This window comes from Tympanuchus pallidicinctus, unplaced genomic scaffold (genome assembly GCF_026119805.1).
Source record: "Tympanuchus pallidicinctus isolate F22 unplaced genomic scaffold, pur_lepc_1.0 scaffold1, whole genome shotgun sequence".
Classification (NCBI taxonomy): domain Eukaryota; kingdom Metazoa; phylum Chordata; class Aves; order Galliformes; family Phasianidae; genus Tympanuchus; species Tympanuchus pallidicinctus.
The window spans coordinates 35,940,062-36,012,150 of record NW_026294618.1 but is presented as its reverse complement, the minus strand read 5'-3'; the positions used below and the strand labels follow the sequence as shown (position 1 = coordinate 36,012,150).

The window sequence follows — 72,089 nt, the reverse complement described above, 5'->3', positions numbered from 1 at the left end:
GCTCACATAAACTTTCTTTCTCTATAATAGCAGTGTTGTTGATAACTGCTATGTAAGCCTAAAAAATAACAGAAACCTTTCAGTTTATTAAATATCCTCTGTTCTAACCTTAAATTTCTATCAACTGTTTATGTTGACCAATTTCTGAATTCTCTCTTTTTGTAATCTGGTATTCAAGACAGACATATATATCTGACAAAACCATGTCATAGTCATAGAATCACAGAATGGTTTGGGTGACTTAAAGGTCACCCAAGGACCTTTAAGATCACGTAGTTCCAACCCCCTGCTATAGGCAGGAACACCTCCCTCATTTCGCTAAAGATGGCAGAAATAAACAGAAAATTACTGTAACACAGTAAGCAATTTGGACCATGGAAGAAAGCATACAGCTTTTGATACACGCCTGTTGTTAGTGGCACTACACATCCCCATCAACAGAGCTGCTTGTAAACAGGAATTTGATTATATTTCCATGACTGCAAAAACATTCTAACACAGTGAAAACATTTATTTTTTAAGGTTTGCTTGTGTTTATTTGTTGTTTATTTTTTTCCATAAAATTTGGGCTAGCACTTTATAAAACAGTCATAAGTCAATAAATGCACTAGACTTCAGTTATGTTATTACGTTCCATTTGAAATTTACCTGATATCATATTTTGTTTGAGGATGAGAATCATAAGATAAAAGTTTCAGTTTGGAAAAAAAATCCCAGATACTTTTTGTGGTAAATATTTAATGTGTTTTTTATATTTAGCATACCTGTCCCACTGTAGAAATACAGATGAAGGTAAACTAAACCTAATGAACATCTATTTCAGTGTGAAATGAAAATGTTAAACTATATTGAACTTCAAACATTACTTAATGCATTTATTTATTTATTTATTTATTATTTATTATCTACTGCAATCTGTTACCATTATTTGCTCCAAATATTTAAATACCTGTAAATCTTCTCTGATTTGTTGCTTCCAACCTATGGGTAAAGCAATACAACAGCAGACCTATATTCAAGTTTGATTTCTAATCCCAAATCATTGACTTGAGTGGTCCCCTGATCAGACCCTTAGAAATCTTGTTTTCAACATATTTTTTCAAATAATATGTACTGCATAATTTACTGTAGTCTTTAAACTGACCCATGTGTTCGCTGTTCATTATTCCTTTCCAAATCAATATCTTCCATACATGGCTTCATTTTTGTCTCTTCTACTTTATCTAGTTTTCTACGCAGCATCTCGTCTTATTTACGGTTCTTTACCTTGTTAGTAATTTTTGGAGTGGAACCTTGCCAAATGCTTCTTGAAAATTCAGCTCTGTAACACCTACTAAATTCCATTTATCTATCTGTCATGTCAGTGTTATCTTGAAAGAATTCCAACAGGTTATTCAGCCACGACCTTTCTTGACTGAAACTATTCTGTCCATCTTTAATGAACTTTAGCAGATGTTCTCGTACTGATCTAATCAAGATTTTTTCCCTGCATCTTATGTTAAATTGCATGGCCTACGCTTCTTGGTTTCTCTCTTAAGACCATTTTTCTAATAATGCAGTTATATTTATTACTTCTTTGTTCTCTGAAATCCCTCCTATACCTAGTTAACTTTAAAAACATGCCATTTGAAGGGTCACTATGACTTTACTATGTTCTTCCAGAATATATATATATAATGTACATTATATAATGTGCTTGACAACTAATTCTTAACAGTTGTAACTTCTTTTTTTAAACCTTCCTCTCTCTTTATCATTATCAATATCTAAAAGTGTCCTCCTAGCAGAAGTAATCATTGCTTAAATAACTATTTACCCTTGTAGAATATGAACTCAAAAATCTCTAAGTATGCATGCTTCTCCAAAAGTCATGCCTCCTATTTATTTCCATGGAAATGACAACATATAGAAAAAGCACAATGTCACTCATTATTAAATTTTCAACTACAAAGTTCTATTTTCTTATATTGTCGTCACCATAAGCTATGTATTTTTGCCAGTAATGAACAAGAGCTTGCATTTGTAGAAATCAGTATCAGTGGAGGTGATCAAACTGTCACTGTCCCCCACTGCTGAAACATACCACCCACCACCTCACTGTTTTCACATCCACTGTTTGTCTCCATAAACATTCAGCAAAGCTTTATGAACATCAGTGGATGCCATGTTATTCCATAAGGTTATTCCAATGATACTTCTTTGCTTCATCTGTATTTCTCTGCCAGATGACAGTGTGTCAGACTGCCCCTCTGCTGCCATCCATTGCACAGCAATAGAATTTAACAGAATATTGGTGAAAAGGTTCAACCTCCACTAGTATCACCAACATCCTCCTCTGACAACGTGGACCAATACAATAAAATAGGAGGTCTTACTTTTGGTAAAGCTATTATATGTACATATTCTGCAATTTCTTCATCCCAAATTTGTTTATTGGCATTGTATTAGGAGTTTAGATTGCTTTAATATTTTATATTATATTGAATATCTGAATCGTGGCCTGAATCTCTGATTGACCACCTGAAGCAAGCAATGATTCAGCCCTGGGAGCACAGGTGAAGACAATTCTCCTGTGCTACTGGAAGGGGTGAAGTCTGTCTCCACCTCTCCTAGATCCCATTTAAGAGCTGACTACCACTAGGGAAGGATCTCTTTTGGAGATTGCTCCTCTTGGAGTCTTCTCAGCAAGCCCAGGACAAGGGCTTCTTCTTCACTGTGATAACCTATTTAGCCTAACTTTCCTGTATATTTCTTAGCTATCACATCTGTATATTCACTGATTACGCAAGTATCTTAGTTGTAGGGGACAGTTAAAAATTCCATTTTAATTTAATGTTATTTTCTCTATCAAAGGAAAAAAAAAAAATGATGAGATATTTTCATCTGTCTTATTAAACTTTTTTTGAGATTTCTTTTTTTCCAGTATACTGATGACTAGTCTACATCTGTAATTCTAATCACTGGTCACTGAGACAGTTTGATCACTAAGTAATTTCCAAGCAAGAAAAAGAGAAGAATTCATAAGGAAAAAAAAATACATTTCTCCAGATCTTAGTGATTCAGTTGTTGCTTGAGAAAAAGGCAGTATAAATTTAATAATTGGGTATTCTAAAAGGAATTTTTCCTTATGGTTTATAAGATAGATTTCACAAGGGAGCTGACAAACTTTTACCCTCTAATTTTTTTTCCTGAAAATTATATGAAGGAGTATCCCATGTTTTTTCCAAAAGGTCATGAAATAACCTGAGATACAACAGTTGATGAAAGGAAGAAAATTCAGGGAAGTATTGAGTCCACCACTTAAGTAAATCACAATGGCAGAAATCAGAAGTCTTACAGACCTTGCCACCTTTAGATAAAGTAGAGAGAATGTGGTATGAAAAGATGATAAAGCTTAAGGCAAAACCAGATAGAGCAGGTACAGTTCTGCCAAGTGGAAATCTGTGACCTGTGTCAGAGATGATTCAGACTCCACTAAACCAGCTCTGAATCTGAAACCGCCACAAGAAGTTGAGAAGGCAGTAACTATATTGGACCTCATAGCCATATCTGCCATTTTAAATAAGAAAAGTATTGATAAAATCTAATCTGGAATTTTTTTAAGCCAAAGACAGTAAATAAAATGGATTAGAGAAAACCATGAACAAACACAGTATGAAACCAAGTGGTGAAGTTGTAAAGAGGAGTAGGAGTTAGACAAAAACTATAGCTATGAAAAAATAGTATTGAGTGTCCAACAAAAGAGCACCTCTTTGATGAGAGTATTGTTCAAAACTGAATGCAAAGAGTCATCTTAAAACTCAACTCTGGGAAAAATGTATAAAGCTATGCAATGACAGTTTTGTTAAGAAGACAGATGTTCAACAAACTATTTTATGCTAAAGGAGAAGGACTTAATTTGTAAAACAGAAAACATAATCAAGAAAGTGGGTAGCCTACCTAAGCACGGCCGGGGCATATGTGTACTGTGCCCCACCCAAAATGACACAATCCATGAGTCTTGATCATGATCCCACTGCTCACACTCTGCATTGCAGAGTCACAGATGCTTATATGCAGGAATACAGACACTTACATGGCAGGAAATGCTTTAGTAAGGGCATAGATAATAGGTAGTCTAATTGCAATGCAACAAAGAGTTGGTTGATCTTTTATTAAACAGCATAGTATTCGAAACAGACAAAGTCTTCAAAACCATATGATTATCTCCTCAGATCAATACTTTTCATGCAATGGAAGCCAATATCTCTGAGGAAATTACTTTGTAGTTACTGTTAGCAATTGTTAACTATTGAGCAGAAATCCTTGTCTGGAAATAATAAACCATAGAGAGAGCATAGAAACCTGGTGAGTAATAAACAGTCTTAAGAATAATTGGCTACTAGTGAAAAAAGATATTTTGCTTGCCTGTTCTTTAGCAAGAAAATCTCACAAAAACCATGTCAAGTATATACTTCAGTGTGTCATTGAACTACTTTTTACAGTCAGAATTTTTCAGTTCAGCACTTTTTGCTTTTTTTTTTTGGACTTTACTTTAAAGTCATTTGATTAATTGCAGACATGTCTGTTGCTGATGGCTGTATTTTGTACAATCTGACATCAAGCTTTTCATGTATAAATAAGTGGAATTTAAATGTCAGTTACACCATTTGTAGTGTCATTGTGCATCTTTCCTTTCTCAGAGTGCAATAATTCAGTGGTTAACAGAGATGCAGGTGAATGCTTCTGGTAGTGTAAAGTTTTAAAGGTATTTTACTGGTGGAGGTTGTGTTTTTTTGGCTGGTTGGTTTGTTGGTTTTTTTTTTTTTTTTCTGTTCTACAATGTTTTTGTAGCCAGCCTTTACCAATTAAATAAGGAGCTGTTCCCATGAAGACAAATGAAAACAGATTACAAAGATAATATTGTCTTATCGTGCAGAAGTTTCCAGCTAACCTTACAAAGAACAGAGAAAAAAATCATTTGCTCAGTACTTCTCCACAGTTGCAAGGTTGTTATTATTCGTTTCATTGTTAGATGAATTGTAGGCCTTCTATGCAGTAAACTTAGATGTCCTCAACTTTTATTTTTGAGCAGGCCAAGATATCAAACTATTTTTTACAGAACAAGTAACATGGGTCACACATAATGCACTAAGTAGAGCAAGATGACAGAAGCAACTTCATAGTCTATCCCACAGAGAAAACACACCTACAGAATCATCCTGTTATTTGCCCAAATATCGTCACACTCAGCTGGTGTTCAACCCAACTCAGCCTTAGGTGATTCCTTTAAATAATTCAAAATGCTTATGATTATATCAAGTCAATTTGCATTATACTAAAATATTTTTTGAACATATTACTTTAAGCAATTATACTATTTATTCCATAATAAATTGTTTCTTGAAAAAAAACACTATTTACAAGCTGAGTTTTTTTGCTCCAGGCTGACAGCCACTGCGTTTTGGCTTGCTTCGTAAGACTCTGCATTTAAATACAGTTATAAATCTGTATAAATCTTCTGTAAGATTCTCCTGCTCCACCCAGAAATACAATCTATTTGCCCTCTTCAGCTTGAGAAATTTCACACCACTCAAATACTCATAGAATGTATCTTTCATTCAACAGAGATAATTACTTTCAGTTACTTAAACTGAGCAACTATTTTCCCTCAAAGAGGATATTATATTTGCCTAACGGCACTTAAGTACTAAACACTGTAAAGGATAATGTTTCCTGAGAATGGCTTTTTTTTTGGCTTTGCTAGTAGAAGGCTAGCTGTCTGTTATAAGGGTCTGTAGAAACTACAGACAGTGTGAGTAACAGATGAGAATTCACAAATCAGTAAGCACATGCACACTTTTTTCCCAAACAACTCACAGTAATTCTTTTCCATTCATATCCTTATCACAATTCATATCCTTATCACATGCACTAAGTAAGCATGAAAGGTAAATTGTTGACTTCTTGTTATGTTATGAAACAATTAAGACTGAGCTGAGCTAAGCAAGAAAGATACTAGTCTGCAGATTTCTGCAAAATACCTACTGAGACATCAACCACACCAGCCCTATTTTTCTTTCATTTTTTTCATTTCTGTCTTAATTAAAGAGCCCTTTCCACTAATGTGTTCCAGCAAGATATCCACAGTACAGATGCTGTGGTTTCATTACAATTAGAACAGACACATGCTATCCAACTTTGACTTTAATTTTTGGCTAGACAAACAAGCAAACAAACAGTAGACAAAACTAATGGTGAGCTTAATTATATCTATCCATCAAGCCCTAAATTTGCTTCCTTTCAGAATAGCAGGCACTGTCTTTAAATCCAAAAGGACTGATGGCATGATACCAAGTTTAAAATTCTCCCACTGTCAAAGGCTGTTTTACTAATTATCCAGATTCCAAGGCAATCATACAACCGTAATCATTCACCTCATGCCTGGAAACATAAGTCTTGTTCTTTTGATGAATATTTATAAGACAGTGTAAAGCAGACTACTTTCTTTTCCCTTCAGGCAAGACAATTTGGAGTTCATCAATATGTATTACCAAGGACTTTTATAAAAGGCACTTCAAAGGAAATTCATCAGGCATTCCTTTTGTCTTGATTTCTGTTAGACTGATACTTCCTTTTGACAAGTATCAATAAATTATCCTTTGATGGCTAGAAACTTGATGTCTTATTCAGAAACTTCCTTGTATAGCAAAGACTGGTCCTAAAGTTTCTAGTGAAATTTTTAGTATCTAGATTCTAATTTAAGATAAAAAAAGACTGAGGAAGCAAATGAAGAATAAAATAATTAATGTATAAATAAAATAAATAATCAATGTGTATATACAGTGGTTCTATGATATATTTTACTTTCACACAACATGAATTTTCCAGTTAAAAATTCTCATGATCTACGTTCCTTGCTACTTTTACCACTACACCTTTGGCCATATTTGGAATTCCTTAAAAGAAAATTTAAAACTCTTTTTTCCTAACGCTCAGAATGAAAAATAAGCAAATTAAAATCAGATTGATTTATGCAGATACATAGTGTTGAATCATAGAATCACAAAGTTGCAGAGGACTTACAAGATCATCTACTCCAACCATCCTCCCATTACCATTGGTACCACAAGCTACTAAACTATATCTCATAGTTCCTCATCCAGACAATGAATTGAATGGTGTGATGTCCCCATCACAGCTGGTTATTGCTTTTCCTTCTTCTGGATGCTGGAGAAAGGACTCATTTCTGGAAAAAGAAGGCAAGAATTTAAAATGGAGTAGAAAAAAAAGAAAGCTTTTCTGACTGGTATGCAATAAAAATATTTTGATGTTGTATATTGTTTCTTTTATGAATTTAAAAGTGAATGTCACTTTCGCAATTATTTGTTTTGCTTAATTTGTGTGAACAATCAAACTATCATGAACCTTACCTAAATGTATACTCTAGTATGCAATAATAAAGCAAAACCAAACAGTACAATAATGGGGCAAGTATTGGGGAAAAAGAAATTGCAGTTTGAACTTTTCCTGGTTTATGCTTTAAACAAAAAAATGGTATTATCATAAAAATGCTATCTGCATGTGCTTGTGCCAATTACAATATTAGTTTAAAAAGGAAGGCATGAGTTGTAATAAGTGAAAGCAAACGTTCTTTATTATACTACGGGTGCAGAAGACATGTTTTGCCTTATTGAGTGCACATACTGACCAGTCTCCTCTTAGTTTCCTGGCAGTAAAAGCTGCAACCTTCAAGGCATGGTGTACTGGTTTTTACTAAAGTGTGTGTAGGAAGTGCACACTTCTTCTATCTATGTTTGTGTCATCAAGGAAATCATTTGAGATACAAAATCTTGTCAGGATACAAGCTAAAATTGAATCTCTAATCTGTGTGTAGTGGCTGAGGCGAGAAAGAGTGGTCTTCATTCCCCTTGCAAAATGTATACATTGAGAAGAATATTTCAGAAGGTTGTGCATTTTTCAAAAATTTTTGAAAGAATTCAAGGAAAACTCATTCCCCTCAATGACTGTTGATGAGAAAAGAGCAGTGGAATTAACTTGAATACTGATATACTGATTCAACTTTTAGACTGAGCTTATTTGAATCAAGACATAATTGAATCTTGATAAGATTGAATCAAAATACTAAGGGTAGTTTCTGAACTTCCCCTCAACAATAAACCTTAAATAAAAGAGCCATTTTTTCCCTTGTTAATAAAGACTTACAAACTGAATGGCATAGATAGTTAAAAACTTAAGAACGTAGCTGCACAGAGAGGAAAACACGTGGAAATGTCCTGAAATGAATGGAAAGACTTTTCATTGCTGGATTTATGTTCTACTTAAAATTTTCTCTTTATCTTCTGAAGGCACAGAGGGACATTGTAAATCAACAGTAGGTAATAAAAATAAGTAATTGAATAAAAAAAATATAGAACATACTTTCTATCATAGCTCTATCATTTCTACCTCATGTCATATGAGATAGAATTAACTTTTGTGGATCTAGAAAGTTAAGTAATTTGATACAAGAAGAAAATAGAAAGTCCGATTACCAATACTTATCAATTGCATAGAACTCAAACTGAAAAAAGTAGCATACCATGGCAGATGATACACAAGGTTTACTATTCTGAATTGGCACTCTGCTGTGCCATGATCTCAGCTAAATTGGATTGTTTACCAAATAGAATGGAGGACAATTTTCTCAATATTTCTCTGGGTAAAAAAAAAAAAGCACCTCTGTTTTCCTCATAAATACATTCATTGTACCACATGAAGTGCTTAATGTTCAGATTTGAAAAGCTGGTTATTGTGGACATCTAATTAGAATAACTCACTCTTTAAATTATTGAGCTTAATGTGTTACTCTGAATAAATATTTAATATGCTACCTCAGGTGTTCCTGTCTTATGATTTTGATATCTATTTACTAATTACAGTAGAGCAGTTGTAATGCTGAAGCTCATGCCATGGTCAGTAGAATTTCTAAGGAGCAGTTCAATGTGCATTTTAAAATATTCATGAAAGGTTAAACTATCAAGACTGGTGAAAATTCAGAACAAAAATATGCAACATGCCTCATGCTACTCCTGTTAAATAATTGCACATTAATAGATGAATGAAACTTCCCCAGGATTTAGCTCACGACAGACAACATTTCTTTCAGGCCTTTATTAGGAAAAAAAAAATACCAAAACCAAGCAGTGCATTGGAGGGTGGGAACAATATATGACCATCAGCCCCAGGGATGCTCCTGGCATCACATTTTCAATTCAGCGTAAAGAACAGCAACAAGAATCACCATTCTTGAGTGACCCTTAAATTAAAACACAAATGGAGTTCTTAATTTTGGAGCCCACTCTGTTTTGCATACTCTTTCACTGTTGTGAAAGAGTATGCGAAACTCTTTTTTGCAATCAATTTGATATGCTTAGCTTCAGACATGAATGCAGATTTACACTGCCTCTGGTTCTTTGTCTAGCAGGTAGGACATGCTTCATTGCCTCACTTCAGGACCTGGATCCCTCCAACCTGAGGAAACAAGTATTGAAAATCTAGTTTTTCTGGGTCAGATAATTCTACTTCATGAAATATATGGGGCTGCAAAAGCTTTTTTTTCAGTGACAGTATTCCGAGCCTTGGGTAGGTATCCGATGGGATGCAGATTGAGTGCCATGCTCACTTAGTATTTTTCTTTTCCTTAGTATTTTCACAGGATGGGGTTCCCAAACCTTTGGGGATTAACCATTTTCCCTTTACAATGTGGTAGTCAGGCAAGGCCACAGGCTCAACCAGTGAAGCATTCTGCATGGCCTTATTTTACACAAAACCTGCCCTTTGATACCATTTTTCTACCCATCCTACAATTATACCTTCTGCTGCCCCTCCCTCTATGTACCCCCATGGATTTACAGCATTCTTTAGTTCCAACACCCTCCCAATCTGAGCAAACCTCCTCTCACTCTAGTTCTTAGTGCTGTCAACTGCAAAGCCCAGGTGATATTCCTGAAAGTGACACCTGTATCTTGGTAGCCCATCAATAATGTGATGGAGAGGTTTGTTTCTTGTCATCATCTATATTTTCTTTTTCTCAGGCCTCTATCTCAGCATTTTGCTCATTTTTTTCCCTCTTATTTACTTCTAATCATTCTAATCCAGATATCTTCACTCAGGCAACCTTGCTTGAATCAACATTCCCACATTCTACCTCTCTCCTTATGAATTAGTAAAACAGATCAGATCTGGTTCCTATCACTTCCTCTTTTTCTTATTTGCTCTCAGAAAAAGGCCTTGACTAGAAATCCTTCAGAGGAGCAGATGCTCTCCTACATACTGTTCTACTTTTCAGACGATATGTTTGTCAAGATAAAGAAATGAAAGTGTGTGAACTTGTGAACGTAGGGATGTTAGCATTTATAACAGGGAGAGAAAGTGGCCACACTTTCATTTCAGAAATCATGCCTTGAAATCCTTGTAGAGTTTCTTCTGTGATGTATATTAAAATCTTTTTCATCTGATTAAAAAATTTGGTCATGAACATTCTATCAGATCTCTAAAGCATAACAGGGGGTGTCTGTCCTTTCACAGGACACTCCCATAGTGCAATTGGGCTCAGTAATAGACACTTCTAATGGAGAACAATTCCTTTCCCCTTTGCCACACACATTGTTGTGCTCTCATTTACACAATTTTCTCCAATGGGAAGCATTTTCTTACTGACAAACGATTAATAATTTCAGATTTGAACCATTTGATTCCAAAAACATTAGAGAAATATTCAAAACAACCATATATATGCTAAAAAAAAAATGTATATCACATGTTCGTTTTGTACATGCTCATTTTGTAGTTAATGTGGCACATCAACTATTTTCAGCCCTGTGGACATCTAGTGGACCGATATAGCCAGCACACAGAATAGATGGACATCTTTTTGATAATGAAAAAGCTGTAAAATATGTCTTCATATTTGCACTTCCAGTTGCACTGTGTGGTAATGTGTTACAATAATAGACAACAAGGCAAAATAGTGACTGACAAAGCATTTGACAAGAAATTTTTTTAATATTATGTTAGTAGTTCTCTGTCTACTCAACATTTTTCCATATTCATTAAGCTAATTTAAATAAGGTCAATATCATCAAAAGTTGTTATTTGACAGTAGTAAAACAATAGATTTGTACACAATTTATGTGAAGAATGAAATAAAATATGTGAGAAAAGGAGTTTTAGAATTGAAGATTCTCTGTTCCATTGTTTGTGAGCCTGGAAGTTTTGCATCAGATTTACAGTTAAAAATCAAGAATCATTAATCTTTGCTATATTTGATGCTTCATAGCAATTTTGGGAATAATTTTAAATTATGGCTTTGTATATGTTAAATACAGTGAAGTATCCATGTGTAAAAGCAATTGCCCAGTTCAACAAAGATAAATTACATCAGACCTCAAAAAGAAATGAGTGGAAAACCATTCTATGGAATATTAGGTTTTTTTCTTTAGAATCCATATTTCTCAAGGCATGGAATCCAAAACTGTGTTCTAGTTTGCACTGTTTTGTTCCACTGATTTTTTATATTAAGGCTGTAGTTGTTGGTATTTCTTAAGAGTTCATTAAGCAATGGTTATCACCTGTTTCTTTCCTCCTCTGCAGCAGTTTCCTCTGTCAGCCGTGCTCTAGATTGTTTTTGTTTTAGCTTTTATTATTTCCCAATTCACATAAAAAACTGTCTCAGATATAATATCAGAAGAATAAGGATCAACAAGTGCAACAAAAGATGAGATCTTCAAAGGTTATGCGGTTATTTAGGGAGCTTATTCTGCTTTATAAAACAAGTGCATTAAAAATTTTGGTTGCCTAGGAGCTCTTCCCTTTGTCCTATCTAGTACATTAATAAAGCAGATTTTGTACATCATGGCCTTTCTTTAAGTTCTGAACAGAAGTTTCAGTTAGAGAACTGAAAAGAGAGCAAAGATACCTACCTCATCTCTCATGTTCCTGAAGAGGCAAACTGTAGCATTCTTTATTTGTGACTTCCCAGCTCAGAGGTGGCTAAATAAATAAGTAGGTCATATTCTGGGTCTGTTTGGATGGAATAGAGTTTCCCAAGGACCAAGAGAGATAAGCAGTTATTATCAGCAGCTTTAGGGTAGATTTATGGTTGGGACTTTGGTCTCTTTTAACAAGATCCAAAGTTATGGTCCAATATAATATAATATAGCAAATAGCATGTGAATAAATATTAGAAATAAAATAAGGTAATATATACTTTAATGTATTTAAGTAACCAAAATACATGTTACTGTAATTATAAGATGTTGAGTAGAAAGATAGATCTGAGATAGTGAAGATTCAGAAAAAAAAGAGAAAAAAAACAACTTTGCCATGGGTAAGATGTTAGGGAATCCAGAAAGCTTTTCTGTTTCTAATGACTCTCCTTGGTGACCTTCAGAGTGTAATGACTTTGTCATGCTTAGGATTGTCATGTGGACACATGAGTATTTGTATGAACTGCATCTGGGTTATGTACCATCTCCAAACTGCACACAAATGCAAATGTGATCAGCCTACATTAAACATACTGAACTTCCATAGGACAACATTTATTTACTTTTCAAAAAATTTTATTCTCTGGAATTATAATAATAATGAATAATCAATAATAATCACATGAAATAAGTAGATCTCTATATATACCTGAAACTCAGAGTAAAGCAATCTTACTGTTTACTTCACAACGTCTCTGGGCAGCTGTTCCAGTGCTCTGTCACCATCATAGTGAAGAATTTTTTCCTCGTATTCACATGAAACTTTCTGTGTTCTAGCTTGTGCCCATTACTCCTTGTTCTGTCACAGGTCACCATCGAGTCTGACCCCATTCCATTTGACATCCACGCAATAGATATATATAGACTTTGATTAGAACTCCTCTCACTCTTCCCTTCTCCAGTCTGAACCATCCCATGTCTCTCAGGCTTATCTCATAAAGGAGATGTTCTGGGCCTTTCATCATCCTTGTGGCCCTCCACTGGACTCTATCTAAAAGAAAGTATCTCTTTCCTTCTTGACTTGTGGAGCCCAAAACTGGATACGGTACTCTAGATGTGGCTTCAGTGCAGAGTAGAGGTGAAGGATCACCTCCCTTTGCCTACTGGCCACGCTTTTTTTAATGCACCCCAGAATGCCATTGGCCTTCTTGGCCACAAGAGCACACTGCTTGCTCATGGTCAACCTGTTGTCCACCAGAATACCCAGGTGCTTTTCCTCAGTGTCTCTCTCCAGCAGGTCAGTTCCTAACTTGTACTGATTCCTCCCCACACGTAGAACTCTGCACTTGCCACTGTTGAACCTCATAAGATTCCTCCCTGTCCAGCTCTCCTTCCTGTCCAGATCTCACTGAATTGCAGCACAGCCTTCTGGTGTGACAGCCACTCCTCTCAGCTTTGTATTATTAGCAAACTTTTATTCTAGGGAATCTTTTTTCTTTTTTTTTGTTTCATTATTGTAGATATATCAAGTAGATGCTAGAACTGCTGAACTGTGTTGAAAATACAGTTAAGCTTTCTGGAAAGGAAAATTACTATGTGATATACTCAGTACATTAATTATGTGTGAGTCCAATGATTGATTACACTGTGGAGTGGGAATTGCTCTCAACCCTCCCCCTTTGAGATTTTGCTACAAACTTATCATTAGAGCACCTGGATCCTCACACAATCATTCAATGATATCATCACTGTTTTTAATCTTCCTGTAATTTGGGGAACCTGCTGGATGCTCTCCAAGGTGCAAGGAGGACATGTTGTACCCATTAACCTTTCCATGCAAAGATTGCTTGCTACATCCAGCATTCTGACAGAGGCCCAATCAGCTACTGGATAGGACCAAAAAACGGCACTTTGTTTGTACAGCATATGCTACTTGCTAACAACTTAAAAATCATCTTCTGCATGGATTTAACCTAGAGCAGAGAAATTAAAGCTCACGTAATAAATAAATCATTAGAATGTCTGCTTGTGTATCAGGAACTGGGAAAGTAAAATGTGAGGACTTAAAGGACTGCCTCAGTAACAAGCTGTATGAAGTAGGAAGATATAAAGAAAATATGTTGTAGTGTTGAATTTTTCATTAGAAGTCAATAGTCACCATAAAGCTGTCAACGTTAACTAGCTTACCTTCTGCTCTTTGCAAAAAGGTTAATGGATACAGCACATTTGCCAGCATGACAGTGAAAAACTAAGCATGACAAATGGTATACTCTTGTATTTGTTTTGTTTTATTTTTTTTTTTAATTATTATTATTTTAGCATCACTATTGGTGAAAGGGTGAACTGATAGTAGGGAGGCTTGAAAAACCTGACTTAAGTGAAAAATAAGATACATAGCCATCATGCATGTCCAAGAGCTAGATTTTCCCAAGACTAGGTGTGGGTTTAAGCCCACTGTAAGCCCACTGTTTAAGTTTCCACTGTACATTCAGCTCTTTCATAGTCAGCAGATCATGTTTCTCCTTGTCTACTTAGACTGAGGGCTTGCAGGTCAAAGATTGCCTCCAGCAGTTTCATGCAGCAGGTAACACAATGAAACTTTGATTGCTGCTAGAGTTTCTGGGCACCAATATAATACAAATAACTAATAAAAATCTCTTGAGTGTTACTAGAAAATCATGTGTGCATGCTTAGCAAGTGTCATTTTGATTTAGGTAGGGAGAGAACTAGAAACATTTCACCAGCTATACCTTCTGCTACCACACACTTCACTCATTATGTGAAAATTTTTCTCAGATCCTCAGGTAATGTTCTGTACAAGCTTCATCAGAAATGAATATGTCTAAACTTCTAACATATGGTTCCAAATTTTATTTATCTACAGTCTTTATTATTACTACAAGTAGATATGTGAATGTCACTAGGCCAATGTCTTCTAAGTGAAAAAAATTAAGGAATGGAAATCAGCTGGCCCCTTCAACTAGCTACATTATTTCACTAAGAGATGAATTGTTTGGACAGTACATACCCAATGTACAAGACACAAATGTATAAGAAGTGAAACAAAAAATATCAAGAAAACCAGGCCAATTAGTGTCATTACAATTACAAATCTGTCAAATTTTGTGAAAACAGCAATTTGTGGCTGGGATCACTTAGACATTTCTTACTTGCTCAATTCCCTGCAAAAGTACTATTTAATTACAGAACTTCTATCTCACCTGTTGTCTATATGAGGAGTGAAACACTCCAGCCAAACTAAACTATGTTTATTATAGATAAATCTTGAAAAAAAATATAACAACCTGTGTTCTTCAAGAGATCAGATCGGCAGACCTTTTCTGGCCTGATCTCCATCAAATCATGAATAAGGTTAGTCATTTTTTTATACCTTTTAATCTTCCAGTTTCAGATGTATACGGTCAATACTTTCAAATGAACAACTCTCAGTCATAAGAGAACTCTCTTGTCATGAGCACATGAATTCTTATAAAAAAGTGAAACTCATGGAAATACAAAATATGTATTGTTATGAAATGTTATTGAATTAGAAGAGTTAATTTATTAATATTGGAATAAATATTGCAGTAATTTTATGTAATAGAAGCATGGGAATAAATTCCATGAAATCTCTAAAATCTACCTATTTCAGATCATCATTATACACTTTACATTAAGGAAATGCACTTATAACAAGCTTGTGTCTGACACTACACTAAATTTCAGAATCCTGGACCAGTACAGAGCACAGACAACTGCAATAGCCATTTTCTTTCATTAGACTGGCGGACACACACAACAGTCATAAGAGGCACATAGAAAATATAGGTTACATATATTTTTGTTTGCTTGCAAGAGGAATTAGACATACCTAGAGAGAGTTCATCTTTTGCTGAAAGAAGCTGGTAGAGTCAATTCAGAATTCTTGATATCTTTTATTTGTCTGAACGTAGAGCTTGCTAACATTCTGCCAGAACCTGTTTATAAATTTACATTCATTAAGTAGTGTGCCCAGAATATTATTTTTTAATGTGCAACGTCAGAGGTTATTCTACAGTGTTACACAATCTGGAATACCAAAAGAAGTACACTGCAGCATTTAGAGCTGTGATACATGTGACCTTTCTCTACTCTCCAAACAAAAGAAGTTCCTATAGGCATGGTCTAATTAAACACTTTAGAATTCACCCATACTGAAATTTTCATTGTCCTTGGATCTTTCTTCCTTTTTGGCTGAACCTACTTCCTTCTCAGTAGATCTTCTTTCTCCCCCACAATCCTGCTTTTGGAGAAATATAGGCATATAGACTTATTTATCTCTGCTTCCATCCTCCATCCTTCCTTCCCTAACCAGGCCAATTGGATTCTCACCCAAGGTGTGTAATGGACATTAAGTAATATCCTCAGACTTCCATAGAAAATGCAGTGAATGCTCTCTAAGTAGCTGTGTCTGGTGTACACAGTGAGTAAGCCTAAGAGCAGTAGTAAGTTAATTTCTCCTCACATAATGTAGTTTCTATGTATAAGATGCTTGCATGCTCTTGAGCAGTCATTACAAGGGCAGCAAACGAAAGAAAGTGAAAGAAGTTTTTGCAGGAACAGTCATTATACCAGGAGCTAGTTTTAGGCTTAGAGTAATATAGAGATAAAATAGAAAGGCTGTGACCCTCATTCTTCATCTCCCTACTGCTTGATAGCTTATTCCTCAATTAAATCCTTCTGGCTAAAATAGTAACAATATCAACAACAGAAAGAAAAAAAATGAAAGATTATTTTTAAGGCTACCCATAGAACAGTCCTCAGAGTTAACTTCAGAATATCATCTTTTTACTTCAGACGTAACATTTTTTATTTTTTTTTATGTACTCTTAAAGGCTTACAGCATGTACCAGCTCACCAAACCAGTTCATTAAGCAGTTGAAAGCATATTGGAAACAATGTGACCCAAAGAATAGGACATCAAAGAGACATAGGCTATTGGTGACTGTAACTTGCTCCTGTCCTATGTTTCCAAACTGATATCAAATGCAGTTTTGGAAATGAATAGCTGAGTGTTTAAAATGAAATAAATGTTACATAAGGAGAAAGACAATAACAAAGAAGAGTCCTGGGAATCAGTACAGAAAACTATATAGGACTGTGCCTCAATTTCAGAAAATATTTTCCTGTGTCTTTCTTATTTCTCTCAGAAACATTCTGCAGTTGGGGTACTTTATATTACGATTATTATTTTATTTCCCTTCAAAGAAAGAATAATTCTGTAAATTACACAGGGGAGAATTCATGTGAATACTCCCATCCTGAGCAATATACACAGTAGAGACAAGCTATAAACCTGCCTTACAGGAGAACATAATTTGACAGGCATGGACACAGCATGATAAACGCTTTTCCTCTTTTACTCTTTCCGTGTAAGAGCTTAAAATTTTCCATCGCTTGAGTTAATTAGGTAAAGCTATTGGGATATTTGAGCATCATTCAAACATTCAAACTTATTCTTCAAACATTCAGACTCATTCTTCTTCATCTCTGCCCACTGAGTTTTTCACTTGTGCACTTTTGGCCTTATTCATAAAAGTAGAATTGACTTGAAATTGAATATTAGCTTTTTACTGCTTTATTGGTTTCTGTGGGTAGTTGTTAGTTTTTTTCCTTAAGTTAGAACAAAAGCTTTTCAATTTTTATGCAACCAGTGGATTTAATCATTTTTGCTCTGTTTCCCCCCCCCTTTTTTTTTTTTTTTTTTTTTTTTTTTTTTTCAAGTGTAAAAAAAGAAAACTACTTTTCTCTTTTCAAGTTAATACTCTTGCTCCTCTTCAAATCGCTCATGTCACAAGAACTCTCCACATTCACCTGACATCTTCATCCCTTCTTAATTTCAAAACCCTTCGCTGGAGCAGAGTGCCTTGTAAATAAAAAGTCTCCCATATTGGAAAACAAATATGTCTTTTGCTTTTCTCCTTCACATCCCAGGAAATATCTGGCCCAATTTATTTTGATAAAATGCTCTTAAGATTGCACACACTGAAGTACAACTCACCAGAGAAATTACTGACCCAGCTTTTAAGTTCACTAAATTAATAGGTCATTGTAAACAAAGTTGCCTAGAAAAGGACAAATCTCAAAATGAGGAAAGCAAGATGTCATTAATAATGGAATATTATCTATACATGAATCTCTTGAAAAAGTCAGAAGAAAACACTTTATTAGGCAAATTTTTATACACAGAAGAAGAGGAAGACTCATACCATAGAAAGTTGTTGAGATTTTTGCTTTTTGTTTTTTTGTTACGTCTTAAAGTCAATCAAATTAATGTATTACAACCTTAATCTGCAATTAATGACAATCATGATGCCAATTGCCTTATATGAACACTGTCTTTGCTGTCATGGCAGCACAGCTTTTCCCATCTCAAGAAGCAGAGGAGGAAGTATGAAAATATGGAAGAAATGTTGTCCTAATTACGAACGAAAACTCCACAGAATTAAGATAGTTCAAAGTAAATCTTTCCTCTCTCCTTGTCCATTTCTCTTCCTTCTTTTTAATTCAATATTTTTGATATTTGATATTTTTAATTTGATAGTTTTGTTTCTTAATATTTCAAAATTACTCAGATAAAATATATAATTTTTCCTGCCTCTAGGTAACAATAATTCACTCTTGTTTACAACTGTTTGGTGATATAGTTTACTGGTGTTAATGATGTTATTGACAAGAATATTGTCCTTTATATAAGCAGAATCTCTATGTTCAAAATAGTCTCATATCTACATGTGCTTGCTCATGCAGTATGAGCCCACTTACTGCAGGCAACTGTATTTGATCCATAGCTATCAGCATGCAACTGACAATTTGATTTTAAAAATATAGCCTGAAAATAGCTTCATTCCACATATATTACTTTCTGACTACTGCTGTGATTGCTCAGCCAGAGTCCAGCTGTGGAAATGTTAAATCTATTCATCATGCACGAATATTCATCAGAGTGGTATTCTTATTTTCCTACACATCACTGAGATGGCCACAACTGCTAGGTGAGGGGTTTGAATTACACATGCATGCAAACACACGCACACACATACACATGCACTCCAGACACATCCAGAAGCACACAGAATTCAGCTGCCTGTGCAGCTGAAAGGCAATACCTTCTGCTTTCTCCTGATGCAGCTTTAGCCAGTATGCTATTTGCCTTACTAGTGCACTGATCAGAATGAAAATACCAGTTCTAAATAATTACAAATTGCAAATCAAGCTTCTCAACTCATGAGCTCAGTTTAAAATCACGAAGGTTTTTTTGAAATAAATTATTTATACTTGCATTTTGGACTCAAGTCCTTGGGGATTAAGAGACAAATTAAAACATGCTGGTTTTAAATAGAGGTTGAGACTGATAAGTAATCACAGATCTGGAGCTTAAAAAAAAAAAAAAAAAAAAACAACAATAAAACACACAACTGTAAAATTGAAATCTAATGGTGAAACTGCTATTCTGTAAATGTTCATTGACTCCAGTAGGAAAGAGATTTGGGTTCAACCAAAAAAAAAAAAGTATGCAATCTCAAAAGAAAATGATGTAACCCTTAGTGATGCCATGCCACATATCCTTCAAAAGATGACATAGGGAAACAAATTCTGCATCTTGCATCCTGAATAAAAAAATAAAGGGTGAGGCCTACTGCTTCCAACAGTGCAGTTCCTGACACTGCATCACAAATGACATTCCTAAAAGATGAGGCCTGGCGCCAGATCCACAGTTGGCATAAACCAGTAAAAGTGTTTTGATTTCAGTGCAGCTATAGCATTCAACACCAACTGAAGATATGATCTATTAGCATCCTATTGTTTCTAGAGCATCTGCCTATAGCTTTTCCCAGATGCATGTTCATTTGGCAATGAAGTTATGCTGTGGTTTAACCCAGCAAGCAGATAAATGCCGCACAGCTTTTGCTCACTCCCTCTTCTCCCAGTGGGATCAGGAGAGAACCAGGAAGAAGTTAGAACTCATAGGTTGCAATAAAAACTATTTACTAAGACAGAAGAGGAAGAGAAAAATAGCAGTAATGATAGCAATATAAATATTTATATTCAAAACAAGTGATATACAAAGCAATTTCTCACCACACACTGACCAGTGTCCAGCTAGTCCCTGAGAAGAGGCAGACCATTCCTTGAACTTCCTCCTTTTTCAAGATTTCCTTCTGTACGATATCATATGGTATAGAACATCCCTTCAACCAATTGTGGTCAGCTGTCCTGCTTCTTTCCCCTCCCAATTCCTTGTCCTTCCCAGCCACCTCACTGGCAGGACTGTTCAAGATGCTAAAAAAAGACAAGAAACTGAAATGTGCTTGGCTCTGTCCAGCACTGCTCAGCAACAACTAAAACATTTTTCTCCTAAAACCAAAACATGGATAGCATCATATCAGGCACTATGGAAAAAAATCAACTCCATCACAGATGAAACCTGAGTGAGACAACATGAAAAATCATTCGACTCCAATAGAAATATTTTAAAGATTTTTTGGCAATATTCATCAATAAAATTCACACTGTAGCAGAAATATTGCGCATAACTTGAACAAAACCTATGTCCTAGGTTTTTCTTCTTGTATCAAACTTTTCTTTAGGACAGAATTTCTTATTGAATATTTTTCTAAAGAAAAAAAGGCTGAAGCATTTTCCTAGTGTTAGCTGGAACAAATGGTGTAAAAATACTAGCCCAATATCAATGTTGTTAATATAGTTAAAGTGACACAATGAAGAGAGTGAGTATAACAACAGCTTTTAAGCAGAGTTGCATGCCTTGCTAGATTACAATGAAACAATTGAAATTCATGATTTATCTGACCTGCTTTGGACTTATCTGTGTGCGAGTATATGTACATACATGTGTAGGTATGTAAATATTAATATGTATGATCAAGTAATACTGAATAAATCTCACGTCTCGTGTGATTAATGCTACGCCCATGCCATTAAAATATCTAGAGATTATAGCTTGGAAAGAGCGAGATGAATCTGCCTTTCAGGAAGCTGAAGAAAAGTCATTGGTATACTTAAGAGATCATACAGGCTCTGTTCCTTTTGGTAAATGTACTCCAGTCTGGAAGATTAAGAAAAAAAGTTCAGGCTTCAATTTATGTCTCACACATCATAGGAGAAAATTTTAATTGCCAGAGTATACTGGCTTGCAAAATGTTTTGTTATTCTAGTGTGTACCAAGTACCTGATAGTGAAACAGTACGTTATTGATCCTCTAGCTTTTTTGTTAAGACACGTGAACTTTGGAGCTGTGTACTCAGATGCTCTTTGGAGGGGAAGAGTGTGAACTTTTCAAACTGGTGAGCTGTGGGCTAAGCTACAGGAAGGACTATTGGTTTCTGGAGAACTAAACCCTGATTTAATTAGAATCAAGCACGAACTATTTGGAGATGATTGAAACTGTATTTCTGGCTAACGTGGGCAAGAAAACATCAAATAAAAACATCGCATATATACCAATCAAACTAAAAACTGTATCCTAAAATAATAGCACTATGTTTTATAAAGCACTAGGTAAGATATTTGAAACTACTGAGGTCCCATTTCCAAAAAGTTTTACTTCCAGAGGATCATTAATTCTACTGAAATCCAAAGGAACTTAGGCTAGATTGATTTCAGTGGGAGTTAGTCATTTTGAAAATCTCATTAGGGTACCTGCCTACATCTTTACACTCTCAGCTTTCACCATTTAGCTGCTAAGTGTATTTTCAAAATGAAAGTTTAGACACTGAAACAGCATAGACTTGGATTGTTAGAGATATTTATTATCTTCCAGTGATTTCAGTGGAAATGAGGCACCAAGATGCCTTTCAAAATTCTAACTACCATCAAAGTTAAACTTGAAAAGTATGCTACAGAAAGGGTTTGTGACATCTGAGATTAAGTAGCATGTTTCTCTGACTTATTTTCTCACTTCTCAATAAAGCAATATTATGTTTAAAATTAAGTCATTCACTCCTGTGTTTGTGTGCCAAAGAGACATACTGAGCTAATGTAGAAAGAACAGAAAGAAATGTTCTAATCAGAAAAAATGCATGAAGACTCAGAGTAGTAAGCTTTGCCAACTCATTTGACATGTGCATATAATGGCTCAGAGGCACATTGCAAATCCAAAGTGTAAAGGCTATAATGGCTCAAAATCATCAAAGTAATGCCACTGAATGACATGCAGAGCAGCTTAGAGCAATAGGTTCTGCCATCACTTACTGGGAGTTCACAAATTTACAGACCTTTCTTTCAATTTTTATCAGGGAGCTGTGGGGAAGAAAAAGCGAGGGAAGAAAAGAAGACTGGGCCAAGATACAATGTTCAAACGTAATACCTGGACATCTCGCATGTGACCTGACCACTCAAGAGCTGCATTAAATTAGGGAGAGTTTGAGATTGATTGTCTGTTCTGCTCCTGGGAAAATTTACTTTTAATGTAGGAGTTCTGCAAAACAGTTTGCGGTCCCCTCAGTTTCTTTTAGAAAATGATAGCTAGATTGAACAGAGCACTTTTCATTTCTTGGCTTTTAAAATCAATATTTTTCATATTGTCATGAATATTTTTTGTAGATGCCTCAGTAGATATTTTTGTTCATTGTAATAGTGGCTATAGGTGAAGATGGAGTACCTTTCTCTCATTATTAAGAGCTTAGTAGCCCTGAGTTAAAGGCTGCAATTCTTCATGTCACCACTGTGGTGGCAAATAAGATTTTCTATTTAGTTTCACGTAACCTCATTTGTCAAAGAGTCTGTATTTGAAGTTCATATAGATTTGAGGCAAATAAAACTGGACAGTTAAATGCTTCTTTTGTCCTAGACTGTATTTAATCCATTAGCAAAAAAGTTAAACTAATGGAATATTAACTTTGCTGATATGCTATCCTATTTCAGTCTTTGTGTAAAGAAAGCTCTTGAAGTTTATATAATAACTAAATCATCTTTTCTCTAATGAAAGTTTCAGCAATCTGCCAGCACACTCTCATACGCTGACGTGAGTTTCATACAACATTATAGATATATTTTTCTTTGCAGAATTTCTCCCCTTCCTTTTACTTTATGTTTTTAATTTGTGTGTCTGTGCGCATGTGTGCATACACACAAAAATCAGGAACATGGATTGTCAGAAATCTGGCACAGATTCTTAAAAAAAAAATAGCAGAAGAGCTGTATTTTAAAGAGGGATCTGTTTTCATGGTTTTCTTGCAGGCTCTTTTTTTATTATTATTATTGTCTCTTTTTTTCAGCAGTATTTGGGATAGAAAAGATCACATTATCAGAAAAGAAAGTAGCATTTCTTGTATCCCTCAATCTTCATATGATATGCCTAATGCACTTGGTGACTACCCTTACTTGGATGTATAGTATGCACCAAGTGGCATTAACTGAGGCTTTTAATCAATGCAGATGTATAAATCTGACCTAGGCACCTTCATGCACACTAGCTAAGCCAATATCAATTTTCAGCTCTTTTAGAGTATCATGACTGAAATCTGTAACTGCTAGTTTTTAGCTTCAAGTTTGTGATTTGATCCAACTTAAATTCACTGAAAGCATTTGTATAATCAATGAATATTAAGATGTTATTATTATGAAATAAACAAGAGAATTAGGCAAAGCAGGTTATAATAACAAAAAGAGGATAGGACGCTTACCCGTATCCTGCGCTCACTTATGAAACTCAAGCAGAAAGGATCTCCAGAAGAGATAGCTGACAGTAGTCAGCTATTAAATGGGTTAGGAGAGGTGCAGCCAGGCTCCACCCCTTCCAGCAGCACAGGTGAATTGCCCTCACCTGTGCTCCTACAACTGATTCATTGCTCACTTCAGGTGATCAATCAGAGGTTCAGCCATTCCCATACACTCCACTCCTTCACGGCATGAACCAATGCTCAGGTTGACTAAAGGGTAAGCTTTCCCTAATACAGAGATCCGCAATATCACAATGCTTATACAATTTCTATTGCGACATGTTGGTACAATTCAAGATGAGCAATAATCTGTGAACATCCGTATTCTTTTATTGGCCAGTGCTCGATGATGTTATGGATGCATGCAGTTGTGAGGTGCAGGTCCGTCCTATGTTCCATCAGTCCCATGTAGACCATCACCAGGTGTTGCACATGATCTGCCAGTAACACTGGAATGCTTTGATGGCATTTTGTTCCTTCTGGTGATCCTGAAGGCTCAAAGACTAACAGGAGTAATATAAATGTTTCAGGGGAACCAGGAGGGGAAGGTCTGCCCTCCAAGGCAAGATACAGGCCGTATTTCTATCCTGGGTCAACACTTCCGCTTGTACTGGGGCACGTCCTGGCCGCCTGTACCACACCTTCTGGCCAGATGTGTGCGGCTGCATAATATATCAGACACCAAAGGAGGTGTGCTGATCTGCCACAGGAACATAATGGGGGTCCCTTTAGCAATGAAGATCGGAGTGTTGACCACAACATCTGTAGGCCATCTACCTATTACTGGAGGGACTACTGAACTTTCCACCTCCAATAATCTCCCCCAAGGTGCAAGTAGGTCACACCACTTGGGTCCTACCTGCACCTTCCAAGGCCATTTTATTCTATGGGTGCCAGGATCTAAATTCTCAGGGGCAGGAAGCAGAACATTATTTTCATTACCAATCTGGAGTCTTACCTGATTATCAGTGCCCGTAATTTGGATCCTAAGCAGGGTGGCCCATGATGTCTGCAACATTCTGAAGACACTGGGTCTGCTGTCTCGGTATCTTTCATTCTGGTCTCCCAAGGTTTCATACAGTCTTTTTACAGTCCACTCCTGCAGGGACTGGGAGTATGTCTTCAGGGCAGCCTTAAGAATACTGTTATAACTTTCAATGAGGCCTGTCCCTGTTGAATTATGTCAGGTGGAATCACCATTTGATGTTATTTTCTTCTGCCCAGTGCTGTATCATTGCACGAGTAAAATGAGTCCCATGGTTGCTTGCAATGACTGAGGTGTCCTGTAGGCAGATATCAGTTTAGTGAGTGCCTTGATGGTATATGCCTGGTTTGCTTTAGGTACTGGATAGGCCTGCAGTAGCCCACTTGCAGTGTCAACGCAGGTCAGGGCATATCTCACTCCCTCAGACCGAGGAAGGGGCCCAATGTAATTGACCTGCCATCGCTGGAGAGGATTCTGTCCTCAGCAAGATAGGCTATTTTTTCAGGCAACAATCTCAGTCTCACCTTAGAGCAAGCATCGCAAACCTGGCATACCTGGAAGATGTCAGGTAGCTGTATGGGCAGTTCCCATGCTTTAGCAGCTGCTCATATTGTCTTTTGTCCCACATGCTGTAGCTTCTGATGTAACCAGTGGGCGATGTTCTCAGATGGTGAATTTTCAATCCATCAAACTCAGGCCAGCATGTCAGCTTCATCATTTCTAGTGACTGTAGGGGCTGACCAGAAACATGATAGACATGTACAGTCCTGTGTTTGACCATATTCCATATGTCTAACCACATGCCTTTGCCTCATATTGGTCAGGCATGGATAGTCCAATCTTGGGTGGCCCACTGTGCAATCCAAAGAGTAAGCCCCCAGTACACAGCCCAACTATCCGTACCGATATTCAGAATAATACCATCACCAGGTTCCTTGGTTATAACTATCCACATGGATCACAGTTCTGCCCATTGGCTGCTCTGACCATCCCCCTCGTCAAACCAGATTGTCTCGGTGGAAGGATGGTATGCTATTGCTCCCCACTTGCTCAGTTTGCCCTTGCTGGACACATCTGTGTACCAGGCATCTTCAGGGATATGATATTTTGCCTCCTGAACAGGACTCTTCTCTGGTGGAGCAACCAGTATTTCTTTTGGTACATCACTGTGATACGTCACTGGGCTTAGGACCTTTTGAAGTTCTTCATTCAAGAGTGATGAAGACAGACTACTCCTTTGGCTGAGGTAAGCGACCCACCATGTCACTGTTTGTGCTTGGGCCACCCCTGTCTTAGGAAAGTGGGTCAGATCTTTCACCCACCCCTAAATTGGCAGAGTGGTCTTGACTGTAACTTCAGCCGTTTGAGTTATAAGCTCTACTGCCTGTAATGCAGAACAGGCAGCCAATAACTGTTTCTCAATCATACTGTATCTTTCTTCTGCTCCATGCCAGAGCTGGGGCCAGAAAGCAAAGGGGGTCTGAACAGAATTCTGGCGTTGCCACCAGCCCCATCCAAAGCCATCTTGAGTAACATGAACATCCAACTCGGCTGCGAAGATAGGATCAAATATACCCAATGTCTAGGCTTGTTTTACTGCCAGTTGCGCTTGTTGGAAAGCATCCTGTTCTGATTCCCCCAGTCCCATAGCTGCTCCTTTTTTGTGAGTCTGTACAGTGGCCTTAGCAGCTGCGCTAGGTGAGGTATAAAGGAACTTTCCTGACCAAACCACCCCCAGGAATTTTATGGAAAGGCCCAAACCTTGCACCTTTTGGGGGATTCATAGCCCCTCCCCTCTGTTGTAAATAGGCAGTTAATGAATCCGCCTCCTGCACTACTGCCTCCAGTGAGTCAGACGTCAGCAGGAGATCGTCAATATGATATAGGTTAACATCATCAGATTTTCTCCAATCAGCCAGGTCACACACCAGCGGATTGTGACAATATATTGGTGAATGCACGTACCCCTGTGGCAGGACCTGAAAGGTCCACTGCCTGCCTCCCAGTGTAAACGCAAACTGATCTTGTGATTCCTCAGCAATTGGGATACTGAGGAATGCATTTGCTAGATCTAGGACACAATGATACGTTTTTATCTCCTTACTTAATGTGTCCATTAGGGAGGCAATATTGGGTATGGCCGCATGAATAGATAGCATGACCTTATTTAATTCTCTGTAATCCACTGTCATTCTCCATGTGCCATCCCACTTTTGCACTGGCCTTATGGGGGAATTATATGTGTGCTGGTCTTATAATGCCTACTTTTTCTAATTCTAATTTCTAATTCCTGCAGCATTCTTGATATTTCATTTTGCCAACCTGGAAGTCTATACTGTCTTACATCAGCAATCCAGCACAGTTTCAGCAGGCAAATAGAATCATGTTTCACATGGTCTCTTAATATTGTCTGCATTGCCCAGATACTGATACATCTCTATCGAAGTCTGAACTCTCCCACAGTTGTCTGAAGAGCCACACCCCATAGAGTATCAGTGCCTAGGATGTATTCTTGGACTGGTGCAATAGATACCTTATACTCTCAATTTCAACTATGTTTAGGTGACAGGAATAGTCTGTTCTCCAAAACCACTAATTACCACTCTGTCTCCATCAAATTTGGTCGAATCTCCGTAGATAATTGATGTTTCTGCTCCAGTATCCACTAATGCCATAACTCTCTGAATATTTTTTCAGGACCAATAAATCATTCATTCTACATAGGGCCTCCAGTCCCGTCTGGAGGCCCTAAGGGGACTAGCATTCCTTGTCACACCATGAATTGTGCTATGGCCAATTCTTTTACTTCCTGTGGCTCAGGCACTGGGGCCCAAGACACCTAAGGCAGCTTTTTCTTTTCCTATTAAGAACAATGAAGTCTTCTAGGTTCCATGTTGTTGGTGGTATTCTCTCTATAACCCTTACCCTTGGTTTCTTAAGGTAGTTCTGAAATGTTTGGTTGTCCTTTAGTTATCTCCAAAGCTGGAAAAGGACATGGTTGGGCTGGCAGTCAATCTTAGCAAATTGGACCAGTCCGAATTAAATCATTAAACATTTGTTTTCGAGAGACCCTTATGGGTCCCAATGGAAGAGCCTGAGTAGCCAGAATTTCGGTTTTAGTCACAACAGGACCTCAGCTTCTTCTAATGTCCGAATATTGCACCTAGCCTGCAGGTGTTCTGTTTCTCCTAGGTTGGCCACTAATTGGGCAGCCTGCTGGACTATCACTTCTGAGGCCACCAGGGGATTTAATATAGAGACCAAAGTGCCAGATAGATGAGAGGGAGCTTGCTATAGAAATAAGTCTCTCACCCCCACTGAGAATTTTACCATAACAGGGCCATCAGATGTGTCTTCATAAATTGTTTCCCTTACGCCTAGTTTGCAGATATAATTTTGAAGGTCCTCCATGGAGAACCACATCCCTGTATGTAGAGTTACATCAGATTTACTCAGCCATACCATACAGCAGGCCTCCATTAACCATTCTATTATAGAATGGTTTTCATCAGGATCTTGATTACCCGCATATAACCTCTGCCTGAGAGCAGGATGGACAGTCGTGGTGGCCACTTGGCTATTTCTGGGCCATTCATCAAAATGCTTCCTGCCCCAGAATCCCACCGTCTTAATAACCAACTGGCACACTTTCTCTAGGCTTCTGCTGAAATCACTGTACTAAATCCATCAATTCTGTTGCCGTGTATGGCCGGGCTGTTATGTGTAAATGAGGCTGGGCAGAGGGCCACTGATCAGGCAGCACCCCTGCCAGTCTGTCCTGTACTTTCTTCTTTTCTGAGTTATAATAGGAAGGACTTCTAGTGAATCTGTGAAAATCAGAGATTCAAGATCAAATTTAGACCTTTTATTTTCCTGATCAACAAAGTCTGTTGATGCAGGAGTCTGGTCATTGTTTATTGAAATGTTACAAACTTAACCTATTAGAAGATGTAGAATTGGTTTCTTCCTAGTTAATATGTCAAGCTCTTGCTTTAACTTTTCAATACAGTCTTTCAGAAGTTGGTTTTCGTTCCCTAAAGTATTATTCCTTATTTCAGCATGATTTAAAGCATTTAACAACGGCTGTGCCACTGTGGAGGCAGCTAATTGTATTTCTTTAGTGATCAGTATATCTTTGCTAAGTCCGTGCAAGCAATCTACCATGCAGTATGGGGAGATATTTCCCATAACATGTAAGGGACCTCATTTTTCAATGATAACCACTAGTTCATAATAGAGAGATCCCACAGATCCTAGGATCTGCCCTGGAATCATTTTATCTAGAGGAGTAGTGTTCTCCCCTCGATCCATTTACAGAAATTCCAAAGAACGGACATGATGTAAATTTCAGTATATTTGGCCTGCCTAGCTCGCCAAGTGTATAATCAATGAATATTAAGATTATGAAATATTATGAAATAAACAATTATAAATAACATAATAACATAACATAATAAATAATTATGAAATAAACAAGAGAGTTAGGCAAAGTAGGTTATGATAACAAAAAATAATAATAATAAAATAAAATAATAAAAAAATAGGATGCTTACTTGTATCCTAGGCTCACTTATGAAACTCCAGCAGAGAGGATCTCCAGAAGAAATGCTTCCCCACTGGTAGTAGCTATTACATGAGTCTAGGAGAAGTGGAGCCAGGCTCCACCAGCAGCACAGGTGAATTGCCCTCACCTGTGCTCCTATGGCTGACTCATTGCTTGCTTCAGGTGATCAATCAGAGGTTCAAGCTGTGATTCAGCAGTTCCCATACAGCATTAAATTGCTAATGACTTACCAAATTAAATTAATATAGCCTACGTATCATACTGTGTACCATGCTTACTTTATTTTTTACTTAAATCTATTTTTGTTCCTTTGGAGTTCTTGTGACACATACGCTAGTCAGACATCAGACTGTACTTTTCACAAATAGTGCAAACAATTAATGATTCCCATAGACTATTGTGTTGATTAGGCTTTCTGAACACCCACAACTTTGATTCAGCAAGCTGAAAAGGGGCAGGAGTTTATACAGTTGCCTATATTCTACTATATTTGACTAATTTACTACTGACTAATATCTATTAATATATACCTATATTTGCTGACTGTAAAGTGTGAAAAAACTCCACACTTTTAAAGCAGAGAATGTGGTTCTGGATAAATATTAAATCATATCGCATCAAGGAAAAGGCTACAGTCAGAGTAAGCAGAGTAATCTATGACCTTTAATTCTGTTCTGGGCTCTTTCAGGATGTGCTTGTTATTTTCAGTAATTTTAAGTTTGCTCTTGCTTTTACTAATTATATTACTTTCTGTTTTTCGCTATGGCCATTGATACAAATTCAGGAAGAAGAACCATAATTATACTTTTTAGATTATATATATCTTGCTTATTACCCATTATTTTTATGATAGACAAAAAAAAAAACAAATTCTGAGTTAATGTTTTCATGCTATATTTTACCTCTGCATATTTTTTCTAGAATGTCTGTTTCTTAAGTTTCATATAATAGGCTGATTATTTTTGTACTTTTTATTTCATTTTAGGAGCTGAAATATTAGTGACTTTTAAAAAATCTACTGTGTCACTTACCAAGCACTTACAAAATGATTTCTGTCACCATTAATGTAGATTTCTATAATGGAGAAGTATTTTATTTTGTCTATTATTAGCAAAAATAATCTTTTATTGGCAATAGTAGACTGAAAAATGAGTCTTAGATGCTTGTATTTTTCAGAGTTAGATTGAATTCTGATCCCAAAAATTATCCATCTTTATGTCATTACAAACAGTAAGTCTGTTTGACCTGGCAGCAGAAACATTTCTTTTCCCAATGCATAACATATAAAATAACAAGAACAAATCAATTTTTCTCACTTCCCCTAAGCAATCTATTTTTAAAATATTTATATTTATTTTTTAAATATGAACGTGTTTCCTAGCTATTGTCTTGTAACCAAAGTAATTGTTATTTTATAGTTGCAGTAAATCATCTCTTTTTTCCACTATTCCATTTATAATTTTTTAACAGGTTATTTACTAACTCAAGTAATTTAAAATCTCTCTCTTGGGCATTAAAAATCTTATCTAAACTCTTTTTTTATTGCAAAAATGTTTGAAGAAATGTGTTCCAATAACAACAAAATAACATGAACATTGATTTATCAATATCTGCTTCTTATTTATACTTTTTTTACTTACTATCTCCATTTGGTTACTAAGGTTATGTTCCTATAAAGATATTCACAATGGCTGCCTATATACCACATGAAATTGCATAGATTTAATTGATTTTGTATGTGCTGAAGAATCATTATAACTATTTTTATAAATAGTAGAAATAGCCTGACTGCGCTTTAGAAAGTGTGTTTTATGGACAAAAAGAACACATACTGCATTTCCATAACTTTTAACCAAAGGAGGAATTAATCTTCAAAAACTTGAAAATCTCCCTGAGGATCAAAGGTTTGCAGACTTGGTTCCTACTCACTTCCTGAATAGCAGTTTTCCCAGCATTTACTAGACATATCACTTTTCGTTGTGCCCCTAATTGCCTTCCTAAAGGAGAACACACAGTAGGGAAGCATCCCTCGCCACCCCAGTGCTTTGTGCAACAGAGTGCTGAATATTACTGCATGTTATGCTGCCAACAAAAGCTTTCCTCACTATGAATAGGAAATGCATTGGTTTTATGAGTGAAGAAAAATTAAAAAATAATTTACCCGAAAGAGGAAGCAAATTTACACTAGGCGAGATAACCAAATACATTTTTGACCAATAATGATAGTCATAGAATCATAGAATCCTTAGAGTTGGAAAGGCCATCTATCCAATTCCCCTGCATTGAATGGGGACACAACAGGAAAATCAGGTTGCCCAGGTTCTTATCCAGCCTCACCTTGAAAGCCTTCAGGGACAGGGCATCAACCACATCCCTGGAAAACCTGTTCCAGTAACTCAGCACTCTCACTGTAGAAGACTGTTTCCTTATATGTAACCTAAATCTACTCTCTCTTGAAGCGTTTCCCCTTGTTCTACTGCCACAAAGTCTGCTAAAGAGTCTGTCCACTTCTTTCCTGTAGCTTCCCTCTAGATAGTGAAGGGCTACTATCAGGTCATCTCACAGCCTTCTCTTCTCCAGGCTGAAGAGCCCCACTTCTCTTAGTATCCTGTCCTGTCCTCACATCATTTCTGTGGCACTTCTCTAGAAGCACTCGAACAGGTCTGTGTCTATCCAGTACTGAGAACTCCACATTTGGATGCAGTAGTCCAGGTGAGGCCTCAGAAGTGCGGAGTATAGAAGCAGGATCACCTTCCTCAACCTGCTGGTCATACATCCTTAGATGCAGCCCAGGATACAGTTGGCTTTCTGGGCTGCAAGGGCACATTGCTGTCTCGTGTACAGATTTCTCTCCGCCATAACCCCCAGGTCTGTTTCAGCAGGGTTGCTCTCAATCCCTCTATCCCCCAGTTTGTATTGGTAATAGGGGCTGCCTTGACACAAGTGCAAGACGTTGCACTTGGATTTTTTGAACCTCATGAGGTTCACCTGGACCCACTGCTCATGCTTGTCTAGGCCCCATTGGATGGCAGCTCGTCTGTGTGTGTCAACAGTACACCACAGCTTGATTTCATCAGCAAACTTGGTGAGGGCACACTCGGTCTCACTGTTGATGGAACTGATGAAGATATTAAAGAGTATCAGCCCCAGCATCAACCCCTGGGGGACCAATCATCACTTGTCTCCACCCTGATACTGAGGCATTGACCACCACTGTCTGGACTTGATCCTACAGCCAGTTCTTCATCCATCAAACAGCCCACCCATCAAATCCATCTTTCCAATTTGGATGAATCCTTTCCAAAAAGAAATTGATGCAGTGACACCATCATAGAAGTCCACCAGGTTGGTCAAACAGGATTTACCCTTGGTGAATGTGCCTTAGCATAACTTCCTGAAGTATCTGTTCTATGATCTTCCCAGGCACAGAGGTGAGAATGACAGATCGGTAGTTCCTAGCGTCATCTTTTCTATCTTTTTTAAAAATTAGTATCATGTTTCCTTTTTTCCAGTCATCAGGACTTCACCTGATTGCAGTGTTTTTTTTAAATATCATAGAGTCATTTGGCAACCACATCAGCCAATTTCCTTATGATTCTAGGGTGCAGTTCATTGGGACTCACAAACTTGTGGATGTTCAGATTTCTCATATTCTGTATCATCTTTAGCATCTTTTGCATTTTCTGCCAGAAATGCAGATCTTATCTGCTGTTAAGAAAGGAGAGGGATCCTTACATATGATCTTTAAATTATTTTCATTGATTCAAAATAATCCTTCAGGACAATCATATGCTTATAAGCATTATGAGTTCACATTTTTACTGAGCAAAACATTTAAGCATCAGTTAAGTATTGTCCATTTATTTCAGTTTATATAATACATGTACCTGGAATTGTATGAATGTAGAAATCCACTTAGTCATCTTAATAGCCTCAAGTTATGCCGGTAAAGATTCAGGTTGAATGTCAGGAAAAATTTCTTCTCCAAACCTGTGGTCAGGCACTGCAGTAGACTGCCCAGGGACATGGTTGAGTCACTGTTCCTGGAGGTGTTCAAGGAATGTTTGGATGTTGTACTAAGGGACATGGTTTAGTGGGGAAATATTGGTGATAGGTGAATGGTTGGACTCAATGATCTTGGAGATCTTTTCCAAACGATGATTCTATGATCTTCTGAAATTTCTTTCTCTCCATGAAATACTCCATGAAATAGATCTTCTCAGAGAATTTAATTATGATTCTAAGTACTTCGTTTTTCTAATCTATTCCAGAAAACTAAACTATCATTAAAATCTTTCAAATCTTTCAAACATGTAGCTCTTCACTGAAGACAGAGGAAAGTTACAGTCCTTTTTAAAATAATTCTGTTACCACAGAATTCTACATGTTCTAATAGCCTAGTTTTTGTGAGCTCTAATAGAGCTATTGCTGCTCTGGGAGTTTTCTTCATGAATTCTCAATGGTCTGTTCTATTAAGAAAATATTGGTTTGCTTGACTGGAAATGAACCAACAATGTGCTTTATACATACTCTTGGTTGGAAATATGTCATTATTATAACGTGTCACTTGTATTTTCACCACTTTGAAAGAGTAGATCAGTTATCTTGTCTACATACTGAATAATTCAAAGAAGTGTTCTTTATTAAATATTTAGTCTATTCAAAATTATGCAGTCACAATATATATCAGTTAAATGCATACGTTTATGGAAGCCCACTTTTATTAAACCAAATTAAATATTGAATAAAATTTAATAATTAAACTGAATTACTTAGTGGATCAATTTAAAACACAAGAACTTCAATTTATGCTACAATACATGAGTAGCAGTGGAATAAATATTGCATGGGTTAAAAGTAATCATACTTATCTTCTGCTGGAAATAAATTTTCTAAACTCAAGAATTAAGAGATATGTGCACGTGAATATACACAGAGGTGTACTTCTTGGACAAGAGGAAATGGTTTTAAGCTAAAAGAGAGGATATTTGGATTGGATATAAAAGAGAAGTTTTTTTTCAATAAGAGTGGTGAAACAATGGAGCAGGTTGCCCAGAGAGGCAGTGGATGCCCCATCTTTGGAGAGACTCAAGGTCATGCTGGACCATGTTCTGGGAAACCTGATCTAGCTGCAAATGCCTGTTTACATTGCAGGGGAGTTGGACTAGATAGCCTTTAAGGGTCCTTTCCAACTCAAATGATTCTATGATTCTATGATTCTTCCTTCTATTGATCTTCTTAAGCTAGAGAAGAAGAGTTGGTATTGCATAGTTAATTACACTACAAGCAAAAAAATACTAAGAAAATGTAGTGTCTCTGTGTTTTGTTATTACTAATCTAACTGTTAATTATCTAGAGAATTTAATAATATGAGTCTTTTCTTAAGGGATTTTCAAGGATGTCCTTTTTCAAACTTCTCTTTCTTATTCCTAACCACACTTATACACTGTTTTTACATAAAAAATATTCTTGATTATATTCCTACAATATTTCCTTTGATTTCATTAAAGTCAGCAGTGAAAATTTTGTATTTTTACTATTAGAGATGCCAGGAGTTCTAGTGTAATTCCAGAGCCATGTGTATCTGGTTATCATCTACCAAAAACAGACTTAGAAGTTCTAATGTGTTGTAGGCTGTTTTGGCTAGACCCCTGAAAATTATTTGAACTGGGCACCCCAAATCCTAAGTTTATATACTACACTGTGTAAGTTTATATACTGCACTACTTTCATAAAAAAGCCAACTCTCCTTGCATCTTTGTAAAATACCATTTTCTTGTTCACTGCGAATTGTAATCCAGCAAGCAATTCACCTTTCAAGAGTTTTCTTACCAGAGCAATTGCAAGCATGTGACGAATGAAAGAATCTAATAGTCCAGCTCTCCCTGTGGATATACAGGACCAATCAGAAACAGAGGTGGGCAGATACACAGTTTTGGCCCATATCACCAGTACTTAGACTTTGATAGATAAAGACAAACTAGCTTGTCATGTTATCATTTAACCTACTTTGTAAAATAGCTTAATCTTACTAAATACACAGGTCACTCTGAAAGTTATGCCTCTGATTTATTTCCATGGAAATTACAACAGATACAAAGAGCAAAATCACACTATTGGATAAAGCAAATTCTGAGCTACAAAACATTGTTTTTCAACATAGTCACCACCATTAGCTATGCATTTTTACCAGCCACCAGCAATGAACAAGAGCTGTGCTCACCAAAAGCAGCAGATACGGAAGTGACCCACAGTTTCAAGCCACTCTGAAGGTGTTGTCGAATGTCATCATCTGCCTCCTCACTGTGCTAATGTCCACTGTTTGGTCACAGCAAACATTCAACAAGCATCAAGGAATATTAAGGGGTGCAAAGGCTCTCACATGGAGAAATTCAATTCCAGATCTTTGCTTCATACACACACCCAAGTCAGACGTCGTTTTGTCAGTTTGCCCTTTTGCTGGAATGTGTCACACAGCAACACAATTTAACAGAACGTTGGTGAGAAGGTTCAGCCTCTATTGCCATATGACCAACGTCTACCTCTGAAATTTAGGCCAACATAATAGATTAGGAGGCATTACTTTCAGAGCAGGCCTCACATATCCAAAATGTATCAACGTGATGAAGGCATGTAATAAACAAGGAGCAAAGATGGATAATATAGGGAAAAAAATTACTGTGCATTAAAAAAAAAAAAATTGCATTGACACTAAAGCTGCAGGAGAAAATGGCAGGAGAGAGCAGAATGAAGGGAATAGAACTTCCTTGCTTCATTCAGAAACAACTACTACAAAATGATAGTTGTAAATCAATGCAGAAAGAAAAGATTAGTTTTGCCATCACTAAGCTCAATGAGAAATCATGCTAAAATTCTCCAAGAAAGATCCTACAAATATTTCCATGATCCCGATTCTTTTGAGATCTGTGAACAGTGAAGTCCCATGGGAGGCACATTTCCTGAAGGTGACATTTTGCAGCTTTTCTACAATGAAGGGAGCTTATAAGAAAGTACTTGGGAGCTGATCTGTAGCCTAACAATTGAACATATTTCTTTAAAATATCTCATAATGCTGTTTGGTCTGGCTTTGCAGTGAAAAGAGAGAAGATGAGCAGGAATTTCACAATTGTTATATTAGCTAATATTTTTAGTCTGATTATATTGTTTGGAATGCTGAAATAATTTTATTACTTAGGTGTGCATATTCTTAGGAATCATCCAGAAATCAATTATTTAATTATTAATTACAATTCATCATAATTTAAGGGTTTAATTTAAGGGTTTTATTGTTAATCCAGCTTTCACCATCTGACCTTTTTTGTTTAATTAGGTGAATTGTAAGTCTTGTAGTTGCTAGTAAATGAGTTTGAATAGATGCTAGTTTGCAAAGACCAGCTTACACTTAGATGTAGAAATAGTAAATACTTTCTTAGTCTCATAACTTGTCTCATCTGCATTTCAGCTGCATACTGGAGCAGTTTGGTATTCTTCTAATTCCACCAGAAGACCAGACTGAGCAATTCACTAGATACACATCGTAAGGGATATTAAGTCTGGTGAATGAGAGCACAGGAAATGAAATAGCATGCTCTGGGAAGTAAGTGAAAAGGCAATGGTACACAACAACTTTTCAGAATTTAATGCAACATTTTCTTAGTCTCATAACTTGTCTCATCTGCATTTCAGCTGCATACTGGAGCAGTTTGGTATTCTTCTAATTCCACCAGAAGACCAGACTGAGCAATTCACTAGATACACATCGTAAGGGATATTAAGTCTGGTGAATGAGAGCACAGGAAATGAAATAGCATGCTCTGGGAAGTAAGTGAAAAGGCAATGGTACACAACAACTTTTCAGAATTTAATGCAACATTGGAAGAACACGTCTGCAAGCTTCAGCAAATATTTGCATTTAATATCTAATGTCCATAAATGAAACTAAATCAGCAAAATCCAATGATGTGTTGTTCTGTGTGTATCTTTATCTCTCCCTTTCTTAAGCTCTACAAACCAGGAAGAACAGATAAGCATCATTGTTATCTCCATAGATAAAATTACAGTACAGTAATGTCTGTATTGACATTTCTCACTTTGGATTATGAAAACAAACATCAACTTTCTACAAACATTTACTATTTACTATCTACTAACATTTACTATAAACTATTAGTGATGAAACAGGACAAGAAGTTTCAGAATTTCTGGGATCTAGCATTGTTTTCTTCACACTTTTCCACCTTGACAATACAAATAAGTTACTTGTTCACCTAAGTCACAATCTAGTGATAAGTCCTTTTTATTTCCTCTGTGACATTCTCTTTTCACTAAAGTCAGCATTTTCTTACTTGTCTAGATGACTGTACAGCTTGGGTGTTCAAGCCAACTAGGGAATTACAGCATTTAATTTTGAAAAAGAAATTTGGAGGTTGATTATCAAAGATTATCTTGGGAAGGAAGAATTATGAAATAGATTCCTGCCATCTCCTAGGCTTGTTGAAGATGCGCATGGACAAGAATAGCTACCTCATTCATGCAGACCAATGTGCTGTTCTGGGCTGCTGCTTGTCTCCTTGACTTCTTCAATGTGCGAGACACCTAAGAGGCTCGCTGGAAGAGAAGGTAACAAGAACAGTTCAAATGTTCATTTTTGCATCTGCCATATTGCTGAGGAGAGACATACAGTTCATTTAATTGAAAAGAGATGAGCTGATCTACCAATATATTCTTTCTGTCTTTTGGATGACCATGACTATATGACTCATCTTGGAATAAACATTTTAATGCAGATAGGAGTTATATACTGGTGAAGTTTACTTGGGCTGATATTCTCCAGGTTTAAATCAAGTCTAGAAGTCAAATACAGTGCCTGATTAAGGGTAGGGATCAGTTCACTGGATATCCTCCAACCTCTGCAGATGTACTGTGTAAAACTATGCTTCTGAGCTGATATAAGGTCAGCTGAACCAGTCTCTAAGCTTTGTATACAGGAGATGCTAAATCTCTGAAAACTATAATGAGATTTTTAGAGCTATAACTTTGTTTTTGCTATGTGAAAAAGAGAATTCAGGGTCATCTCTGAAACCTAAGGCAAGTAAAACATAAAAATCTAGCAGATGTCACAAACTTCTATGGAAGATTTGATCTTTTCAGACTAGGTAGATGTTCAAAAATGTCGAAATGTGTAATATATGCCTATATTCAGATTACTGAGTCTGATTTCTCAATTCAGATATCAAATTTACTGACTAGCTTCAATGCATATATTCAAAGGGCTTTCAGACTGCAGACAACATTATATAACCTTTGAAGTTTAGTTTATGCCTTATGTCACAGCCTATGTCTGCATGACTTCAAGCAACATTTTGTCATTTATAACATCCAAATGTGTCTCCACTGCTAAGAAATTATGTAGATCTGACCTGAAAAATGATTATTCATTACAATTTCTTCTCAATAGACAAAATCAGTTCTTTTGGAGACGTCCCAGGAATTAGGCATTTGCGACTGTGTGCTTCCTGCGTCGACTGAAGAGTAGTGCTTAGTATGTTGTACTGCAATATCATTATGTAATCTTGAGAGAAGTGATAAAAAATATTTTGAAAAGTGAATGCTATCCTCATGAACCATTTCTGACTGCTCATCCTACAGAAAAAAAATCTTACTTCCTTCACATGTTAACTAGACAAAATAACCTTGTAAGTCAATAAATTTACGTTAAAAAATTGAAACATATTTTTCCAGTCACTACTTTCTTTTTTGTTCTCAGCTTACAATGAGAGAGAGGAAATGCATTTTTCAGAATGCAAATGTAAATTGCCCTTGTGCTACTCCATACCAAGAGGATGTTCATCATACAGAATATCAAAATTTGAAAGTCTAACACTCTTGAGCTGACAATTTAAATTTGAATTTCCAGCTAAGAAAAAGAAATTTTTGCAGTGTTAAACTCAGATGTCATACCCATAACCCACAGAGGTATAATCATCTGATTTGATTATATTAAACATTTTGAGTGTCTCTCAAAATGTATTCTTCTCAGATAAGAAGCAAATGGAGATTGAATAGTACATGTATGGGATAATGTAAAAAAAAAAAAACATAAGTCACGAGACATAAAAGAAAGTGCATATTTCTGAACAATGAACAATGGGAAGCTGGGCAAAATACTCTACCTGATACTTAGATGTCCAGCTAGGCAACTGAGACCCATTCCTGATTTCTAAATAGATAAAGGCATGAGTTGAGTCCCACCATAAAGATCTAAATAATGTTCCTAGCAGTATGCTCAACAGTGAGGTAATTTTTCTTGGGTACTGCAGAATCAGCAAGACAATGGGTTTAAAGAAAAATAGTTCTGTCTTTCAAAGAGCAATTTAATGAAAATTTGCTTCCAAAAGTTAAGTTCAAAGATGTCTTACAGTTCCAGCTCTCTGTAATGGTTTCATAGCCTGACTTTCCCCTCAGTGCTTCCCATTTATGAATAAAGCAGACCTGACTGTACTCTTAACTTTTCATGCAGAACATGCTGTCGGAATCTAATACCACAAGCACTGCAAACAGCTGCACAGAAATTCAGATTTGTTAGACCAACTGACTTTCCAGTTCTGGCTTACATAATTATATTTCTGGCATTGCCAGAAATGTGCAAAAGAAGTTCATTTTGTAATGAAACTGTTCTGTTATCTAAAGAAAAAAAAAATCAATTTATTTTATTTTGTAAGAATGATTGTTGCACTAGAAGAGACTCTGCTACATCAGGCCTGCTACTGAAGTTCAACTGGAAATGTAAAGGCAACTAGAAACAGCAGAAAATTGTTTTACAAGTCTCAAATGTGATTATTAATGTAGAATTTCTTTCCTTCTGCATGATCACTTCTCCTTATCCCTGCTGATTATTCATATTCTGCCCCTTAGCCATGTGCTTCAGTTTTGTTTTTATTGGGAACTGGTGGATACATCTACCTGTTGCTGTGTTTGTTGCTCGTTAATACAGAGCTGTAAATTTTATTGTCTACCTGCTAAAAATTCAAATAATGAGATGTATCACATATTTCTTTGAAACTAAGGCACATTTATTCCATGTATCTTTTAAAAGACAAATAAAATATAAAAATATATATGCAAAACAACAACAAAAAGCACCAGAACATATCTGTGTAAAGTAGAAGGAAATGTGCAATGTAGAAGAAAAACAGTCTCGCACCTACATAACATAATAATAATAATAACAAAAAAGCAATAAAAGTAATAAATACATAAAAGTAGTAACAAAAATACTGAAACACTACTGTGTTGCGAAGTAACAGTTAATAGTAAGTAAAATAAAAAATGACCATAGTAAGGGAAATCACATTTTTTAAAGGTCAGAATTTTATATAAGATTGGCACACAGATGTATGATTTCGTTTTTCCTCATGTAAGGACTCAAGAATTCCATTCGGGAGTATATCCTGTCAAGGCTAAACAAAACTGCAATAATAATGAGAATTAAACCAATTATCACAGACAAATCCTAGAGACATCTGTCCAGTCTTACAAAAAGGCAAGAAGATGATGGATTTAATGACAATTTAAGGCCCTTTCTAGAACTGTTTATGTACAATTCTCTGGATATTAAAAAGACTTGGCTTTCTTCCAATTAACTGGAAATACGGTGATTTCCAGGGCTCTGATATGAATCCACTGTGAAGCAGGACTCTCTCTAAGGGAAAGCCAAGTGTCTGTGTATATTCTCTCCCCAATAGAAAGCAGTTTGCATATGTCATATGATGAGTTGTGGCAGCATAAAAATATCTTCAGTACTATATATGAAGAGAAATAAGGACTATGGCACAGTCTTTTCTCATTTATCCATCTCATACATCCTTATCACATTCATATGAACTAGAAATAAAGTATTAAAGATGAAATTTTCTTTAGCTTGTTTTTTTTTTCTTCTAAGCTTTTTCAGTTTAGCTGCCTCTAACAAAGAACAAATTTTGAATAAAACTTCAGGAAGAAACATAAAAAAATATGCAATTATATATGTCCAAATGATTTTGATGGAAAATTCAAAGAATATGAATTTTCTGATAAAAAGTTTGCTTAAATAATTTAGCTACTTTGATCTGATATTTCAATATTCACTTTTAGTAGTAGAGGTCATCAGTGAGACATTAAAGATTGTTACATGGATTATTTTACTATTAGATGCTCCAGGAATAATGCAAATTTAAGAGGAACAAGGCTGGTTTAGAATCTAACATCTAACATCCTCTGTGAAACACCATCAAACTTTTGACATTGGAGGACCCCAAACCTATCAAGATCTTTGTTATTTAATTTGTTGTTAGCTAATTCATCATACTTGTGAATTTGTAGCTAGTTAACTCAAACTGTAGAGCCTGTGTTTGATGTCAGCACATAGACTGAAAATAAATGCAATGCATTAGAAAAGGGATAGAATGCACACTCTCTCTATAGCTGGCAAAGCTGCACCGCTAGAAAATGTCATGGACTTGACTGGAAGATCAGGAAGCAGAGCCATTGAAAGAAATGAATCTATTTTACCACAATTAATATTTTACCACCAATGAATATTTTACCACAGTTCTTTTACCTGAAGCAACACCTTGCAGGGGATAAATCGAGGAGAAGAGAGATAATCTAACTGGCCAAAACCTCAACTTTAAAACTTGACATGTCTAAGTTAGGTGAATAAACTAGTTGACTTTAGCTTTTATTCTTTCCTTATACTTCAGATATTTGAGTAATCTTGCATCATCCTATAGAAAGTCAGTGGCAACAAACATAAAATCTTAGGAAGAAATGGACTGTATCTTTACATTCCCATCCATTAGTCTTCATTCACATCTGTAGCCCTCAGACTCCTAGTCTTTAAAATACCAGAAAGAAACCATGGTTCAATTTCATTGAGAGCTGTTTTTTATCTCTTCCAACTCATGCCACATGTTTTTTCTGTTGAATTGGTTAAACAGGTATTAAAACAAAGTGTACTTGACACTGTGATAGGGAGGCAGTTTTCAGGTATTATAGCCTTCGACAAATTTGCTATAAACTTCTTGTTTCTTTACCTGTGAAAATTACACCATGTTTTAGTTACCTAAAATATGAATGTCTTTATTTATTTTCAAAAGAAAACATAAAACATCTTGAATTGCTTTTTTTCTTTCCTTGTCTCAAAAATCTCCATAACAGCTTTACATTTGAATTAAGTTTCTTAACAGACATATGATCATAACTGAGAAATCATTCTAGTCAGTAAAGCCCTAAGCTAAGTCTAAAATCACTTGATCACTTGTAAATCATTGTCACTTGAATGTTTTCTCAAATATGACTTAATTAAAATTCAAAACAGTGTTAAACTTCTGGGAAAAGACTTCCATAAAGGGGTACTTCCTGGGAAAAGAGGGAAATTGAGAGCTCTCAGCTAGCATTGCACTTTATTATTCATGTATAATTCCTCAGCATCACTGAGCATCTGCTAATAAATTTGATTCAAGATTCCATGATAGCTTTTACCTTCATTACTCAATCCCAGCATGAGTTTTATATCTGATGAGAATTGATATTATTATTAATAAGAATTCTTATTCTATTAATATCATCAGGTAAGTTAAAAATGTTTCTAAAATCCTACTCCTTAATTAGAATGATAATAATAATGATCTTCATTTAGAAGAAAATATCTTTATTTTCCCTGGAAGCTAACTGACAGATGGTCACCTTGGCAGTATGTTGCAGTAGTGTAACCAAACACTTATTAAGAATTTCTGATGCAGAAGGTGATCAAGAGCATCAGAAGCTATTACTTCTAACTCAGGGTTTTGTCAATCTTCTTTCCCTTTGTACCTTCACATTTATAGATAAGCCTAAATCCAGATCAAATATAAAACTTTATTTGAACAAGTACAGATCTGTCATACTGATTCGGTCTATGACTTTGTTCCATGTGATATAATTATTTTCCATGTGGTTAGACCACAGATTTGCGAGTCTAGTTTTCTTTCACAGCTGTACTTTTCTGAATTATAATTAGAAAAAGACAGATCTCTAGTGGACTTGATTTCCTTCTACCTTACTTTGTAGGCAATTACATTCATGCAAAATAAAAGCGTTACTGAATGAGAGTGATAGTATTTCATACTCAATTTGGACTCAGGTATATATTTCTCTTTGCAAAGTAACAAGTATTCAGATTCTTCTTCTTTCCTTGGTACAGTTACAGATATTGAGAGGGAAGCCTGGTTTTCTTAACAGTAGCTTTATAACAGCCTTAAACTGAGAAAGGTGTTCTGTTTTTTGCAAAATGAAATACTGCCACATCAGGTCAAAACCTGATAGAATAGACTAAGATTCTTCAAATACTTACAACCAAATGAACAATTTTCACATTTTTACAATCAGAAAGCTTTCCTCCAGGAATTCTATGATGATGCTCATAGCTGGTATCTGGCCATTTTGTGCAATTTGAATGGCATAGGGCAGTAGATTTCTGGAAACCATGATATAAGCTGTGCTGTCTCGTGCAAGGAAATAAACATAGCTGACTACAACATTAGTTTAAATATTTTCTAGATTGACCCTTTCTTCAGATGCATTCAGCGATTCATTTAATATTGTCAAAAAGCTATAATAAAGGAGTCATAAGTGGAACAGTCATCTTAATTTACACATTTGGCATTCTGGAAATCAGTTAATTACAACTACAAACAATTATGATGAAAATTCAATTTAGGAAACTTTCTAGCAGTAATGATAATGAAGCAATGAAATAGATTGTCTGGGGTCATTGTGGATTCTCACTGTTGGAGATCTTTAAGAATAGGTTAGACAAACATCTGTCTGGCATAACAACATAGACACATCCTTAGCTGGGAAATATAATCATAATACATTGATTTTTCTTAAGTGCACAGACCGTCCCAGCACACTTATCATCACTGGCCCCAAGCAAAAGTAGAGACTGTAGCTCCATTGTAAAAATGGAATCAGCCGCATGGACACTCTACATGTCACTGAAAATATCTCCATTTGCAACTTTTTTTCTCTGACACGGGGGATGATTAAGCAATGGCAGTAGCTTCAATGGATGCTCATTTTACATATTGTGGAGTTTTTGTAACTTACTGAAAATCCTTTATCTGCATGGGGGAAATCTGTATGGACATGTCATTGCCATTCTGAGGTAAAAAATCAAGATGGTTCTTTTCTTCTCTGCCTTCTCTGCTGAAGATCAGCACAACATGCAAATCTGTCAGTCATACTTCCGGTATTCCAGGTTTTCATCCTATAAGTCATTAATTTTATAAAATATGCAAGAGCATTTTTAACACAGAAGTATTCCAGCAAATTATTCATATGGATAATCAAATCAAAATTAACATTATCAGAAATAGAAGAAAGTATACTTTGCTCATTATTACCTGTGCCTTTGCTACTCACTTGTGTGCTCTCTAATTTGACATAACACTGTCCAGACTGTCTCCACTTCAAGACTCACCATGGAAGAGCCAGATCATGCAATGCGGTGCAGCAGTGGGACTATCCAACAGCAGCATGAAATGTGAAAGCTCATTTGCCTCTTTATTAAACCTTTGCTGTAGGCAAACAGAAAAACAGTGATGGCATTAATCAGTAGCAAAGAGAGGTTGTGGGATGGGAAATTAGGCTCTACACATGGATGAGTCCCTCTCTACTGGTGGCAGAAGATGCCTAAGAGGAGTTCATTCTCTTTGAGGTGCATTTGCTTTGAGAGTTTAGATTGTGTTATCTTCACACATTTTCAACTTTCCTATTCAATCGCTCTCTTCCTAAGCAGTCTTAAATTCTTGTGGAAAGAGATTAATAGGATGAGGCAAGTTAAAATTAACTTACTTTTTATTTAAAAATGCTCCATTTTAACTTATCATTATCTGCTCACCAAAGATGGTAACAGATATTTATTTGCTCCATCACACATAAAAATGTCTGTAAGGAATCACAGGAATCAAGTCAGAAGAAGAACAAAAATATTTTTCAAGATCGTGAAAGAACATAATTTTGTTCCTTAAATCCATGTCAGAACTTTCAGTTATTGCCCCATATGTCTCTTATTTCTGCTTTCTGTATGCTTTTTAAATCACTAATGATAATACTTTGGTTAAATGCCTGCAAATTTGATTCGTTGTACCAGACCAACCACCCTAACTCTTTTCATCAGTCAGTCAGTACTAGTTTTACTGAAATTTCACTGAAGTCTTTGCAGCACTAACAATTACATGAGAGCTGAATTAAACTCTGTCCTAAACAGCTAATTTATTTACTGTGTATAACCTACAAAGGATGTATCATTTAAACACATATAGACATAAAAAATATGATCTTTTAAAATTTATTTTGAAGAAAATCAAGATCATCTTATTTGCTTGTTTTAAATTATAATCCTTGCTTTCATTCAACACATGAAACATGAGATCATTCAGGATTCTTTTCTTGAAGCTTATTTAACATGAAATGTTTCATTTTCTTGGATTGGCGCTTTGCAAGCATTTTCCTTAATACTATCACATACCTTTGATTTAATTGAGAAAAGTCACTCTAAAAGAATGTCATTTTTCTTACATGCTAAAACAAAAGGTAATGTAATTAAAACTATGCAAAGCAAAGGAAAAAGAAAAAGATCAACAGCAAAGCCAGCAAAAAAACTTCTTAAGTGCCCAGGCTGAACAAAGGCACGTCAACATCTACAATAAAAAACTGCTGCAGTCAACATGTAAGTAGGTGACCTGTAAATTATCTAATTTTAAAAAATCACATTATAACGGTTTCAAGGAGGAGAAAGACAGAAGGAAAATGGAAGAAAGATAAGGAAGGAAGGAAGGAAGGAAGGAAGGAAGGAAGGAAGGAAGGAAGGAAGGAAGGAAGGAAGGAAGGAAGGAAGGAAGGAAGGAAGGAAGGAAGGAAGGAAGGAAGGAAGGAAGGAAGGAAGGAAGGAAGGAAGGAAGGAAGGAAATATTCTAGCTGCCAAAGACTTATTCAGAAAGAAATATTTTTACATTTTTATCCCTATAATTTTTAGGATTTCTGCTAAAAATTTGTCAAAGATTTAGTAAAGGATCATTGAGGAAGACCGAAAACGTCTACTGAAATCGATTTCAGAATCATCAATGCTACAAATTTAGATATAGGAATCACATTAACTTTTAAGTGTTTTTTCTAAATTATGATTAAAAAAAAGAAAGAAAGAAAGAAAGAAAGAAAAAAAAAAGAAAACAGAAAGAAATCTCAGAAAGATATCTGGGAGCCATTGAATTGCCTGGGAGCAACACAGGTAATGGATCAAGACTTGAGGCTTGAGCCACTGTAACACTCTCTTTGGGTTTTTTCATCAGCAAAGTTATGTCTTTCACATCTTCAAAGATAATGCCAAGAGTATCTGCTGCTGTGCTTTCACCTGCACATTGTCATGGAAGAAGAAAGAACTCCTGCTTAGAGCAGATTAAAGACATAACGAAAAATAATTGGTATGAACAGCTTAAAGGTACACAAGCCTTTATCTGTCTTTGTAATCTACAGGATATTTGAATGACATTAGATGGTTAAATAGTGAGACAGAACACAGATGTAGTGATTTCCCCTTTGTGCAAATGCCTAATAAAAGGCTTTTCCCATCAAAACAGTGCCAAAAGAAAAGATACAGAGTAGTTTTTCTATCATGATTTTTTCTCCCATCATCAATACAGAAGATTGGTATAAAGAAGAAAGTGTGACCAGTTTGTGAGCACAAAGAGGTAGACATGATTCCTCTCAGAAAATATCCTTTCATTACATTAATTGACTAAGGCTAAGAGTCTTGGCAGCTTAACTCCACTGGAATTGAAGGTATGAATGCAATGAACAACCTGAAACAAATTTTCTGACCTAAAATAGACTTTGAATGAGTTAAAAATAGGAAAGAATTCTAATCATCTTACTGTGTTTTATTTTTTAAATCAGTCTCTATGTCAGGTTATTGCTATAAATGAGAGTTATGCCCAAGGATAATTGCAAATACTTATTTTTAAAAGAGAAATCATCACACTTTTCAAATTCAAAACCTGTCTTTTCTTTCTACTTCTAAGAAAACAATGTTATGTTTTTAAAAGCTTTTCTTGATTAGCAAATTTTCAATCTTAAACATACTTTGCTGGTCTGAGTAGAATACTTGAGATCCCAAAGTGCGAATTACTTTCTCATCTCTTTTTATTTCTTTTTATTAAGACTTCTTTTATCTTTATTGAGCAGAAGATCTTAGTCTTTGCTGTATCTGAGCAGGGCATGAAGGAATTGAGGAAACTGTACAGTTTCTACAATGTGGAATCACTGCAGTCTTTGGCTACCTTGATACCTTTTCATTCCCTAAATCATATTGTACAACAGATAACTAACAAAAGGGCAGATATATACCTCTAGAGACAAATATGCTCTTGGACATTTTTCTAAGTTGATTGTTGACAGTAGCAACAGACCCCCTACCCCTACCCCCCCAAAAAAAATTACATCAAACAATCATTATCAAAAACATTTAACTGACTGGTTCTCTGGATGGATTATGTCTGATTTAATATATAGGGTCAGTCAGTCACCATATGTTCTATAATAAAAACTGTGCATTCACTCAGGCAGATTAAAAACCAAAGGAAAAAAAGAAAACAGAAGCTTTCAGAGAAAGAGAGGAGTCATTAATAAATTTGCATAAAGAAAAAAGGAAAGATTTCTTTGCTTACTTGTACTTATTTATTTACTACTCCCCAGCTCTTAGCTGTATTTCTTTCCTTAGGAAGAAATTTTTCCTCAGACTGTCTTTTTTTCAATGCCAGTAGAGTTTGGGGATTTTTCTATCATTTAAAAGCTATCATTTTCATTATGCTTCTCCTATTTGCCATGTTCTACTTAGAATGGCAGTTCTGACAAACCATGACAGGGGAGACAGAAAACCAACAAAAGGTATCTAATCATTTTTACACAATACTACAAGCCTCAGTAGAACACTGGATTGTTACATAGATTGCTAGGGACCACAGCAATTCAACTGTTCTCTCATGTGGTTTAAATCACAGTGGCCGTGAGGCATCTTTAGTAACAGGAGTGCCACCATTACTAGAATTTCTCCCTTTTCACATCCCAGCAAGACTGAACTTACAGTCCTGCAATCTAAAGTTGTTTTTAGTCATCTTCTTATTATTATGAGTAAACAGTGTCTTATTACACAAGTATCCCATTGAAACTATTTGCCCACATTCATCCAGAATGAACAAAGAGGCATAAATATTTATTACTCTTGATAACTCCACAGTAAGTCCTATGTTTGTATTTAAGTGATAATGATTGAATTTTCAGAATCTGACTTATTTTGAATTACTTAACTTGAAAATTTCACAACGTAGACTCATTGACTCTAGGTTCATTAGATAAAAGAAAACAGGTGTCCTAGTTCAAAGGAAGAACCGTCTGAAGAATTTTAGACAACTGCTTTGGACTGAAATGAACTGCACTCAGAATCACCTTCCTCTCTTCATCAGCTAGAAGAGAAGGCTAAGGAGACTAAATCAGGTGTCAGCCTTTCCTGTCAAGAGGTTACATAGATTGCACCACTACTTCCTAAAAAGACAACAACAAAAAAAACAACTAAAAAAAAAGATGTATACTCTAAAATGTTGAGTACCTCAACCAAAGATAATTCATCTATCTGCTTCATGTCAATTTAAGGGCAAAATAATTTGTTTTCTGGAAATGCTAGGCTATTTTTATTGATTTTCAGCTCAAGTAACATCAGCCTTCTAAATAAAAAAACCTACTATATACAAGATTTCTAAGCAATTTTATAGTTCTGGAGAAAAATAGGGATTTTCAAAGGTGATTTTGCACAGTGTAACCATCTTGGTATTTCAGAGAGGTAGCATAAGTCAGGTTTGAAAGTGGACACATAATTTCTTCATTGATAATAGATAAGCAGCCAAAATGGCTAGGCTCAAAGTAGATGCTAAATTTTGGATTACTGAAGTTAGACCAGTGACCAAGTTGTACAGGTTCCACAAAAATAAAATTCTGCCTAATTTGCTTAGGTACCTTCATACAGCCTTTAAGTAGAAAGTCATACAGCCTTTAAGTAGAAAGTTAGAGCACCCCAATTCTTGCCTGTTACTCAGACTGACTAATGATCATTTTCGATTTTATATGACCTTCAGATTTGATCAATGATTCTAATATTTATCTCATAGGAAAAGCAGAAGAATGCTGCATTTTTTAGATTGTAGTTTCTATAGAATGATGGCTATCCTTCTGTTATGTACATAGATACTACTACATTTAAACTTTGCACTGCTACATTTAAACTTTTAAACTTTTATTTCTGAAGGATTCATACAGTCTTGATCTTATTCCGATGATCATAATAATGGTAACAGCATTAAAAACATAGGCACGCTATAACCTTCCCATGAAAATGAGGCAGCAAATGCTTTCTGGATATCCTCAGAGCAGTGATTTGCCCACTCAAGGGTGTTATTGGGAACGTAGTAACAAAGTCATTCATCATTCCAACTGGTATATGTTTATCACTTACTTTAAATGTCTGCACCTGTTAGTAGAGATTAAATGTGTTCCTCTTTTGTTTTGTGCTGTCTTCTCGCCATGTTATCTTTTTGATCAAACACTGCATAGCAAATTTCTATTGTCAATTAATGCCTTTTATAATTGTAAGCTTTAATTTCCTAGTCCAAACCAAATTCTTCAGAAATACCACATAGACCACTTTGAAAAATTTCTTTCACAGAAAGGCAGATCTTGCCTGCTCTGTTCTACCTGCAAATATTATAATGAAGCTATGCGGTGAATATGTGGTCTGTAATTGATGGATTCTCTTTCCACACTGCATTGTTTAAGCATGCAATACTGGTGTTGCTCCCATTCCTGTAGAACCTCCTGCTTTCCCGTATTGATTTGTTTGAATTTTTACACATATAATCAAGCCTGACCTGAAAAAAGAATGGTTACAGATATAATTACATTTCAAAAGACTTAAACCAAGATGTGTGCTAATGCATTTATTAGGTACTTTTTAGGGACTGTCTGCATTAACAAACATAAAGGTCTAGAACTAGTGTGTAGAGAAAGTGATAAAGGTCAGATACATCAGGGCAAGGGGGCTACTTCAGACTAGTTCTTACATGGCTAATATGAGGTCTATGCTATGCTATGCTTTGCTTTGCTATGCTATGCTATGCTATGCTATGCTATGCTATGCTATCCTATCCTATCCTCTCCTCTACTCTCCTGTCCTGTCCTGTCCTGTCCTATCCTAACAATAAAAGTGAAAGCTAGATCAAGGCTACTGCATAAATTACTTCAAAACAATCATATAGATATCTAAAAAGAAATACTAAACTTTTCCTAAATAAATTTTAGTGTTGCATGGCCAAGCAAATTGCTGAAAAGTTACTTGGGCTGCCAAAACTCTAAAGCAGAAATATCTTCCTAGACCATTTGAATAATATTACATCTCAGTGATCTAAATATCTGAAGAGGGAACACTAAAAATCCAGTTAATATCAGATTAGTGTTTGGAATTGGCTGTGATCTTAATGATCAAGAACAGCACTATCAGTGTTGAGAAATGTCTCTATTCATTTTTACAAGGTTTACATCTACATGACTTAAGCAATAGAGTTCTCAGACATATTTCAGATCCTTATTCAGCAAAAATTTACAGTTTTGAATATTCCCACAAGACAGCTGCAGATGACTCATATCACAGCTATTAAATATATCAGAAACAATTTTTCTCCCTCCATTTTCCAGTATGGTTTCTTCAAGTTAACTAAATATATTATTTATTAGAGAATATGCTATCAACAAAATAAAGGGAAGTCCACAGATAAAAGTGAATAGACGGTTCTTAGTATGGAATACTTCCAGCATTCCTCATAAAGCAAGTAAGACATTAAAAAGTAAATTGCAGTTGTAGGCTGTATGCAGAAAATCAGAGAACTTCAGGAAACATAAAGAAAGAGAATAAGATAAAGTTTTTGATATGCTTCTCCATCACTTGCAGAACCTCCACCACTGACAGAATAATGAACTACTAGTTACATTGAATATAGAATGGGATATAGTAGAAGATAATATAAGAATCAATGTAACTTTTTTAATAACATGATCACAATAAACCAAATGTAAATAATAAGCTGGGATTAATTTCCAAAAAGTGTTTAGAGCTCTTTTGTTTGCATTCTGTATACTGCAGCACCAGACATAATACCGATAAAATTTTACTGAATACAAAAGCAAAATATCAGTCCTACACCTTTTCTTTTCATTTGTCTTCCCACTGCATGAAGTTTATAAACTGTGCGGCTATACGACTGGATGATTCACAATAACTCAGTGACAAGTTTAATCAGAACAATCATCGGTAATGATATGTTGTGAATAATGCAGCCACAGATTGATTTAGTGCAAACCCACACGTACATTTCCACATGATTCATTGGAAAAAGCTAATGCTTTGTACTACAGAGTGCCTTGAATTTTATGAAGAGGTTTCCTTATATGGACGTTTTGAAGGTTTTCATATGTGGAATTATTTGCATATTTTTATTGCATTTACTAGCAAGACAAAATTAGAAAGTTAAAAGTATGCCAAGAGGGAAAGAAAACCATGCAAATTAGAGCTCAATTACAAAGAAACTGGAAAGGATAGGGTGGATGGAGACATATTCCTTACATATCTCAACAATTAGTTTAAGCAGTCAAAGTCAAAAGATTCTAATGCTTGATAATCTAATAACACAGTCAAAAATAATGTATACTTCAATTTTATGGAACAGTTCTTCACTTGGGAAAAGGAAATATTGTGGTGAGGTCTTTGCTCAGAATGGCATCCATCCAGGCTGATGAAATCTGCCTTTGACCTCTCCAATAATGAACAAGTATTTTCTATATTTATAAAAGAAACTGGAAATCAGATACATCTTTATCACTAGTGTTTAGCTAACAGTGATTACTGCATAACACACATGTCTTTAGAGTTCATTACTCTTAGGCACCTTCATTTTGATGAGCATATAAAGAATCTGATTAACATGTATAGCACTGAGCTTCTATGTTATTTTGCAGACTATCAGGATCTATAATATCAGTAGCATTTATTTGGCAAATTACATTTATCTGGAATCCATGTTTAATGCAACTATAATTCACCTTCCAAAAGACTAATATTGAAAAGGAGATGTCTAAATGTCAAGTGTTGCAAATGACACTGATGTAAAGGCACTCCTACATTATTCTTTTAGATCAAAATATCTGTACCTTAAACAGTTTTCAGCAAAATTAACACATTCCATTAAAAAAAAAATAAAAAAATAAAATCCTATCTCATTTGGGGTCTGCAAGGAACAATTCATTCCTAGAGATAATGAGTCAACCTTGAGGCCAAAGAACTTTCAGAATTTTCAAATTTGGACAATGATTGAAATTTGAACATTGGAAGCTTGGAAGGGTGCTGTGAGACACCAAGATACCTGAGCCATGTCCAAATGTCCTTTGACTATCTCCAAAGATGGAGACTCCACAACATCTCTGCCTGCATTTATGTTTGTACAACATAGTAATTATGTTTAGACAGAGCCTCCTGTGTTTCCATTCATTTTTTCTTACGCTGTCCCTGAACACCACTGAAAAGAGTGTAGATCTATCTTTGTACCCTCCCTTCAGGTATTTTTTTACACATTTATAAAATCCCTCCTGAGAATTCTACAGGCTGAACAGTCTCAGTCCCACAGACCTTCCTCACAGAAGAGATGCTCCAGTCCTCTGTGCCCCTTTTATGGACTCTCTCCAGTATACCCATGTACCAGAGAACCCAGAACTGGACTACTTCAGATATGAGCTCCAAGAATCAAAGAATCATAGAATTGTAGGATTACCTTTCTTGAACTGATAGCAATACTTTGCTTAATGCAACCCAGGGTACCATTATTACTTCTTTGCAGTAAGGGCACACTGCTGGCTCATGTTCAATATGGCATCTACTAGAATCCTTGAGTTCTTTCCAACAAGGCTAGAAGAAAATCTGTCTAACAAGGTATAATAAACTAGGTAAATTCCAAACTTCAAAGAGTTTTAATTAGGGCTGGGGATAAGATATAGCAAGGTAGATAGATAAAGATTGGAAAACAGTAGGGATTTGGGGAAAATAGTTAAATGTAGAAAGGACTGAAAACATGTTATTGCTTTTATTATTATTGTTATTATTGTTGTTATTGTTATTATTATTGCTATTTAAAATCCCACCAGAAAAACCCACTTGATATGCTTCAAAAAAAAAACAAAAAACAAACCACTATGCTATGCTGATATGCTAGTAATGCCTGGTAAACTCAATACTCTGCATATACTTAACATTCCAGTATTTGACCTCAGCTATTTAGAGGCTTGAAATGAGGTTTCGTTCTTAAAATGGGGTAGGTAACCGAGGTGCTGACAAGCTACCTATAAGGCTAGATCAAATAGGATATGCTAAACAAGGGTTGGCATCAACAGTAGCAGCAGCCTTTGCTTCAGGAGCTGAAACTAGCGGGAGTTTCTGAACTGCGGTTATAATAAATGCAGGTACAATTTAGCCAAGACTGCCATGGTATTATTGTTGTGGAAAAATTATACCAAAATATCTCAATATGATAAGGATAAAATGCAATTATGCAAGTCCTATAAACAGAGTTCTATCAGTATCAATCATAGTTTAAATAAGAGCCTGGCAATTTCAAAAATTAGAAAATGAATATTAAAAATGTATGAAATAACTTTTTTCTATTCTTTTCAGAGGTATTATTAAAGAGTTGAGATTAAAATTTATCTTTTACTTTCCTACTATTGTCTTTCTGCAGATTCCTATTTTGACTAGGCATGGACCAAAGATTTAAAAGGATGTAATATTTCCCCTATCATAAACCAAAAAAGAACCCAAAATCTTTAGACCACCACATCCTAAATAAATGACAAAGTATGTGAAGAAGTCGAAAAAGTCACTTTTAGAGCTGTGAAGAGAACTCCTTTTCAAGTTTCCCAGTTCAGTGTCATGGTCTTTACTTTCTGCTACTCTTTTAACATTTATGGAGATGAGGGAAGAAAAATGTCATTAAGTACTGTAGTTACATTCTTACATCCTTGAAAATCACAATCATTTAACATGTAAGCTTTAATTCTGCCTCATTTTTTCCACATTTCTATTCAACTTTCTTGGCCAAAAAAAAAGAAAAAAAAAAGAAAAAAAAAGAAAAAGTTGACTGATTTTAGATAATTTCCACGAGATTTCAGAAACTTTTTAGTGGTATGTCACTGATCCATCAAGTATTAAGTTAATATTTCAACTGGATAAATTTGTTGATGTCTAAAATTGCCATCTACAATGTATTAATATACTTTGTATAATTCCTTCAGAAGATCCATTCAAAAAAAATGAGACTTGTTTGTATGTAGTAAAATCTAACACCAGTGCTACAATGACTATTTTTGATTGTTCCTTGACATATTAATATTTAATGAAATACAGCTGGATAATAGGTCTACTCTTTCAATAATTGGATACAGGTTTCAGTTTTTTATAATCTTGCCTGACTAAAAGTTGTTATGAAGAAATTTTCCTGGACAAATATTTGGTTCAGAACAGACAACAAATTTCACAAAATCTGTCCAACTAACAATTTGCAAATGATCATCCTATCACAACTTTCACTCCCTCAACGCATATGAGATAAATGATTTTTTAAATTGTTCAGTACAATATTTATTTTGTTTAAAACATAGATAATACTGTTTCAAATCTTTCAAGGACATGTGAAGGTGTACTTGCAGCAGTCTGGGCAGACTTAAATCGTCATACTGTTGCATATATTAAAAGCAAGTCCAAGAAAAAACTAAAAATTCTGCTTCCACAGAGTATGGGCAAAGGCCACTGCCTAACAAATGTTACTTTAAGTGATAGATAAGGACACTGATAGTGATGAAAAAAAAATAAATTATGTGTGATCATCTTTAATACAGTGACAGGAAATTAAGAGATTTTAATTAAAGTTACAAAGCCCAAAACTTTTCTCAGTGTTGAAGGGTTTGCCTTTGCAAACTCAGTAGCATTCTTTTGTCACAAGGTCTTTTAAGTACCTATTCAAGTATAATATACCATTAGTCAACTATTTTTCACATGAAATCTGAATTTGCAACTTTGAAAAAGTAAATCTCAACATTGGTTCATATTTTTGTACTACCTCGGCTAAAAAGGGTCTGAGTTTGATTAATTATTGATGTGGTCTTCTGTTTCCACCTAGTTTTTACATTAAGGTAGGCTGGATGTTCCATGAATTGAAAGCTGTTATCTATGTGCACAGTAGGTCAGTGTATCCTAACTATGGAAGTGGAAGAAAAGGAAGAAGGGTGAAATGGATAAAGTTATAGCAACGGCTTAGTCAAGTCATTTGATTTGACTTTCCTCCATCTTCAGTGTGCTCCAGGGATTCTGGATGAAATAGTACATAGTCCCCAATCGGTTTTCATTTTTCTTCCTATAGTAGCTTTTAATGATAACAGTATAATGGAGAAATCATAATCAGAAAGCTGCAGGTTTAAGAGATATCCCTCAGGTCTAAACTTGCCTCTTCAGCTTTAGCAGTACATTCTAAGTATATTTGCAGCCTTGACTAGTTTTCTGCTTTCAAACTAGATTCCATTAAAGTGGGTAAGAGGGAGGAAAAGGGAACAAACAGAATACAAATATAGCACCCTATATACAAGGACATTTTTAGAAGGATACAGATATTCATTATGGCCTTCCTCTCAGTCTGAGGGAAGATTAATGAACTGTTGTCTCTTTTGTATCCAAAAGTTTGGCTATTCTAGATGGTGTTTCATGCATTTAGTTCGAAAAGCTTATTCATTATCCAGTGCTATGAGTAGTATGCGCCTAACTGAGCATATTTAACTTAAACTTAATTGCTATTAACTTAGCTTAATTGCTATTCCAAGTGAGGAGAACCAGTAACAACTCATTCTTCCATTCATACACTGATCTGCATATAAGAATCTATCTCAAAAATGCAGACTTAGTTTCAATTTTAATTTATAAAGAGTAGTTAACTTGGATATATCCCTCTAAACCAGTGAATTATAAATAGAGGTTGTAGTGGGTGTAGTCAGAAGTAGAAATAAACCAATTAGGGGATGCTTAAACATTTGAGACACCCTTTGATATCTAAAACACAGAAATGCAGCTGGTGGACATGACACAGGGACATCTTCAAAGTCAGCATCTGCGAGCCAGGTGACATACTGTGAGCAACTGAACCATAAACTGAAGTTTGTATGTGGATCAGTCTATTCATATAGAAAGACACCCTTGGACTAGACCTACAAAGTAAATTATACTTCCTTACTGTAACCAGCATCAAGGTTAAAACATTTTCCCCTCCCTCTGTGTAGAAATAAAAGCTTCTCTTTTTATTAAAAAAAAAAAAAAAGATTATTAAAAAAAAAATAGTGTCTTTTAAAACTTCTGAGTCCTTTTGTTAACGTACTGACAGGGATGATGATGAGTGGACATTCTACATTTTCTGATTCTTAATAAAAACATTTCCCCTCAAGCATTCCAAATAAGACAAAATAAGGATTTTAATCTGGGTCTCTGATAAATTATCTGTACTTTTGCCTCACCCTGAAAATGTCATGTATCCAGCTACTGTTTCATACAGAAAGACTGAAAGATTATGAATCTTCACATTCCATTCAGAAGAAATTTGAATCCACCCTTTTCTATCTTGTATGAACAATTTCGGATCTTTGTTTTTTTCAGTCCTGTTAAAATGTAAATACTCTGAACATGTGGATGAACAAATTAGTTTTGCACTTGGAACTCTGATATGTTAGATTAATTCAAATAAAAAAGAAGTTTCTGTGGAAAACATAATTCTTACAGCTATATATATCACAAGAGAAGAACAAATGAAAAAAAAAAAAAAAAAAAAGTGAGAAAGTGCAAAAATTCTGCTGTATTTCAGCTAGAGGAAAAGTCCAGGAAGAGCTAAGTCCTTTCTCTAAAAGCTCAGGTCTCTGCTGGAGGTAGTTACTGCCAGATGTAATCATATTCTCAAAACAAATAGCAGATTGTATACAGATGAAGAACTCCAAGAGGTAGGAAGGAAACTAGTTACTGTGAGTAGTATTTTTGCTGCTGTTTTCTCTTGAACTGCACAAAAGTAGTGAGTTATCATTACAAAGCAGTATTTTCTGCTTATGTTGTGATAAAAAGGTGCAGAGATGCCTGTCAGGATGCTAGGATGTTCCCTGCTGAGTTCATCTCCTATCAAGGTTGACACTATTTCCTATCATGCTGCACAAGTGAGACTTCTTAAACAGACATCTCAGTGAAATCCTGATGACCCATGAATCATTTCAGAAAATATCTCCAAAACTACATTTCAATAGGCAGAAATAAGGAACAGATAGTGTTGACTTTCAATCTGAGTTCTCCCCATACTCCCTAGTGTAATATTCAGCAGCAGAAAAAGATTATTTTGAATTGCAGCCACAGTGTAAGATTTCAGGATTTCTCAGCCATCAGACAGTTCTGCCACAGGGCAGAACTATGAGCCTTCATAACTAATTTAAGCTCACTCTACCAACTGCCAGCTAAGATACTGTCTGTATATGATACCAGCACTAAATTCTCACCCCATATGCTATTTTGTGTAGCTGCACTCTACAGCCTGCCTCCCTTTGATATAATCCCACATCTCTGGCCACTGAAAAGAGGACTTAATTACGTGCTTGCTTGTGAGTGTGTACAATGTTAAAACTAATAAATGCTGGATATTTACTCTTAGTGCAGAGTTAAAGATGCCAAATAGAGCTGACAAACTTGAAAGTAAGATATTAGAGTGCAATGAGAAGTAAATAACTTGCTCATAGTCTTCAGATATAAGACTATGCCACATGGCAATTACTTTGGGATGAATAAATGGAGACATGAACACTGTTACAGGAATAATCCAGCACTATTATTCTTTGACATATAAAAGTACTTCTTTAGAAAGGTAAAAAATGAGAGTTGTAACAAGGGAATAGCAAGAGCTGAAGTGCAATTTAGAAAATCAATCAGAAGCATAAGGATTATATAGAAAAACAAGGAGAAGGAATGAAAAAATGGTGTTTTCATACAAAACAAAATAACAACAACTAAAGAGTAAAAGAATAGGAAAAGAACATGGTCATTAGAAAGCCAACAGTTCTCAAAATAAAAGCCAACCAGAAAACAGGAAAAAAATTCAGGAGCAGGTAGTCCTTCAGGAAATCTCATTTGTTTAGAATACAACATACATCAAAACTATGAATACATGTGGAGAGCTGGCCATCTAGGATACCGTTTTATCATTTTGGTTCAGTAAAAATCATGCCTTTGTTTGATCTGATATGCCGATACACACTCCGTAGTATTCTTTTTATAAAATTTTTGCTTTTTCCCAGGACTTACATCCTGCATAGTCATGTGTCTTTATGTGTTTTTATGCTTGACAGAATATCCAAACATTTTAAACATAAGAAATAAAACGTATAAACACATAAAATAATAGCAGCAGTAACATATAAAATAGAAGTGAAGCAGTTTCAAAATAAGAAGACACTATATCATGATAAAGTAAATATTGTGGATATATAAATGTACTTACACCTCTTTTAGGGTAAGTGTATTACCAGAAAAAATACAGAACTACAGAAAATGAGACGGCTGAGTAAAGGAATATTTCTGTGTTTTTAACCAGTGAGTATAATACATGTAACAAACGAGAGAACTTTTATCTGTTCAGATTATAGTTCCTCTTGCCAGAGACAGTTTCAGTCTTGAGCAACATTCATGTAGAGCTTTCTTTTTACCATCTGTAAATAAATAAAAAAAAACAACATAGAAAATAAAATAAGACGCATCAGTTCTGCTGCTGCATACTAAATAACAGGCTACATTGCTATAATTTAGATGAAAAATTGGTGTAGTAACATAATGTCACCCTCAAAGTTTGCCTCAATGAACAATTGACCCAATAAACGGAAGACAAAATCAATTTCTTTTGTATGGAAATCTCTCAAAACTTGCACTAAACTTTGTATCTTTTACTTCTTTGCTGTTAATGTCTCAGTAAATGCCAATGAGCCCAATATCGTAAACTTAACTACTAAGAGACCCTTAACAATATTTACATCAGTGAAGAGAAGGTCTTAACTTGTGAACTCATGGTTTTTCCTGAAAATCAATGTCATACAACATGCTGATTGCAGTCAGAAACAAATAGTTTCTAGTGTCACTCAATCCTAGAAGGTTTTATCTGTTGATTTATATGTATGTTTTCATCTCAACACTTATTGTATTTTTTTTTTTTTTAATCAGTGAATGAGATGTATATGAAAAAAAACCAAACAGTGCAATGGCTGACCAGATGATCTTGGCTTAACCCAGGACACCTTCCCAAGATGGCTGAGCCAGACACCTTTTTTGTGACAACTCCAACAGGCTGTTCTTTGTCTTGGCTCAAGTGGGCAAGGTATAACGAGGAAAATGAATTTCCTATAAAAATGGAAAAAAAATTCAAATGAATTAGAACATACTATGTCAAATGCTAATATTAGGGGCAACTACTTTTCTTTTAGAGAAGTGAAATTTAGGCATTAGTTCTGAATAAAGGCATTCATATCACTTTCTAAATTGGATTTGATTTAATTACATTCTATCCCATTTTCAATTTTCTATCATTAGTTTTAGGTAAAAGGCTTTGAATTTCTGTTCTTATATATCAGCTCGCTGCCACCTAAATGATCACGCTTTCAAGTAAGTATGCATGAGCAGGAAAAGGGGTAAAGCTAAAAATAATTTGCTCAGCACTTCAGTAGCCTCTGACATACATACAAAGAAATTCTTTTAGGAGCTCAACACTAATAATTTCAGTATTGATTTTTAAAGAAATTCTGGCACTCGGGTGATGCATATCAACGGTTTGTTGAACCATTTCTTTCTAAAACAACGTTTTCATTATGCTGTGAAAAGAATGAGAGAGAAGTTTTACCACCAGAGTTGATGGAGCAGCCAAACCTGAGCCAGAGTGTGAATGCCTTGATCTGTCTTAATAGGCTACATGGGTTCTTAGATGCCAAATCTCTTTTGTTTGTCTAGAAATAGTTCTTAGGCAAGAAATATTTGGAGTACCTACAACTCTAGAAAAGAGCTATGAGTTGTACTTTTCTGATTAATTATCTGCAGCACACTGCTAATTTTTTTACAGAAAAGAATATTATTTGGCCCATTAAATTTAATGGAGCTTACAAGAATAAACAACCTTTTCTATTATAAAATATACTAAAATAAATATAAGCATGTTCTCTATGTTTTTAATATCCAACTGTTTGTATTAATTAAAAGTTCATTCCAGGGCTGTAAAAGCAAAATTTCACAGCCAGAACAGAACAACAGGCAAATTTTTAAGAGGTAAACACATTCTTCTCACAGACATTCTGAATCTGCACAAGAGTACAATGAGTTTTATGAATTTCTGAATTTGTTTTTTTGTTTTGTTTTGTTTTGTTTCATTTTCACTTATGACTTTGAACTAAGAAAGAAAAATCTCCCAAACAAATTGTAAGAAAAAATGCTTAAGGCAACTTTTTTAAAGGCAAAAATATTTGTTTATTAAATATTTGTTAGGTGTCTTCCTTGTGAATAGTGTATACAATACTGCTTTCATAATATTTTGTTTTTCCTTTGGCTAAATCACTTGTTTTCAAGAATAAAAAAGATTATCTTTAATGTTGACACTGGGAAAAAATAAGCGTGAGGCAGATATAATTGTATTTAATACGTTTTCCCATTGGTGTCAATTATTTCAAATCCAAGTTCCAGTTATTTCTATAAAAGTGTGCCAATCACTAAGACAATGGATACCCTTAAAGAGATCAAAGAGTATTCAGAGATTGATACATGTTGAAAAAATATATTCATTTGCTTTCTTTTATTTTTCACAGACTCTGAAAGTAAAAGTCAGTAGAGCCCGTAATTGGCAGAAAAAGTGAAAATATTCAGTTCATTAACTCTTTGGATTTCAGATTAGAGTGAAGCAATTGCAACATTAGATAAACTTCCTACATGTAAGAAGTCTGAGAACATAGATATCCATGCTATTTCTAGTATATAAAATAACTGTATAGTATATAATATATAAATATATAAAATAACTGTATAGTATATAATATATAAATATATAAAATAAAATATAAATCTAGTAGAATGCTGAAGCAGTATTTGGATCATCAGTGATGATAAACGAGGTTCTGGACCTTCATGAGATCTGAGATTTAGTTCTGAATGTTTCAAGAAGCTCACGTCACAATACATGGGTATTCATACTTTCATTTCTCAACATAGGAAATGCACCAGCAATGGGCAAAACTCCAGCAAGTTACTGTTGTAATCAACATTTCTTGCACCAACAGTTTTCAAGCCGTCACTTTTTAATAGTGATACTCAACATCACCTGATCCTCAAGATTATTAATTGTGTGTTAATTTAGATGATTAAAATTTAATAGTCACTTTTAAAGAGCTGGTTACATTTTGTATGCATCATCTGCATGCTGAATGCTGCAGCAAGTGAAAGCAATGCTGAATATGACCAGCAAGTAAATTCTGTGTCTGAATCAAGGACTTCATAGGACATATAAATAAAACAGCTTAGGTACATGATATGATAAATGATTATGCATCGATAGGATGCAGAAATCTGTATGAGAAATAAGGAGAAGAGAAAGCTACCGTGGAAGAAATGTACTTATACAGAGTTAAACAGCTGTGATGAGAGTGCTTGACAGAGAAGAAAGAGAACAAAAGGAGTAAGTCTCAAGATGTATTGAAAAGGGAAAAGAAACGACTACATGCTGCAAAAGCAAGAATGTTCAGGTCTTTGGAGACCTTTGAATTGTTTTGAAATCCATTTTCTGAGGAAATGTTAAGTAGGTGTTATAAATGGTGAAAATTGCTGGGAAAAAAAAAAAACAAACAACTTCCATTTTTAGCTGAAATATATCTTTTAGAGGTCAGTGTGAGGTCTAAGATTTGTTTTTAAATCAACCATTGCAACTGTCGAACGGAATAGTTGATACTTACAGTTAACCTATATCTCATCTCTTTGTTTCACAGGAGCTATACATTCTTACTGCAGTTACTAAATTTCCAAGAATATGTGTAGTATGGACATCCTCTCATTCTGAATTTTTCTTCCCATACTGAAGCAGCTGCTTCCATATTGCTGCATCCATTCTTGCAAAATCCTCTTAACACAGCACTTCTAGCAGTCTGTTCTACAAAACTGCTGTTCCACAAGAAACCCCAGCATTTTAAAGCATTCCTATCTGATTCAGGGAATGGAAACTGAACTGTGAAATTTCCCAAGCTCTTCATTTATCAAATGAAGGAGAAAAAATATCCTTCTCATACTCAGTAGTCACTAGCATGAAAATGTAGGAAGGCTCTAAAGTGACCTTTAAGATGATGGTTCTCTTGTGGAATCAACATTAGTTTTGGTTTCAGTGTAAAAATAGATTTACGAGAATGTTTGTTCTCAGGTTGAGACATCATTTTCTCTCTAGATTCAGAAAAGCAAGAATGTATCTACACACAGCTGGTTGGCTGGGGAACTTGGCTAAGCTATCAGAGGATCAGCTTTAAACCCTTATTTAATCATCTTAGACCAGCACAGCAACAAGCAGAACTTTTGTCATCTACATCCCCAGTAGTATTGAGCCCTCAGGGTTTCTTACTTTGCCAAATGATATATCTTTATTTGTTACTTTGGCTCTTACATAATATGAACTTGTCTTTTGACAAGCTTTGTCTAATCTTAATAGAGCTTCTTATAGAAAAACTCATTTAGAAGATTTAATTGGTTATGAAGAAAAATTTAACGAAAAAAAAAAAAAAAACAACTAAAACTGGTAGTTTTACACTGTGCACAGCTTGCAAATTCAGAGTGTGATATTGGATCACATGAGAAACTCCTGCCCTTTCAAGATTTCCCTTATTTCCAAGTAAGGGCTTTCTACAAGGTCTGCCATCTGGATAGAAAAAATAAAATAAAATAAAATAAAATAAAATAAAATTAAGACTGTAACAAAGATCTGTCAAACTACACCAGAAGACATTAAAGTTTGGATTTGTTTTGCGTATCTTCACTCATCTGGGAAAAGAAATGTGTAAACCATAGGCATTTCGGATTGAAAGGTAGTGAGTGAAAAGGAGCTATCTTGGGACACATATAATATATATAATATAGTCAATGTATGTAAGTAACAAAACTGATTTTATTATGTTACATTTATTATTAAAACAAAAAACAATAGTAACAAAAACATAAAACTAGTGGAATATTCAACATTTTATGGAAATAATGCATTGATGTCTAGTTCAATGGAAGCAGTTGTAATTCCTCATGAGTTCTAAAGGTGCTCATTAGTGATTTTTTAATCTAATTTTACTCTTCCTGTGCTTCATCCTTGAAAATATGTTGATTGTTCTGAAAATAATGCCTCTAATTTATTTCTGTTGAAATTACAATGCATACAAAGAGCACATAACACTGTTAGAGAAAATTCTTAGCTATGAAATGCTGTTTTTCAACTTAGCTCCTACCATCAACTATGCATTTTTTATCAGCAATGGACAAGAGCCTGCACTCTCAAAACTCAGTATGGTTGTCTTTAATGCGGCTTGTTTTTTACACTGCTGTTGCCACTGCTGAAATAAACAACCCACAGCCTCACTGTCCACTGCTTGGTCTCTATAACAATTCATCAGGCATCAGTGAATGTCAATAGGTGCCATTTTTTCCACACAAAGGAATTAAATGACTTTTCTTCATATGAACACCCATGTCAGACATCGTTTTGTCAGATTGTCCTTCTGTCCATCTGTTACACAGCAGCAAAATGTAGGAGAATATCGTTGGGAAGGTTCAACCTCTACTGCTATACCACCAACATACACCTCTGAAATTGTGAGCCAACATAAAATAGGAAGCATTATTTTCAGAGAACCTCTCATAATTGTTCTAAAATATATCTACTGCCAAAAATGATGACATGACTAAGGCAGGATTATGAAATGGATATTGTTCTCTGGTAGTATAGATCTTATAAATATCTCATTAAGAAAAAGAACAAATTTTTCTTTGAGTTGAATGCCTGTTTGCAACAATTAATTTGAAAATTTGCAGAATCTTTTCAATTCTATAAATGACTTGATTTCTTTTCTCAAATCATAAAAACTTTTTAAATTTTATCCCAACTTAGCCACCAGTATGTTGAAATATCATAATCAGCAACTGCTGCATTTTACTCAAGAGTCACAAGTGCGTGTAACGTGAAATACAAATATTTCAATTTAACAGAGTGTGTGTGGTAGGTAGGAGAATTGGAGTTAGCACTGCACCCTGCTCTCCACAGAGTTCCCTTGTCACCTCTGCAGTTTGTAGTCAAGCTATGGGCAATTGACTCGTGAAAAATATCACTAAAAATCACATCATGATGTTGAAAGTTTATGATCTTTTGGGCCACATCACTAGATGTCCAGGGTCATGTGCAGTTTACAGGCCATAGCCTGGACAAAGAAGCTATCTAGGCCCCTTCTAGAATAAAGATATAGAAACTTCTAGAACGTTATCAATCCTATGTATTACAGACACCTTGATTTGGAAATGTTTAAGTTTTGATGGGATATATGAAATCTTGTAACAGGAGTGTGCTTTCTGCATGCAACAAAAAAATTCTGGAAAGTCACAGTCTTCTCTTTGTTTTTCCTAAAGTAATGTAGCTCAGCATCACCCCTGAAATAACTTACCATCAAATAGTACTATTTTATATATTATATATATATATTTTATATATTATCCAAATTCCAAGATGAAAATTCTCCAGTATCACACACAGATCTAAGAGATATGTATTTGTACATGGAGTATACTTTTCATTTTAAATTGGTTCCCACATTGTCCCTGTGCAAAATTAAGCACAAAAATACATTCAGTGGAAAATAAATTAGTAATAAAACCGTTTGAGCACAACCATATTTATACATTATAAAGTCACTTACTGCTGATACTAACAGATATCTAGAAATCTCATGAATGCTAAGAACTATTTATGATTTCTACCCTGAATCACAATACATGAGAGAGAGAGAATTCAGATACTCGGATGACTGCAATATGTGACGTTTTGGAGGACAGCATTACTTCGGAGTTTCCCAATCAATGTATCATTGAATATAATTTGTTCCATATACATGCTGAACATCTTCTTTAAATTACAACCATTAAGATCCATTATTTTCCTCTAGGAAACTCCGTCAAGTGCTTCTACATTTTTTTCACCATACTTCTGAAAATGTCATTAAATTAGGGAAGAGGACATTCAATACCCATGAGAAAACAGTGTGCCTTGAAGCACTGATTCATTAAGTAATATTTATGTATAAAGGTTATTAGATTTCATCTCTTCCAGATGTTCGTCTTAGCAAAAAGAATAGTGTAGTTATCAATCTCCTAACATCATTCGGAAACATTAATTAATCCTTCTCCACTATGCACACAAAATTATAAAATGCATACAGTAATATGATGATTGAATTCATGCATTTAAGTTCAGTGTAGGAGCTCTAAACAGGTGCTTTCTATAACAGAGTAGTTTATGATGGAGTAAAGAATATGTGACAACTTGGCCTAATGAGATACCTACCTTCAGCATTTCCTATGGTTGACTTTAAATAAGAACTGACATTCAGTTAAACTCTTATTCAAATGTAAAACTCAAAGAAATATAAAAAAATATTGAGGTATTCTCATTATTTGGCTACTTGGTTTCAGAAACATTAGCAAGAAAATGGGTTTATTTCCTTTTGTCATGTGTTTTTAAGATCTAAATAAATTGGGTTGCATATTACAAGTAAATAGACCTGCCTGACAAAATTATTTATTTTTCTGCTTTTAGTACGTGTCAGTCTCAATCCTTATTGCTGTGTCATCTTAACCATACCAATGCACACAGCACTGGGAGTAAACGGGAAAAACTAGAGATCTGTATGAGGTCACAGTACCATGAGCTCACTGAGATCACAAGGACATAGTGGGACAGCTCACATGACTAGAATGATATCATGGATGGCCCTGTCCTTTTTAAGAAAGACAAGCAGTATAGTCACTCTCTTTGTGAGAGAAGACCTAAGCAAGTCAAGCTCTGCCTAGGAAAGGTTGATACTATGTGAGTGGTAAGGTACTGGAACAAGCTGTCCAGAGATGCTGTGGATGCCCCATCCCTGTAGGTGTTCAAGGCCAGATTGGATGGGAGCCTGGGCAGCCCGGTCTAGTATCAAATGGGGAGATTTGTGGCCCTGCCTGTGGCAGGGGGTTGGAGATTCATCATCCTTGAGGTCCTTTCCAACACAGGTCATTCTGTGATACACACAAATCTAATTGTTATTATTGTTATTGTTATTAGGACTGGCCTCTGCCCACTGGAACAAAACACACATTTAAAAATAGGAAAAATACGAAGGAGGAAAAATATCTTAAATAAACAATATGGATGTATGCAACAGTTATTGTAACAGTTGTAACTGTTACTATGTAACAGCTACTTAGTTTCTTTCCTTAAAATCATTGAATTTTACATACAAGGTTAGCTGTTGTCATAGAATTAAAATAAAAAATAAAAAATAAAGAGAGAAAAATTAGCATTTTCCTGACTGTTAATGTTTTCTGGGTACTGCTATGTCACTCTTGTTCTTATTCTCCAAGAGACTATCATTTATGAGAGAACTTGATCAAACTGAAGCTAATGAACTTCCACCTGACTCTCAGACACTTGTTTAGTCCCACATGAGACACTGATTTAGTAGTATGCAACATCCCCAAAATACCCTAAAACTTCCAAGCTAATCTTCATGACCAACCTCTGCACTGACTAACTGATTTAAAAAGACATATTCAATATTAGTAACAGACTAGTAGTCTGGAAAAATTTAATCTTATGTAAAACTGCATAAAGGTTTGCCACAGATGACAGCTATGTCCCCCACATTGCTGGTCTGGCAGCTTGTGGCAATGCGTAGCATTGCAGTAGGCGAGCATAATTATACTATACATTACTCATTCTTTCCATGAAACATGACCGTGAACTTCATTTTATTTTGCAAAACATGGGAACTTTAAAAAGAGCTTGCTTAGCAAGTAATATTAGCATTTTCCATCTAGCAGTCTTTTGAAAAGAACACTGTCCAGTCAATTGTACCCGTAAACTGAATGTTAAAAGAAGAAAATAAAATAAATAAAAAAAATAAATAAAAAAAAGGAGAGATAACTTCAGGTTCAGGTACCATACTCAGTCAGGCTATGATATTCATAATAAGATGCTCAATAAAGGTACTGCTCTTTTGGGTTGTTGCTTTTTTTTTTTTTTTTTTTTTTGGGGGGGGGGGGGGGGGGAAGGGGGGAGAGGAGGAGGGTTTGGATTTTTTGTTTTGGTTTTTAATTTTCATTTTTCTTCTTAGTAAGAAGAAACCCAAGATTTAGTTTCATGTACTCACCAAACCACTGTGAGGTGGTCTTCTGATCAGACTATATACTATCCTTAAGAGAGGAAAGTTTTATATAGTACTATTTACAAAGCCAGGGACCATCTACTGCTTTCATTTGATCTTAGGAAAAATTCTAATCATTTCAGATTTACTCTTGTTGAAACTGAAAATAATATGGACAACACAGAGAGAGTGACCTTTTTACAGATCTTCAGTTATTACTATTACTATTATTCAGTTACTGTTATTTTTTTTCTCTAGATGTAGCAATGGTAAATTTTGCTTCCAAATCAGAAGCCTATAAGGAAACAGCAACCCAGAAAATTCTCTCTTGCGTTCCCGGGCTATACAATCTGATACCTAAAGCTGCTTGAAATTGTTTGCCAGAGATGAGAACTGTGGTGGTGTTGATGATCCCTGCCTTCAAAAGCTTTTCAAGATAACAGTCAAGTTCAACTTTTGCTAAGTCTGTCTGTGAACTTTGGATATAATCTCTTTAAATCTCCTGCTAAGCTCACCAAGCTTTGCTGGGCTTTCCTTCCCGCAATGTTTTTTGTTATTTTTTTTTAACGTTTGAAAAGTTTCAACAACCTATCCAGGAGAATATGAAGAGCCCTTTTTTTCTTCAAATTCTCATCTAACAAGGTAGAAAAGCAGAGAACTGGACAAAACTTGAAAAAAAAATGCTTGAAAAAATGTTTCGAATGCTTTCTCATTGCAAGCTTCAGTTGTGCTACCTTGACAGATTGCACTCATTTTTGTCAGGCACAGGTTTTCAAGAAGACTTCTAGTGTGACCCATGTCATGTAACACATGTCATGTTCCACTTAAACAGGTAAATTCAAATACAGACAAGTGTTTTGAACTATCTCTGGCATCTAAGCTCACTACTATACTTTTTACTTAACCTTCATGTCATGGAATCAGAGGATCACAGAACATCCTGAATTGAAAGGGATCCAATGGGATCACTGAGTCCAACCCTTGGCTCTGCACAGATCCACCCAAAATTCAAACCCTGTGTCTGAGAGCATTGTCCAAATACTTTTTGAACTCTGGCAGCTTGGGCCAGTAACCCTGGGGCCCCTGTTGCAGAGCCCAACCACCCCCACCTGACCTCCCCCTACCCCGACACAGCTCCATGCTGTTCCCTCAGACTCTGTTGGTGTCATCAGAAAGCAGAGCTCAGTACTACCCATCTGCTGCCTGTGAGGGGGTTGCAGCTGCCGTGAAGCCTTCTGGCCTTCTGCAGAATCTTTCCACTTGCTTTTGTTAAATCTCATGCAGTTGGTGATTTCTCAGCCCCCCTGTTTTTCAAGATTCTCTGTCTTTCAGGGATTCAGCAACATCTCTTAATTTAATGACATCTCTAAATTTACTTTAGCATGCTTTTGAATCCTGCATCCTAGTCATTTATTAAAGAGAACATGCTTGAAAGCTGAGTTGAAAAAAGATCTGTGTCATCTTTCTACTGGTGTGATTTTAATTGATAATTATAGCCAGACAAAAAAATTTTGTAATACTATGTGGACAGTGGCTGATAAGTTGATTCCAATTAAGACAGTGGTCCTAAATGCCAGCCATGCCTGCAGACTGCACTTCATACTCAACATAGATGCCCCAAGAGAGACAAAGGTGTGAAGTCTAATTTGAATGCATTCCAACACCATTCATCTTATTTCCCTTGTACGAACTAAGAACAATGATATCAATTAAATTTAAGAAGGTACAAGCCTCTTCCTGACAAAAATAGAGGTTTGGTATAAAGATCTTACAACTCCTATTAAATGCTATGTAATTGACCTTTCTGTACTTCCATCCAAGCCATAATGGCAATATGAGTCTACTCAATAGGTGGGGTTTTTTTTGCTGATATGACTTTATTAGCATACAGTAAAATTAGTAAAACACTCTAAGTGACATAGGTTGTAAAATCTATACAGTGGATAATGCTCAATTTCATACACTATAGGTAGCCAAAACAGCTCACATTGTAACTTGAGAGACAACACACACCTACAGAAACACTGATTCATATTGATTCCTTAATTGTTGTAGATCTGCTGGTAAGGAAGTTTTTAACTTTTATTTTATTTACCTATGTTCACCCATGATATTGCATCAATTGTAAGAAATAAAAGCATGATAAATATTTCTAAAGCAAGAAGAATTTTCACATTGCTTTAGAATGGATGTTCTGTAAATATTAGTGAATACTGTTTACACTACATTTTTCTTTTTTCACAAAGTACAATATTTTTTTCCTTATTAAAGTGATTTTTGTTCACTATTTTTTTCAAAATCAAAAAAGTGTATAGATTAGAAATAATGACAAAAATAAAGTGATGGGAATGTATTTGCAGAACATTTTCTTTTTAATCTCTTACAAAATCAGTGATTTTATTAAACCAAAAAAATATTAAAAGAAACAAACAAAAGTTACAATTAAGGTTATAAATATATGGCATGACTTAGCCTAAGGGAGATTTTAAAGTCCCAAAAAAGAATACGTTGGTCTTATTTGTTCACAGTGGAAGCCTGAAACAAATAAATCTGATTGTGATGCATGTGTATACATACATTCATGTGAAAATATTTTTCCCCTTGCTAAAATGTTATTTCATATAAACTTGCAGGTGCAAGAGTTTCTATGAAAGTTAAAGAGAAACATTAAATTCAAACATGGATATTCAATTCTGATTAATAGAATTTTCTTGGTGTATGCCACATGATTAGATTTAGAAACAACTTGCTACAAGACAAATAATCTAGCAAAATTCTAGAAGAATTATACCATCATATAAACTACTAGAATATCTGTCTCTTTAAACATAGAATATCTGTCTCTTTCAACATGCTAATAGAAAATCTAGAAGCACTAAGCCTGCATCAGATGTATAATTCAGTGTCTTCTATCTTTAATCTTAAATTGAGACAAAACTTTAATATTTTATTCATATTTTATTAGCAACACTAGGAAGATTTTTGAAGAGAAAATGTTCAAGAGAACAAGATCCTACCATGTAAGAATTAACTACTGTACATCTCTGAGACATTACAAAATTCAGTAAGATATTGCAGTTAAGAGTTGAGAAGTGGCTGTGATGCTCATGTGATTATTCATAAAAGTGACTTTGATGTGAAAAGAGCCTTAAAAATGGTGCTGTATAAGTGTTCAGATTCTGAAGTCTGTCGTATTCTCATTTGAGAGATCATTTTCAAGCTTGGTTGGTTCTCATTCCAGCTTATAAAGTTCTATGTAGGACTAAATACAACATTCTCAGTATTGAACCTAAATTTATCTAGATTTTCCCCCCTGTATTATCTCCAGAAGCATCTGATATTATGTTGCTAGTGAAAACACTTCAATGAAAGAAAAATAAACTATATGTCAAAATATATCACTGTACTGTGGAAATGAAAATAAAAGCTACGTATTTTGACTGGGTCACATCTAGTAGTGCCTAACCACAAAATCAGAAAAGAAGCTGGATCAAATATTCAGAAGAAAATAAATATCTGACCTTGTTTGAAGATGTGTGGAAAACATAAGGGCAAACTAAATAGAATAATCAACCACATGACCGGAAAAAAACCAATATTGTTAGACTTTTTTCTGATACTTTTCACAAAGCAGCCCAAACACATACATTTCCAGCGCTGCCAGAAAGGGTAATCTGTAATAAAAGGTTTGCAAAATTAGGACTGTTTATACGGAAGATTGTAGAGCCTGAAAGCTTTAACAAAATAATACAAGGTCAAAGTAAGAGAGACTAGTTATTCTATTAACATAACAAAAGAGCAAATATCAAAGCAATCTCTGGAGCAATTACAGTAACTAAGAAGCTACATGTCAAAAACAAACATCCAAGCAACAGAGAGAAAGAGATGAGGTTTATGCAGAAAAGAAAACATAAAATTTTCCTATCTCATTACCAATCAGCCGTGTAACTGACCCATGCTCAGCAAGAGAATGGAATACATTCCTAAACAGAAATTTCCTATTAGTGCTGAATACATGATATATAGGGGAATAAAAAATGAAAACAGACTTTAAAGACAAATAGCATTCCACAGACCAAATCCATAGCTCCTGTGTATGATACCAATGAACACTAAATGGTATGGGATGATTTGATGTGTCACTGCTGGTGTTAGTTCTGCTGGCAACTCTTTGCTGTCCT

General features: G+C 35.4%; 1 long non-coding RNA gene across 1 annotated transcript; it reads left to right on the top strand.

The window, feature by feature from the left end:
* The first annotated feature begins 29,514 nt into the window (after nucleotides 1-29,514).
* LOC128084183 (uncharacterized) lies at nucleotides 29,515-37,851 on the top strand. Its single transcript, XR_008208372.1, has 3 exons — nucleotides 29,515-29,878; nucleotides 36,925-37,059; nucleotides 37,727-37,851. It is a non-coding gene; the product is annotated as an uncharacterized LOC128084183 (long non-coding RNA).
* The last annotated feature ends 34,238 nt before the right edge of the window (nucleotides 37,852-72,089 follow it).